At 39.2% G+C, this 72,089-nt stretch overlaps 3 protein-coding genes and 1 non-coding gene across 7 annotated transcripts; 2 read left to right on the top strand and 2 right to left on the bottom strand.

The window, feature by feature from the left end:
* The first annotated feature begins 25,341 nt into the window (after window positions 1–25,341).
* Window positions 25,342–27,033, top strand: LOC141899652 (PITH domain-containing protein 1-like). 4 transcript variants are annotated; one of them, XM_074786079.1, is made up of 6 exons: window positions 25,342–25,573; window positions 25,677–25,720; window positions 26,060–26,137; window positions 26,224–26,328; window positions 26,415–26,523; window positions 26,867–27,033. In XM_074786079.1, exons 1-6 carry the CDS (start codon window positions 25,385–25,387, stop codon window positions 26,966–26,968), a joined length of 627 nt encoding a protein of 208 aa, XP_074642180.1. In that variant the 5' UTR covers window positions 25,342–25,384; the 3' UTR covers window positions 26,969–27,033. The 4 variants fall into 4 exon arrangements, with proteins under 4 accessions (XP_074642180.1, XP_074642179.1, XP_074642182.1 ...); XM_074786078.1 differs by having other exon boundaries at window positions 25,654–25,745; XM_074786081.1 differs by having other exon boundaries at window positions 25,472–25,573; window positions 25,677–25,745.
* A 693-nt stretch (window positions 27,034–27,726) lies between these two features.
* On the bottom strand, window positions 27,727–29,634 carry LOC141899565 (RNA-binding protein 8A-like). The gene is made up of 2 exons (XM_074785938.1): window positions 29,456–29,634; window positions 27,727–28,508 (listed from the first exon to the last, which is right to left on the bottom strand). The coding sequence occupies exons 1-2, from the start codon at window positions 29,622–29,624 to the stop codon at window positions 28,135–28,137; spliced, it is 543 nt and encodes a 180-aa protein (XP_074642039.1). The 5' UTR covers window positions 29,625–29,634; the 3' UTR covers window positions 27,727–28,134.
* Window positions 29,635–29,872: 238 nt separating this feature from the next.
* Window positions 29,873–32,288, top strand: LOC141899795 (large ribosomal subunit protein uL15m-like). Its single transcript, XM_074786323.1, has 4 exons — window positions 29,873–30,000; window positions 30,170–30,321; window positions 30,702–30,870; window positions 31,678–32,288. Exons 1-4 carry the CDS (start codon window positions 29,905–29,907, stop codon window positions 32,134–32,136), a joined length of 876 nt encoding a protein of 291 aa, XP_074642424.1. The 5' UTR covers window positions 29,873–29,904; the 3' UTR covers window positions 32,137–32,288.
* A 7,286-nt stretch (window positions 32,289–39,574) lies between these two features.
* On the bottom strand, window positions 39,575–39,647 carry Trnar-acg (transfer RNA arginine (anticodon ACG)). Its single transcript has one exon. It is a non-coding gene; the product is annotated as a tRNA-Arg (tRNA).
* Between the last annotated feature and the right edge of the window lie 32,442 nt (window positions 39,648–72,089).

Genomic DNA, 72,089 nt, shown 5'->3' with positions numbered 1-72,089 from the left:
ATAAATCTATATTCATATGATATTTTAATACTTTACATTAAACTAGAATAATTCAAGAGTGATACTAACTTATTCAAGGTAAAGTTTTTCTAGTTGAATTCTAGCCAAACGTAAAGAAATTTAGAATTGAATAGATTCAATAAAAAACAATAAAAAAAAAACAATAAGTTTCTTTAATAATACTAACTTATTCAATTATAATGTTTTTCTAATTGAATCTTCCAAGAAAGTAAAAATTCTTGGATTCTTACTCGTACGTCTAGTACATAGATATATAAATTAGTTTTTTATGAAAATCATAAATAAAAAATTAAATGAAATATATAAAGATGAATAAATCATGTTTTCACTTAATAATATTGATATTTCACCAAATAATAATCTTTCACAAAATCTATTGAGTGAATTGTGTTAGATTTTTGGAATTCGATTTTCTATTCGCTCTGTTAGAAATAAATCTCATACAAATAATTTATTTGTAGATGTTACTTCATACAACTTGAAAAGCATGTTAGATATTTATATACGGATGATTTTCCATCTCATCCTTTTGGTTCATTGATTTAGTTGGTCCTACCCCATACCCTTAATCCCAGTTTTGAACGAGGCACTGATATTCCGAACTGTAAGAGATTGTTTTGCTCGTAGGTTACAGAGCGCCTGATAAGATTAGATGCAGTTCGCAGATGAATAAAGCAGATGCGATTCTTTTACACCAGGCAACCGGACAATGGCAAGAGAGGATGTATTGGGTTCGAGTCCAACTGATATTTGCCAAATTCAAATATATTTAGTTATTTAAAAATCACGATATGGACGTAGAAAAGTTTCCAATAGATGGAGAGTTTCCTATGTTAAAAAGGTAGTTCACTGAAAAGAGTAGGAGCCGAATAGTAAAATAAACTCTTTCCAATAACCCTTTTAAAGAAATTGAATATACGGTAGTGCACAGCCATTAACACATTTGAAAACACGCGCATACACTGGTTACTACGGTATCTATGTATCGGAGTATGGTTGACAAAACGAAATATGTCGTAAAAACGTCACGATATATCGACATATTCATATCGACTTGACGCGATATGTCGACGTAATTATGGCGACTTGTTGAGACGGCACACGACAACTCGAGGTCCCTAATCGCTTCCACCAGTCAGGAATGTAGCTCCGTTTATTTAACCTACCACAGCTTAAAGATAAGAGAAACTATTTTTATTGGACTGACATTTATCGCAATAAAAGAGCACCAGGGGTTCGATTATGTACACATGTTGTTACTACGAGCAGGATAATCCACTGAAACAAACCTTATCGTTCTATTATAAAATGAAAAGTTTGCAGCTATTTTTCTCACTCATGATACGTTGCATATGACGCTCTTTCAAAACAATTTTTAAGATTGGAGAGTATCAAAAAGACCCCTTTTCGAGAACTAACAAGTCTAAAATAAGATGCTGAGAAATTGCTGAACTTCTCCTGGAGGGCTCTCTCAAAGGATTGTAGGAAAAATGGCCAAGGAAAAATTGGCCACAGAAAAAAGTCCAAGGAAGATAGAATAGTAAACTAAGCATTATTTCATTAACTATAACAAAATCAAATGTATTGATCATTTGACATGTCGCTTTTTGAGATTATTCTTTGAATTATGTAATCAAAAAGTTAGAAACAGCCTTCTTACGGAGAGAAAGCTTTGTGAAGCAATATTCGTAGAGTAGCCGTGTTAACCAGGTTTAAAATAAGTAACGAGACGAGTAGTACTGTATAGGTTAACTGTTTATTTGACACACGAGCTTTCGTTTCTAATGAATAGAAGCTTCATCAGGTGAATGAGTATAGTCAATGGAAAAACAACAGTATATATAGGTGGACTGACACTAATTACAGAGAACTGAGTGAGAAGAGTAATAACAAATAAATGATGAGTGACATGATAATTAATAACTAAGTGAGTGAGTAGATAATTAAATTAATTAATTAATTAAGGAACAACAAACTAAAACAAATCAAAGAGAAATAAATCAAAATGAAATTATATCAAAGAAAAATAAACAGATGGAATCTAAAAGGAACGAATAACAAGAGATGGAAGTCCGAGATAAGTTCAGATACAATGAATAACATACAAAATTACGTTCTGTAGTGGGACATGAATCCTAGATCGCGATTGAGGCCAAGATTAACAGTGTCACCGCGTTGAATGAGTTTTTGTTCCATGATTTCGCGCGAATGTTTATTAGAAGTGTTCATTTTATGTAACGCGGTCACTTAAAGGTTGCTGATGGTATGGTTCGGAAGATTGAAATGTTCGCCGATAGGTTTATCCATTTTCTTGTGTCTGATATCAAATTTGTGACCGTTTAAGCGTTGACGTAATGTTTGTCCAGTTTCTCCGATGTAGATGGTTCCAGGGCAGATATCGCATGTGATGGCATAAACAACGTTAGTGGAGTCGCATGTGTAGGGTCCAGTGACTTTGAGTTGTTGGTTGTTGGCTGCGGTGACCGTCGGTGATGAGTTGATGAGAGGGCAGAGTTGACATCTAGATTTGTTGCAGGGGCGCGTGTATTTGTTATCTGAGTCTTCTTCGGTGGATAGTTTGCTGCTGATGAGGAGTTTTCTTAGGTTAGCTGGTTGGCGGTACGCGATGACTGGTCTTAGTGGTAGTATGTCGCGTAGATGATCATCCTCTTCGATTATGGGTTAGAGATCTGATATGATTCGTTGGATTCAGCGTAGGTGCGGACTGTAGGTGACTGCGATGGGGATTCTTTCGGTTTCTTCTGACATGGGTGGTTTGTATTGGAGTGTTCTTTCTCTGGGTATGTGAGCGCGAGTGATTTGTTGGTCGATGGTTTCAGGGTTGTACTGGAGTTGGTGGAACGCATTTTTCAGTTGTTGTAGGTGTTGGTCGCGGTCTTGAGTGTTGGAGCAGATTCTGTGGTAGCGAATGGCCTGACTAAAGACGATGGATCTCGTGGTATGTGGTGGCTGAAAGCTGGTGCCGTGAAGGTAGCTGTAGGTGTCAGTAGGTTTTCTGTAGAGCGAAGTTTCGAGTTTGCCGTTGATGATTTCAACCAGAGTGTCTAAAAAAGGAATTTGAAGAGGCGAGTGTTCGAGGCTGAGTTCGATAGCTGGATGAAAGTTGGTGAAGTTTCTGTGGAATTCACGTAGTTTTTCAAGCCCATGCGTCCAAATGATTCAGACGTCGTCGATGAAGCGATTGTATAAAAGTGGTGAGTGCTGCTGTGTTTGGAGGAAGTCTTCTTCAAGGACAGACATGGATATGTTGGCGTATTGGGGGGCCATTCGGGTGCCCATAGCTGTACCCTTGGTCTGGATGTAGAGCGATCCGTTGAATTTGAAGTAGTTGTGTTTAAGTATGAACTTGGTGAGATTGATGATGGTCTGTGAGTTTTCGTTGTTAGGTAAGGTTCTGGAAATCGCGGTGAGTCCATCTTCATGTGGTATGCTGGTGTAGAGAGCTGTGACGTCCATAGTGTCTGCTGGGAGGTCTTTGATGTTTGCAAGTTGTTGTGAGTTGTTGATGAAATCTGTGGTGTCTTGTATGTAACTGGACGTATCGGCCCCACTCTGCGCGGTTGCGCCACCGCGCATGATTTACGCGAAGCAGCAAACACAAACATGGCCACTCTCTCAATTTTCAATGATAGGAATCGTGTGTGCATTTCAATTATTTCGGCTGTTAGGGTTTTAAGGCACAATATAAGTTGATGATGTGACATGGCGATGTTAATTAATGATAATTCCGCAGTGAAGCTAGTCACGAACGGTGCCGATTGAGTGTACAGCTGCCAAAACACTGAAATGTGCGTAGTTGCGTAACTATTTGCAGTGAATTGCAGACGAAACATGAAGCCTTAACGGCCGTTTAAAAAAAGATTATACCAATCGCAATTGTAAAATAAAAATGAGATAGAACCTAAGTTAAAATTCTGGCCATTTCTAAAATGTTATTACTAATTTTTAGTCAGTGCCGAACGTTTAGTTTTCCAAAAATAATGAGGGGTGGTAGGTAGTCATGCAATTTTAAGTCATCATTTATTACACGTTACTTCCGTGTTGTTGAAAATCTTGTGAGTCCTAGACCAAACCCCATTGAACAATGTGATCTGTGTGCTGGCCACAAATGCACACAGATCACACTACACTACCCATTACACACTCCAGTACCCACAGCTTTCATATATCCATCCAAATATTTAGAGTGTCTTTCTTCCTGGGTGTGTTCGCTGCGTATGGGCGTATGTGAAGCAAGTGAAACTTGTGCAAGCAAGTTCAAACTTGTTCAGATGTTTTACCATATAGATCTCACCATAAAATGAATTTTAGTGCAACGAATATTGATATTCAATTTCGTTATGTTTGTATTCATGATATTATCATGAGTTTGTATTCATGACATTATCTGAGTCTAAATTGTGTTAGATTTCTAAGAATTGATTTTCTTTTTGTTGTTAACAATAAATCTTGATAATAAATTGATACTGAAATAAAGACTTAAATGATTTCGTTGCACTAAAGTTAAATTAATTTTCCAACGCGCGAGAAGACACGGTCAGTGTCAGAACATTTTCAGACAGTCAGTACACTCTCCCACAGTTAGCACACTCTCAGACAGTCAGTACTCACTCATAGGTTCCTCGTGCATCATGAATTTAACTCAGATTCAAACCAGTCGAACTTACAGTTACATCGTTCTCATGTCTGTGGTGGACAGATCTGGAATCTATCTAATAGTGTCATTGGTCGATCTGCCTATCTTGTTTCTGTTCGGGGCCTTCGGGAATTCAGCTACTTTCCTGATAATGATGAGCCGCAGATTCCGCAGTTTATCTTATGCTAACTATCTTATCGTTTTGTCGGTTTGCGATTCCTTGAACTGTATCAATTATACACTAATACCTGTTTCACAGTTTGTTCTCTTGCATGTAAAATATGGTCCTATATTCATCATAAATTCAGTGATCAGTTGTCAAATATATGAATTTGTAATGGCACTTGCATTTGCGAATAGTTCGTGGTTAATAGTAGCAATATCCCTAGAACGTGCGGCAGTTGTGCTCTTCCCGTTCACATCTCGTTTGATATGTACACCGAGATTTGCTAGATTTGCTATGTTGATAATAACCGCAGTGAATGTACTGGTTCTAAATCTTCTACCAACTTTTTCGATCTATTTTAAGGATCCAACGTTCGGATGTAACCATAGATTAATCGACCAAATAACATATTTCTCCATATTTGTTATCTACGCGTACATTTTACCGTTAACATTGATAATAATTTCAAATGCTGTTATAATAGTTCAGTTATTCAGAGGTTCAAAAATGGTTTCAACTGATCAGAAAACTACAAAATCGAAACGTACAACGATAATGCTCGTAACAGTTTCACTCGCATTTGCAATATTTACACTTACATCCACTATTACTGTATTTTTACCAATCTCATCGGAACAAAAATATTTTCTATATGACATTTTCACACAATTCCATGTTTGCAACTACGTGGTAAATTTCTACATATATCTTTTACTGGGACGAGAAATTCGTGAATATTTCTGTATGAAAATCCGCTGTAGAAATTCAGTAAAATAACCATTTATTACAAATTTGTTTCGCTCCATACAACTCGAAGCGTCTTAAACCAGAAAAAATTGCTCTTAAGAAATGATTAAGGAATTGTTATATATTTTTTTCAAAGAAACTGGAAATGTCCAATTCCCGTGTCAAGTTGATGTGTTCTGTGCAAGGTCGCAGTAAAATAAAAGAACCAGCCCGGCGTGTGTCTTCGTTTTCGGTACGCTTAGTACATCCGACTCTGCATTCCATCTGATTATCTTCTCGTATTGTCGGAATGATGGATAAAAGAAGGTTCAAAACCTAGGTTCAAACCCTGATGGCGACAGAGTTTCTTGGTCGAAGGTTCTTCTCTGGTCTCTTCCCCATTGGGGAAAAAGAAACACCGAACCCGCTTATAATGCCCTGTGTGTGGCGCTTAGCGAGTTGAGGGTGTTTAAAAAAATGGATAATAGAATCTAACAGTTGCTATGTCTCTCCTTTATTTTCCAAAATATTTAGATCATAAAATTATATTCCTCGATACAATGTATCCAAAACTAACAATATTTCGATATTTCCGACAGACGAGTTTCCTGCTAGTATATGATAAAACAGTGTATAATAAAACAATGCAATAAGTATAAGCGTTGAGACGGAATCTAACTGATGTGTAGGATGTCATCAGTCAACCGCCTTGTGCAGTCATCCCCTAACTGTTGTGTAGGATGTCTATTGTAAACCGTCCTGTAGTCACCACCCTGGTATATAAGGTCTCGCATGTCATCAGCTGTAGAATATGGATCCCCAATCAAGGATCCATTTTCGTGGAACTTCTTTTAATTCCATATTACTACTGTTTCATATTTCCAAAAGTAACTCTACACATGACAGGTATAAGACCACAATTAGGTTAGTAGATTGAAGATACGTAAGGCCGGACCCCAAAAATAGTACCTAGAATGTAGAAGAGGTCCCCATAAATGGTGCCATAATTCTGCAAATGGGATGGGTAACGAATTCCGGTTATATGTATGAAATCCATTGGTCCTGAGAGACGGATTGATGGTGAAATAAGGGATTCCCTGGACTTTTTTTACTTCGAGCGGGTACCAAACACAGTGGGGGATAACCTTCGATATGTAGTGGCATAGCTGTACTGGGAAATCCCTCCTTTCTAAAGGTTTGTTGATTATTTCAAAAGTTAGGTTGGGTTTGTGGGGCGAAAACCACTTCAATGCGTAGCTAAGATGCTGGCCTATGAGCCGTAAGCAGGATTCCCCCTGAATCTATGCGCTTAGATATGAACTAAAATCTCGAATTTCTTGTTTTTACTAAAGGATATACAAGATTTTGGAATAGTGGTCTGAGCTCTGCACTATAATGCTGCGTATTGGACTTGGCCAGTAGTTAGTTTCATCTCATGAATTTCCTTGGCCATTTATTTCCCATAGGTGAATACCTCGGCCATTTTTCCTACATTCCGACAAAACATCATTTTACAGAATAATGTCATGTTTTCATTAGACTTCACCGACACAATCTTCAAATCTTTGTCGGTCATTTATGTTCGGAGCTGCAGTTGCTCAAAAAGTTGATCAACCTAGTGACAATCTAAGTCCATTGTTACCACCGCATTTACCCGATAGTTATCTTATAGCCAACATTTTAGCAAATGTAATAATGGTTACTGTGCACGCTAGTTAGCATGCAGGGGCCGGTTGGTCAAAGGTTGGTTAACCGTCGGTTTGATCGGGTTGCTCAAAAATTTACCCTAACCATTGTTTAAAGTTAAACGACCCATGGGACTATGTTAAGTTCTTAATCAGTGGTTAAATGGCCAGCGTAGTTTTTTACTGCCTGCATTCGGCTACAACAGAGTAAATCTACAGTGATTCGAGCATCTAAATCAATTTGCGGATGAATGTTTAAGAGAAAGATTGCGTTTTGAAAGAGATGGAATAAACTTTATAGCTGATCAACTTTTACGCGAGGAGCCACAGATGTAGAAGTCACGCTAGAATATAACATTTCAACCAAGCATTGCAATATTTTTCTGTAAAATTGGCTTTTTAAATTTTCTTGCCATTATTAATCAAAACAGACTCCATTTTGATGATATGAGGGACCAATTTCAGAGTGAGGCTGGGCAAATGAAAAAGAGGCTAACCAGTGGATAAATGATTTAACCACTGGTTAAGGAACTTTAACCACCGGTTAGCAAACCGCGGCCTAACCGAGGTTTGGAGCAACTGAATTTAACTAGTGGTTAACTAACCGGTGGATAAGTTCTTAACTGGTAGTAAAAACCTATCCACTGGTTATCTTAACCAACCTTTGAGCCACCGGCCCCAGAAGGTGCCTGGTTTGAATCTACACTTTAATGAACTCCTTTTGAGAACTCCTGGCTACTGTTCATGAGGCTAGATAATGAACTGTTTTCCCTGTACAGAACTGATATCTCCCAACCTGTTAAGATATTTTACCATTTACAATGAATTCTTGTTCAACAAATATTTATATTCAATTTAGTTAAATGAACATGTTATGCAATAATAAACTTTCTTTCATGCGCTATAAACAAAAATTCTAATACAAATGAATTTTAACAGTAATAAAGCCTTTCGTAATATCTTCGTACGAAAGTTGAATCAATTTTCCAATACACGAGAAGACACGGTCAGTGCCAGAACATTCTCTGACAGTCAGCACACCCTCAGACAGTCAGCACACTCAGACAGTCAGCACACTCTCAGACAGTCAGCACACTTCCAGACAGTCATTACACACTGATGCATCATGAATTTAACTCAGATTCAAACCAGTCGAACGTACAGTTACATCGTTCTCATGTCTGTGGTGGACAGATCTGGAACCCATCTAACAGTGTCATTGGTCGTTCTGCCTGTCTTGTTTCTGTTCGGGGCCTTCGGGAATTCAGCTACTTTCCTGATAATGATGAGCCGCAGATTCCGCAGTTTATCTTACGCTAACTATCTTATCGTTTTGTCGGTCTGCGATTCCTTGAACTGTCTCAATTATACACTAATACCTGTTTCACAGTTTGTTCTCTTTCATGTAAAATATGGTCCTATATTTATCATAAATTCAGTGATCAGTTGTCAAATATATGAATTTGTATTGGCACTTGCATTTGCCAATAGTTCGTGGTTAATAGTAGCAATATCCCTGGAACGTGCTGCAGTTGTGCTCTTCCCGTTCACATCTCGTTTGGTATGTACACCGAGTTTCTCTAGATTTGCTATGTTGATAATTACCGCAGTGAATGCATTGGTTCTAAATCTTCTACCAACTTTTTCGATCTATTTTAAGGATCCAACGTTCGGATGTTACAATAGATTAATCGACCAAATAACATATTTCTCCACATTTGTTATCTACGCGTACATTCTACCGTTAACATTTATTATAATTTCAAATGCTGTTATAATAGTTCAATTATTCAGAGGTTCAAAAATGGTTTCATCTGATCAGAAAACTACAAAATCGAAACGTACAACAATAATGCTCGTAACAGTTTCACTAGCATTTGCAATATTTACACTTCCATCCACTATTACTGTATTTTTACCAATCTCATCGGAACAAAAATATTTTCTATATGACATTTTCACACAATTCCATGTTTGCAACTACATGGTAAATTTCTACATATATCTTTTACTGGGACGAGAAATTCGTGAATATTTCTGTATGAAAATCCGCTGTAGAAATTCAGTAAAATAACCATTTATTACAAATTTGTTTCGCTCCATACAACTCGAAGCGTCTTAAACAGGAAAATTTGCCCTGAAGAAATGATTAAGGAATTGTTAAATTTTTTATCCTGCCCTGTGTGGCGCTTAGCTAGTTGAAAAAATGGATAATAGAATCTATCTGACAGTAGCTATGTCGCTCCTTTATTTTCCATAATATTAAGATCATAAAATTATATTCCTCGATACAATGTATCCAAAACTAACCATATTTCGATATTTCCGACAAAGACGAGTTTCCTGCTAGTATATGATGAAATAGTATATAAGATATAATGATGATTAATTTTTGTGGAATAATTGATTAGATAAAAGATGCGTAAAGATGTCCTCGAAACAATTAAGAAAATACAATAAGTATACGCGTTGATACGGAATCTAACTGATGTGTGGGATGTCATCAGTCAACCGCCTTGTGCAGTCATCCCCTACAGTTAAAAAGTTGATCGTGTCTGTGAAACTGCGAATCCTGGTGTTCGGCACATGAAATTGTACATTTAGTCCACGCGATGTTTCATACCCCGCATGTGAAGTTATCATTCTTACCCTGGCATGCGAGGATTCCAATTCGATGCTTTACGTCAACGAATTATACATGAGAAAATTTTAAAAGAATTTTATGATGGCTAGCGATACGTTTTAGATTTAAATGCCTTACTAAAATAAATGAGCAATTAACAAGTTTCTAAAACAATGCGGAATAAAAAGACAAATGTTGCTGTCTTGTGTGCGTTAGGGGCCGTGCATAAAGTACGTACGTCCGTAGGGGGTGGGGGGAGGGGTTCTTAAAATCCGTACAAAAGCGTACAGAGGGAGTGGAGGGGTCAGCTAAAAACGTACATACTTTCCAAGGGGGAGCAAACACTGCCTTAATTGCGAAACCGGTCTCCCTGGGTTTGTTGCATTCAATATATTATATTTGGATCTCGGGAATTCCCCACTTTCAGTCTTTCATTTCGTCGCCATGGAAGATCGTTGATCAACGTCAGCAGGAACTCTGTTGAATCAGGGTGGATTTTGCCTTCTTTAAACCATTATTCCTGAAAATTCTGTTTTACTGGGGGGGGGGGGGGTTACCCCTAAAAGTATGTACGCAAGGGGGGGGTTATAAAAAAACGTACAATGAGCGTACAAGGGGGAGGGGGGTTAAAATACCCGGAAGTCAAGCGTACGTACTTTATGCACGGCCCCTTATCTTATCAATTTTTCGAAAAACAATCCAGAATATGTCTACTTACGGATCGAACCCGGGGTACCTCCTGTTCATCTTCTATACTGAAATCAGAAGCAGTAATTTCTGGGCTCGAACCCCGACATTCGCCTAATTTATCAATGATGCCATGATCGCCATCTATTGGAATTTTGCTGAACTGACTAGACAGCTCTTACTTGTCTCACTGACTCTTCTTTAATCCGTTAAAATCACACTCGCCATCTGGTGGATATAACCATCATTAAACTGTAGTTGCATAGAAATTCACCAGATGGCGAGTAGTGTGATTGCAGCGCTGAAGAAGAGTCAGTGAGTAAGTTCAAATGCAGTCATACATGTACCTCGATTTTACGCCACCCTTGGGGATTCCTCATTTGGCGGTGAATAGGGGTTTATGTCGAGTCATCACTCAAATAACTAACATATTATCTGCTCAGTAGGCTACGATGTATATTGATGTGATGAATAGAAACAAATCTGAAAAAAAACATCCTTTTACAATTAAAAACCTTTTACATAATAAACATCGGGCACATCATCACGAAAACATCGTAGGCTAGAATTGGAACCATATCGCATGCAACATTTATTGTTCATACTACGATACCAATCGCTGGCAGATCGATTCGTAAATAGGCACGACTGTACAACGACTGCCTTTAATCACTGTCTTATTCCATCGTATGGAAAATAATGGTCAGCTATTTTATATCGCAATGGATCTGTTTTCCTTCCTTTTATCTTTTACCGTTAATTCAATTCGTTGTGCCATCTAATGAAATCGTACCTTACCGTAACTTACTGGTGGGGCTATATTGCTAACGTGATCGCCATCTACAGTCATACCTCGATTTAACGCACGTAACCCCCCGATTCACCGCCTCGCCTACCGCCTGGATTTCATGGGAAACTGAACATTCGTATCTAAAATGTACAGGAAAAACCCCGATTTACCGTCCCTTAGACTAGTTGCAACAAAGTGAGGTGGTCATCGGATCGATGAACCAGGTCATCGGTATCGTTTTATGGTGGCGTATCGTAATATTATTAAAGATCAAGTTACTCAACTTTTACGATGGCGGTAAATCGGGAAACATTTGTACAGGGTTGTACTAGGAGATTACGTTAGAAATCCCGATATCTCCCAATCATTCTGAATCAGTAGATTGGCTTCGAACCCGCAACTCCCCTGTACATCATCAGGACCACTGAATCAGCAGCAGTAATTGTAAAATACGATACCGGGAGGTGCTGCCACCTATAGAGAGATAAGAGAAATAGGGTGGGATAAGTTTCTGTGTTCAGTGTTCTAAAGATATAAAGCTTAACGTGTTTAAACCTCTGCTCTCTCGCTCCGAGTCAACATTGTAAATGTACTGTACTGCAACACTGGTTATTATGAATGCTGTTTCGTTTGTCAGATGAATAAAGAGCCAAGAGCGTTTATAACGAAGCTTTCAATCTTTGTTCAACGTCCAAAGTTTACAGTAATTACTGGGTCCAACATCCGCTTAGTTTATTTATATATTTATTTATTTACACTTATATATTTATTTATTCCTGCCCAACAGACCCCTCTCGCAAACCAGGTAGCCACCTTTTCTTGATTCAAACCCGTTTGTTAGGCGATTTGGCTCCTTTTTTAGGAATAGGCAGGAAGGCAGGGTCTGTGTCCTCCCTAGTTAGTTACCTATAATCGTTGGTGGTAAGCTTTTTTATAATCGGATGGGCTTATACCAACGTTAGGGATGACAAGGACCAAAACACGGTTGAAAAAAGTAACACTTCAAAAATATATTCACTTCAGTCCACAATTAATGGCTTAATTCACAAACTAACACAGGTACCTTTCGAAATAATTCAATTTTATGTATGTTTCGAGTGGTTAATCAACATTATTTTGAGAAATTAATTAATTTCTCCACCAATTTCGCCATTGGCCACCATTTCTCTGTATTGCACATGTGGCATGATAAGACAAGGGGACCTACAAGGATTTATATAAAACTTCCAAGACGAAACGACAATTTTTATCTTTGATGGTTTTCCAACTTATATTTCAAATCTTCGTGTTTTCCATAATAAATAATGAAATAATAAATTCTGGTAAAAGAAAAATGTGAATAAATGTTGATTTCTTAATTTTTTTCAATTTCGTCGTTTCGGTTTGTTAGTTTGTGCTGTTGTCCTGGCCTCAGTCCACAGGTGCCAGCACCTCCAGTAATTTTCAAAATGGCAGCTGTTGACCCGACGGAAATTTACTCTCACTTCACGGCCGATTTGCACATGGATTAAGATCGTCAGGTGAGGTGTTATAGGTATCAGACAAACTACGAATCTGTTGTGCATCGATTACAACAAAAATTAGACGGATATCTTAAGAGACAATGAAATGCCAGGCAAATTACTCGTCAGTCAAATTGGCTGACGAAGATTTCATACAAAAATGACCTTCCCATTCCTGACTGTGGTTTGTGAAAATATCCGATTGTGAAACTAAACCACAGACAGGTTACTGACTATGTCCTCCCCAGAAATTTTTTGAAAATTTCGTGCAAGCTGGTGCGTTCTGGTGCAATGAGGCCGATTGGTTCCCGCTTACGTATCGATTTTATTTTGCTAATTTAGCAAATGCAGAGCCGTACTTGAGTGCAATAAATTTGTTGAATTTAATTGTATGTTCGACTGCCGCGGGTAGAACGGATTAATTACAGCTGAACGCAACAATTTTGCTTTGTAAATTTGTAAACATAAAAATGTCCGGACCGCATCATCATCACAGTTTAAACACGGCTACAAGTAAGAATTAAGACAAGTAACGATGAGTACCTCAAAAACGACATGAAAAATGTTACAGAATGAAAATGAAGAGATACAAGGTCAAGGACAAGGTCAGTTGGATGATATGCAAGAAACTATTCCGTACCCCCCGAAAGAGGACAAAACACAGCCGATGTCCCCAGTTATTAATGAAATTCAGCCAGATGACTCTGCTAGTCAAACTAGTAGTACTACACGCAGCGATCTAGTTTCTCGTCGTATCGATGCTGCTGCTTCACGACGCGGCTTAGAAGCAAAGATGCAGAAGATGAAGGAACAACTAGCTATTGATAAACAACGTTTAAATGCAGAAATCAAATTTAAACAGGAGAAGTTAGATTTGGATTGCAGAATGTCCATGTTAGAAGTTGAGGCTGAGCTGGCAGAAGCTATCGCCAAACAGAACGTATACGACGAAGCGTACTTGAACGGTAATTCGAATATATGTACACAGGGGTCTCTGTTACGCCCTGATGCTCAAGTGTGGATGCCCCCACAGACGAACGCCCCTACCCATCAGGAGATTCCTCTACTGTCTACTCCTATTATTGAATCGCATGATCGACAGTACAGCGCACCACAGCATAGTAGTACACCAAATGACAGTGCAGCGTTAAATAAGCTTATTCAGCACATGGAGAATACAGCAGCCATGCAACGAGAAACAACTATGAGTCTTACACTGCCTAAACCAGATATGCCAACTTTTCGTGGTGATATTACTGAATATTTCGCCTTCATGCGTGCCTTCGAAACTCTCATAGCTAGTAAGACAAATAGTAGCGGTACTCAGCTGTACCTTCTTCTCCAATATACTAGTGATAGCCCGCACGAACTCGTAAAAAGTTTTTTGACGCCTTATAAAACGTTACCATTATGAAACCTAAACAATGTTAACCATTCAGCGTCATTTTACACCGACAGCCGTAAATCGATGTGCAAAACGTCACAGGTCTATGTGTACACAAACAAGCTATCTGGCAAAATATTATTGACATAGATGTAGATGGCTTCCTGTGATTATATAATGACCTATATTTGAACGTCGAAATGTTATATTGCATTGAATATCATGAGAAGACGTATTGTAATAGTAAAGGATGTATGATTATATCAGAAGCGGCAGGCATAAATAGAAATGATAAGTAAATCGGATTATTCGGTTAAATGGCGGATGTATACACGATTTGGAAGTCTGATATAAAAGTCAGACCCTGACGTGGGCATGCCGGTGGAATGACGAAGCTATCTACGATGTGTGTAGGCCGGCGTGAATTTCATCAGCGGCTACAAGCGGTCAATATGAAAATGTGTAAACATATAATTTCAATATTCAAACGTTTTAGAAAATATGTTTGATATTAGGAGTATGCAGGTTTCGTGAGATTAGCGATTTATAATAGTATAGCTGTCATATACGGCTCCGCGTCCTCTGATGGCATGTGTATTAGGTGACAATTCAATTCAATTCTTTATTGATCCTTATTACATTGAAATTCCGGGATAAAATTCCCAAATTCAATAAATACAAATTTTAGAATAAATTATTACAACATACATGACACACGGGTAATTCATACAGAACAACATAAGCATGTTATTTTAAATGACAATGTCTACTACAATGTCAACCCACCCAGACTCAAGACTCTAGGATATCGAGTGACAGCCAAACCCGTGGCCCGGGACCGGGCCGGCTGGCTAGGCCACAGGATATGCTCGAAGTCATGATGAAGCAGACATCAGAAGAGCTCTTTCTTCAACCATGGAGGCAATGAAGTTGCAGACCAGCTTAGAGGCATAAGTAAATGAAGTCGGTCGCAAGTTCGCGATCAATTATCTAGAATTTTCAATAAAAAAATTTAAACCACTACTAGAGTCGAAGACCTGTATCATCTACCCAATCGCCAAATCTCATCATTCCCCAAATTTCTTAAAACTTCGATTTCAAATTTGCAATTCCACATTAGCTTAGCCCAGAAATTCTACATTTTTTTCGCAGGCGTCAAATAATTTTCTAAAATTAATTTTCTTGTTTAAGTATGTGCCCGGATGAGGGCCTACCGCTAGCGCTAAAAGCATTAGAACGTCGATACGGAGAAAGTTACAAAATTGCAGCGGCATACGTCGATAAGCTGACCAATGGTCCAACAATTAAACCTGAGGACGCCATAGCACTCCAGAAATTTTCGATTCTGGTCTCGAGTTAATTCTCGAGTTAAGCGACCACTGGACTGATCAGTGTAAAGACTTTCTCGACAAGTCGGTGGAAGAACGAAAAAACGTAGTAATGGCGAAAAGACTTTGCAAAAATTGTGTTAAGCCGAGACATCAGGCGAAAGATTGCCGCAGTTCGATGAAATGTAAATCATGTAGACAAAACCATCACTCGTTGTTACATACATCAGAAGTAAAAAATTCCCTTATCAGCGGAACGTCGTATTCAGTGGGTTTACCCATCGTTCCTGTTCTCGTAAAGTCCGGTACACGGTCTGTCTCTACGTACGCCTTCCTGGATAATGGATCCACAGCTACATTCTGTGCGGAGAGTTTATTGCGTAAATTGAGGATACATGGTTCTGAGACACGATTCAAGTTGACAACAATGAATATGTCACGCGATATAGTAAGCGAGGCGGTCGACCTTGAAATTTGTAGTATAGAGGGACATGATCCATACTTGCTTACGAACGTGCTTGCTACACCAAGTCTTCCAGTGTCAGAAGCCGATGTACCCAAACAGTCAGAGATTGAGGTATGGCCTCAGGGGCCGTGCATAAAGTACGTACGCTTGACTTCCGGGTATTTTTAACCCCCCCTCCCCCTTGTACGCTCATTGTACGTTTTTTTATAACCCCCCTTGCGTACATACTTTTAGGGGTAACCCCCCCCCCAGTAAAACAGAATTTTCAGGAATAATGGTTTAAAGAAGGCAAAATCCACTCTGATTCAACAGAGTTCCTGCTGACGGTGATCAATCTTCCATGGCGACGAAATGAAAGACTGAAAGTGGTGAATTCCCGAGATCCAAATATAATATATTGAATGCAACAAACCCAGGGAGACCGGTTTCGCAATTAAGGCAGTGTTTGCATGCTATACATTAAAGGAAGACAGGTTTACCCACAGACATATATTTCGTGCACAAAGTACGTACTATTAATATTAACCCTCCCCCCTTGGAAAGTATGTACGTTTTTAGCTGACTCCTCACCTCCCCCTGTACGCTTTTGTACGGATTTTAAGAACCCCCCCCCCACGGACGTACGTACTTTATGCACGGCCCCTCATTTAAGAGATTTGGCTCTAGTGCGAATTGATAGCAACGTCGAACTACTCATCGGTAATGATCATAGTAAAGTTTTGGAACCTTTTGCAATACGCAAGCCTGAGAAATCAGGCCCCTTTGCAATTCGTACTCGTTATAGTTGGACCATTAATGGACCGTTAGAACGATTCGTCGACTATGACCGAAGTACAACAAACTGCATAAGAGCTGATCACGCCTTGAGTGAACAGTTCAAACAATACTGTGATAGAGAATTTGAAGATACTGGTAGTGGCTATGCGATGTCACGTGACGATACAGTCGCAATTGAAAAAATAAATTCCACCACTCGTTATACTGGCGAACGTTACGAAATCGGTTTACCGTGGAAGACGAAGAATCTGCCGAATAATCGGGAGCTCGCTGAACAACGACTCAAGACGCTCAAAAGTAAACTGATTAGGAACGATATTATCGACAGATATACGGCGTATATGAATGACCTGGTCGCAAAGGCATTTTGTGAACGTATTCCAAGTGACGAACTCAACGGACCAGATGGCGTTACATGGTACCTGCCTCACCATCCTGTAATGCAGCTGGAAAATAACAAATTACGTGTCGTATTTGACTGCTCCGCAAAGTATCGTAATATAAGCCTGAATGATGTACTGTACCAAGGACCAGATATTACAAACTCCTTAGTCGGAGTGCTAACGAGATTTCGGGAAGGTCCAGTTGCGTTCACTGCTGATATCACTGCAATGTTTCATCAGGTGAACGTTTTTAAGCCTGACCGAGACGCACTACGTTTCCTATGGTGGCCAAATGGTGACACACGACAGGACACCGCAGATTATCGTATGAACGTTCATGTTTTTGGGGCCATATGCTCCCCGACTATCTGCAATAATGCCTTACACAAGACAGTTGAAGACTTCGGTCAAGAGTTTGGGCCAGAGGCAGTAAATGTTGTCAGGAAGGATTTTTATGTCGACGACTGTTTGAAGTCTATACGTAGTGACGCTGAAGCCGTTAAGTTATTATACGATGTCCGCGAACTTGCAAAGAAAGGCGGATTTAACTTGGCAAAAATATCGTCTAATTCTAGAACTGTTCTGGAGTCAGTTTTGCCTAAAGATCGAGCGAAATCACTGTTGGAACTCGGTGTAAATGAACTACCTCGCGAGAAAAAACACTTGGTTGTCTGTGGGATATGCAGCGTGATGTCTTTAAGTACGAGTTCAACCTGAAAACCAGACCATTAACCTGTCGAGGCATACTCTCTGTGGTCAGTTCCGTTTTTGACCCCCTTGGTCTAGTTTCGTCAGTACTATTACCTGGAAAGATGATATGTCAGGAACTCTGTAGAATTGGTCTCGACTGGGACGATGAAATCCCACGTTACTACGGCGACAAATGGTCACAATGGTTAAATGAGATATCAAGGCTCAGTGATGTTTCAATACCATGTGTAATTCCTGCGGAGTTTGGAAAGCCCATTACCGCTCAACTTCACCACTTTTCAGATGGTTGTGAGACAGGATATGGCTTGGTATCATATTTAGAGGCTCGAAAATGAAGCTGGCAACGTACATGCCAGTCTGATGATGTCAAAGGCGCGTCTAGCACCGATGAAAGGCAGCACGATACCAAGGTTAGAACTGTCTGCCGCAGCTTTGTCTGTTTTGTTGGATCATGTATTGCGAAAAGAACTAGACATGCCACTCTACGAATCAGTGTTTTGGACAGACAGTATGGCCGTCATCAAGTATGTCAACAATACCAATAAACGATTCAAGACATTCGTTGCGAACAAATTAACTTATATACATAACGGATCAAAACCTCATCAATGGCGCTTTGTTCCTGGAAAGCTGAATCCAGGAGACGATGCATCGAGAGGCTGTAGTGTGCAGACGATTACTGATGATTCACGGTGGTTGCAAGGACCCGATTTCTTGCGTGGGCCTGAAGAAAGTTGGCCAAGTCAAACGGTATGTTATGAACTCCCTCAAAATGATCCGGAGGTTAAGTCCTGTCAGCAAGTAGTGTCGCCACCTATGATGCCACAGTTCTCAGTCACATCTGGAAAATTCTTTACTGAAATGGCTGAAAAATATTCATCCTGGCATTAAGTTAAATCTGTGACTGCCTGGGTGATTCGTTTTGTCACTACTCTGAAGGACGCGGTCGCTGGAAGGAAGAATAGGGATAGATGTACACATATCTCTGTCGCCGAGCTGAGATGTGCAGAGAATGTAATTCTACAGTCAGTACAGCGTCAGGCATTTTCAGAAGAATTCTCAGTGCTCGAGAAATCTAGAATTGTTAAGAAGTCTAGTAGTCTTCGTCGAATTAACCCTTATGTTAGTGACGGCCTATTGAGGGTTGGTGGACGTTTGAAAAACTCGGACTTGGATTACCACCACAAGCATCCGATTATCTTGCCAAGAAATAACCATGTAACCAACCTCATAATATGGCATTATCATCGATATGTAGCTGGTCACGCAGGATTAAATCACGTTTTGTCGCTAACACGTGAACGGTATTGGATAATACACGGTAAAAATTAGGTCCGTAGATTATTGCGCAAATGTGTTGATTGCGTCAAACGACAAGGGGCTGTCGGCGAGCAGCAGATGTCCGACTTACCACATGATCGTTTGACACCTGATAAACCTCCGTTTTCCACCGTCGGCGTGGATCTATTCGGACCGTTCTTAGTGAAACAGGGTCGCAGTAATCCAAAACGTTACGGGTGTATTTTCACCTGCCTGGCGAGTAGGGCCGTTCATATCGAGATTAGACACAGTATGGACACAAGTTCCTTTATTAACGCCTTACGTAGATTTATATCTCGTCGCGGTACACCGGAAGTTATCCGCTGCGATAATGGCGGGAACTTCGTCGCCTCGGAAAAGGAACTAAAAGGTGCGTTAGATAGTTGGAACCAGGTACATATTGAATCTTTTCTTCAGCAAAGGGAAATAAGCTGGACATTCAACCCACCGTTTGGATCCCATCATGGCGGAATATGGGAGCGATGTATCCGAACCATCCGTAAAGTTTTAAGATCCGTAGTGGGACAACAAGTTTTAAACGATGAGACGCTTGCGACCTTTATGTGCGAATCCGAAAATATTATTAATAGTCGCCCGTTGACTTGTATCTCCGATGACCCTTCAGACTTACAGGCTATAACGCCAAATTATATTCTGTTACTGCGTCATAGTGGCACACTCCCCCCAGGAGTGTTCGAAAAAACAGACATATATGTAAAACGTAGATGGCGCCAGGCACAGTATCTGGCTAACGTGTTCTGGCAGCGTTGGATTATAGAGTACCTGCCCTTGCTACAGGAAAGACAAAAATGGCAAAAGCCTAATAGGAATGCAAAAGTGGGTGATTTGGTTTTAGTATGTGATCTTAATCAACCTAGGTGTTCTTGGCCATTAGGGCGAATTACTGAAGTCTTTCCAGGTAGCGATGGCAAAGTACGCAGTGTAATAGTGAAAACTAAGAGTTCTAGTATGTTGAAACGCCCAATTGATAAGCTAGTCTTTCTTGAGTGTTCTGTAGACTAAACTTATATCCGGATTCAGTAAACAAAACCTGTATTCTATAGTGTAATGCATGCGTTAATTTCAACTGTTTATAAAGACAAATCTGTAGTAGGTTGTGTAGCACATAACATGATTTGATATAACTCTTTACTTTTAAGTTTGCATGTTCTGTTAAAGTGTATTAATTAGTTCTGTTAATTAAGGTCTTATGTGCCCTTAAGGTGTAAAATACGATACCGGGAGGTGCTGCCACCTATAGAGAGATAATAGAAATAGGGCGGGATAAAGTGTCAGTTTCTGTGTTCAATGTTCTAAAGATATAAAGCTTAACGTGTTTAAACCTCTGCTCTCTCGCTCCGAGTCAATGTTGTAAATGTACTGTACTGCAACACTGGTTATAATGAATGCTGTTTCGTTTGTCAGATGAATACGCTCTCTTGCGTACTCTCAAACTCTGTTTTAAATGTAAATCTCCAGACCATCTAGCAGCCAATTGTCCATCTGGCGTTTTATGTTTCTACTGCCGTAAGGAAGGGCATAAAAAATCAGAATGTCCGATATTACAGGGGTTGGAAAAAAGACTAAATTTTGACGACGACATAACTGATCATCAATCATGTGAGGACAAATCACATTCCACAGTTAAAACTCCTACTCATACTCAGTCTACCGTCACTGACATGTCACCTGCAGAGAGCCGCACCGCTAACTCGACAATTGTGCCCCCGAAACATATCATTATGGGTGACTCGAACTGCTCTCGCCTGATGTTTACAGATATTCCGGAAAGCGTTCATGTGTGCAGCGTTTCGGGTGCAACGGCCCATGATGTAAATAAACTTCTCCAGAAAGTGGACCCGTCTATTGAAAATGCGAAAATAAAATCGATAATCTGCCATCTAGGGACCAACGACATGACTCGAAACAAAGACGATCATGACCAAACAATCCTGGATATGTCAAAAATGATAAATATCCTTCGAAATACATTTCCCAGCGCTCAAATTAATGTATCTAGTATACTACCGCGTAAAGGAAAAAGTAAGACCGCGCTAACCTACAATGACACTTCCTCAAAGATCAATAACTATCTTCGAAAGCTATGTGACAGTGAAAATCATTTGAACTATATAGACAATGATTTGGTATTCCAACCAAATTTTTCAGTTAACCAGTCGTTATTTGATTCAACTGATAGGTCATGAATCCATATTGGAATCGATGGTGCCAAAGAACTTACACAAGTCTTTCTTCGTGCATTAACACCGGATCAGAATAAAAAACGAACCAGAGGTCAGACATCATCATCCGATATTAGCCCAACTGTTCACATGGCCAAAAAGGACAGAATTTCAGTCCCGGATGATTTACCGATAACATCAGTCTAATAATGCTACCTATTAACGAGTATTATCTACCCTATACTTATTCATCATCGACATCTTTAATAATAACAAATGTCAATACATTGATGTAAACTCTACTGTAGAGTTTGAAAAGCAACATTTTTCAATCTGTGCTTTAAACATTCGTAGTTGTAACAGAAATTTTGATACATTTTCATATTTTTTGAGCAATTTAAAAACTGACTTTTCTATTTTCGGGTTAACCGAAACCTGGACTAGCGAACTTCATGATAATGGCAGGCTGTATAATCTCCCAGGTATGAAAAGTGTTTTTAAGTGTAGAAAAAATTGTCAGGGAGGAGGTTTGGCCCTATTTTTCAAAGAAAGTTTTAATGTGAAACTTAGACCAGATCTATCCGAGGATAGAAATACTTTTGAATGTCTATTTATTGAATTGATTCTTGAAAAAGAAAAAAATAAATTAATTGGTCTGATCTATCGACCACCCGGACAAAGCATAAATGGCTTTAATAATGAATTAATTCCACTTTTAGTGAAACTTAATAGAGAAGACAAAGTATGCTATCTTATGGGCGATTTCAATATCGATTTACTACAAGTTAACGCCCACAGACCAACTGATAACTATTTAGAAAATATGACTTCATTTGGGTTCATTCCATTAGTTGATAAACCCACAAGAATCACTCCCACATCCTCGACGCTTATAGATAATATTTTTTGTAACGATATTCGCCATGTGTTTAGTACGGGTATTATTTGTACCGATATTTCGGATCATTTTCCTATTTTTACTGTCTGTAATCACGTTGAGCCCAAAATTGACCAAGAGGTGACTTCGAACAGAAACTATTGTGAACGTAACATTTCAAAATTCAATAGAGCTCTTCTGGCCACTGATTGGTCGGATATCTATAGTAATGCAGACCCGCAACTCTCATACAGCGCATTTAACACTAAATTCATGGAATTATATAATGAAAGCTTTCCTTTTTCAACTCCCCGTAAAATAAACGAAAATAAATTACATAAACCGTGGTTATCATCTGGATTATTGAAATGTATTAAACACAAAAATCGCTTGTACAGAAAATCTTTGCGTAAGAGATCACATTTGAAAAATTATTTGAATTACAAACGTACCTTGTCTCGTACACTCAAATATGCCGAGAAAAAGTATTATGAGACTAAATTACTTGCAGCCAAATCCGACATGAAAAAATCATGGAATATCTTAAACAGTCTAATTGGAAAATCTTCTAATGATCGGTGTAGATTACCTTGCTCTTTCAAAATGAACGGTATCGTTGTAAACGGCTATGAAAATATCGCTAATGAATTTAATTCTTTCTTTGTAAATATTGGTAGCAACCTAGCTAATCAAATACCAGATACAGGTGTCCACTTCAGTGAATATCTGACAGATCCAGTAAATGAAAACTTTTTCTTTTTCCCGACCCACCCTGATGAAATCAGTCAGATTGTAAATGATTTCTCACCCAGCAAAGGCGCTGGTGCTGATGGTTTCTCTGTAAAAGTAGTTAAGAAAATAATTGATTCTGTAAAATACCCGCTAACTCATATATTTAACTGTAGCTTAAATTCCGGTATAGTGCCGGCTGAACTGAAGGTAGCGCGAATACGTCCACTCTATAAAGCTGGCAATAATGACTCTTTTGATAATTACAGACCGATATCCGTACTGCCCTGCTTTTCTAAAATTCTCGAAAAGATAGTGTATAATCGATTAACCGAATATTGTAACAAGTTTCATATCATTCAACCAAACCAGTTCGGCTTTCGAAAGAACCATTCAACTGCCATGGCCTTAACATTGATAACTGATGAAATTTCACAAAATTTAGAAGAAAACAAATCAACTATTGGGGTATTCTTAGATTTATCAAAAGCCTTTGACACCGTTGATCACGAAATCTTATTAAGAAAATTATGTTTTTATGGAATAAGAGGCATCTCTAACAACTGGTTTGAAGACTATTTGAAGAATAGAAAACAATTTGTTCAAATTCAAAATTATAAATCCTCGTTATGTACCGTTAAAACTGGAGTACCCCAAGGCTCAATTTTAGGTCCCTTGCTTTTTTTATTATATGTAAACGACTGTATTAAATTTTCTAATGTGTTAAAACTTATATTGTTTGCCGATGACACAAATGCCTTTTATGGTGACATTAATTTAGACAGATTAGTACGTACAGTAAACATTGAATTGTCAAAATTGTATACCTGGTTTCAAACAAACAAGCTGTCATTAAATGTAAAGAAGACGTCATTTATGGTGTTCGGTAAACTATTGAAACATAACTTGAGAATATCAATTAACAATATAGAGATCAAACAAGTCAATGTCACAAATTTTCTTGGAGTTTTTATTGACAGAAATTTAACCTGGGACGATCAAATAAAATCAGTTGAAAAAAAAGTTTCTCGAAGCATTGGTATAATAAATAGAGTAAGACATAAGCTGCCAGTGAGTTCTCTTCGTACCCTTTATTTGTCGCTTATTGATCCTTACCTCCAGTATTGTAACTTAGTTTGGGGACGAAATTTTGAAAATAAACTTCAGCCATTAATTGTATTGCAAAAAAGAGCTATCAGGCTAATTTCTAATTCCTATTATTTGGCGCACACTGACCCTTTATTCAAAGCTTTTAATATCCTCAAGCTCAAAGATATTAATAAACTTCAGCTAGGTACTTTCATCTACAGATCTGTCCACTCCGAATTACCGAAATCATTCGAAAATTATTGGAACCAAAATTTTCAAATCCACAGTCACAATACTCGGCGACGTCAAGATTTACAAACACTTTCTTTCAATAGTCTAAGAAGAAAATTTTCAGTAAAAGTATCCGGCCCTTTATTTTGGAATAACATCAGTGAAAATCTAAAAAACATGGAAAATTCTAAACTGTTCCTAAGAAATTATAGAAAGCAACTTTGTGCTTGATTTTATCATACAGTTATTCGAACTAAAATTATTGTTTTTGGAATATTTCAGAAAATAACTGGCTTATTAAATGATTATATCTTAATCAAGCTGTTATCATAGTTTACTTTGATTGCATTTTGTGTGTTAAGGGTTGACTGTGAGCATATTATTTTCTTTATTGCATTTCTCTTTTTTTCTTTTCTCTTTTGAGGGACCTGTTTTATACAAACTATTCCTTAGTTTCTACAGGCCCCTCCAGGTCTAATTTACTGTATTTTGTATTATGCTTTGTACACTATGCTGTAAATTATATTTGAAAAATAAAGTGTTCAAGTGTTCAAATCAAATCAAATCAATAAAGAGCCAAGAGCGTTTATAACGAAGCTTTCAATCTTTGTTCAACGTCCAAAGTTTACAGTAATTACTGGGTTCCAACATCCGCTTAGTTTATTTATATATTTATTTATTTACACTTATATATTTATTTATTCCTGCCCAACAGACCCCTCTCGAAAACCAGGTAGCCACCTTTTCTTGATTCAAACCCGTTTGTAGGCGATTTGGCTCCTTTTTTAGGAATAGGCAGGAACGCAGGGTCTGTGTGTCCTCCCCAGAAATTTTTTGAAAATTTCGTGCAAGCTGGTGCGTTCTGGTGCAATGAGGCCGATTGGTTCCCGCTTACGTATCGATTTTATTTTGCTAATTTAGCAAATGCAGAGCCGTACTTGAGTGCAATAAATTTGTTGAATTTAATTGTATGTCCGACTGCCGCGGGTAGAACGGATTAATTACAGCTGAACGCAACAATTTTGCTTTGTAAATTTGTAAACATAAAAATGTCCGGACCGCATCATCATCACAGTGGAGGTTGCTGCGGAGGAGCTCATGATCCTCCAGACCGCGGCACTGAATACAATCTATACCTGAAAATTAATCTTGATCAAGTCGAATGTTTAAATGAAACTCGAGAGGGTTCCGGAAAATATGTGTTTAAACCCTGGGAAAATAGGCTCCAAACTGACAAGGTTGATGATACCTCTTTCTCACCTCCTCTCTACTCTCTTTTCTTGGTTGCGCTCAGTTCTCCATTTAATTCGTCAAAAAGCTTTTGATATTTATTATTTTCAGTTTGTTGAAAGCGATTGTGATGAAGAATTATTGTTTAATATTCCGTAAGCTCAAGCACAACCTTGGTCGGTATGCAGAGGTCTTGAACCCGTCTGAAAACCCATACCGGTAGTCCCTTTCAGGAACCACCCAAAGGCCTTAGGTAGTCGGTAACCTGTCAGTGGTTTATTTTCATGATCAACTATTTTCACAAACTGCATGCTTACCACTAATGTCGATCAGGTAGCTACCTCTACTTTAGGAGCCACCCTAGACTACACCGAGATGCGTAGGAACTTAAGGGCCCCATTCCTGATTACATAACTGCTGTCTCATTATGAGCCACCACAGGATCCAGTCGTATTTAGTTAATTAAGACTGATGAATTATTTCATTGATTATAGATTTACTGGTTGTGTAAAGTTAAAAGGTGTAATTGTAATCGGAGATGAAGATGGAACTCATCCGTCCGAGATGAGACTGTAAGTTGCACTGATAAAGTCACCAGTACTAATAAAGATATCATTGATTATTTATTTCGATTCTATTCTATTTCTATTGTTTGTAGGTTTAAGAACAGACCTCACATGACGTTCGATGATTGTCAAAGTAAAGCCGATCAAACATTTGAATTAAATCCAGATAAGACGGGACAATTAGAATATAATCCCAAGTATGTATTACTCTCACTGCCACCCTCTCTCACCCAACCCCTCTCGGTCAACATCCTTAATGTGTTATTTGTATGAACATTTTCAGGATTGTTAAGTTCTCCTCGGTTCAACATTTAACTATTCATTTTCCGAAGAATTTCGGCTCAGAAACAACTAAAATATACTACATCGGTTTGAAGGGCGACTTCACTCAGGTAACAAAACTTATGTAACAGTAAATGCAGTTAACTGTGGCATGGAGAGTCCAGATACAGTCAACCCCTGATATACCGCCCACATCGGTGCAGAACGATTTTGGCGGTATAGAGAGTATGGCGGTATATCGGGGATGTTATACTATGTATTTGTATTGAGATGTACATTGAACCTGGTGGTAAGCAGGGGTGGTGGTTAATAGGGGGTGGTATATCGGGGGTTGACTAATTGATCTGAGGCTATATCGACTCCAGTGCAAGCATGCAGTCTATTGTACATTGTATGAATATACCTGTATACATAATGCTATATCTAATTATTGATTGGTCGTTTGTTTTCTAGGCTCAAAGGGAAGGTGTAGTAATCTGTAATTACGAGGCCAGAGCGAATCCTGCTGATCATAAAACAAATTTAATGGATAATGTTTCACATCAAATACAATGAAAATGTCGTCTCAAGTCAATTATTCATTAGGCCTGTGTACTGTCCGTTTCATTTATACGTTACAAATAAATATCTTCATAAGTTAATTTGTTTATTGATTCATTTTGACATTGGATCGATCTACGGTCCTTAGAGAGGATGTACAGGTGTACCCGGTTCGAAGCCAATTCCTAAATAGATTGAACATGACATGTTCCCCATCTATTGGATTTTGTGTGAACCAAATTTCTAGAATAGACAATCGGCTAAGTTTGTGATCGATCACATTTCACATCCACCATCAATCGGAAATATAGAATAACATCTTGAGTGAATATACGATGTACAGGGGTCTCTGGTTCGAACCCAGTAATTACTGGTACCGATTCAGAGTAATCCTGATGCCGAATAGAGAATGTACAATGGTGTCTCGGGTTTGAACCCAATAATTACTGATAGATTCAGAGTGTGATCTCTCTACATGGAACCTCGTAATAATTACACACCTAAAATTTTGTACAGATTGGAAGTTTCTGGAAGTTGGATAAAGTAAACTATCGATTGAAAATAGATTTTCTGGACTCCTGAAATTAGTTTTTAACGAAGTTCCACTCTATATAATATAAAAACTATCAATTCAAACAAATAGATCTTCTGGTGTTCGACGTTATAACGAGGTTCCACTGTATTTCCATGTTCCGTCAGAAGCCTGTCAATCAGTTTAACCAACACAAGTTAAATTGAAGAGAATAAATGAAACACAAACCGCAACTGTTATTTTGTTCTAAATGCTACGAATCGTTTTGTTTTTAATTTCGACAGAAAAATAATGAAAAAGAGATGAAAATATAAAACACACAATTTTTTCAGAAAAATTAATGTAAATGAAGACGAATTATGGATAGATTGTGAAACGAGTCGAAAATGAAGAAGTTTGTTTTTTTAAAGTCCACCACGATTAAATTCACTGCTATTATCGAATTACATTATTTTACATTTCTTATTAAAACCGGACAAACTTTCGTCCGTATTTCCAGGCAGTTTTTTTTTCGTACAAATTGGACGTTAAATCGAAACCGTTTAAAACACGCGTAACAGTTAACAGCATGACGGGTTACTATAGCAACTGTTTAGTGTCTCAGTTCTGGATTGCAGCGGCTGCGTCTGATTCGGACCGCGGCTCCTGTTTAGCGTCTGTGATGATCCGGACTACGGCTCCTGTCGCGGTCCCTACGTCTGCGCCGGCTCTTCTTCCCGGTCGGGCCTCGAACAAACGCCCAATCGACGCTGATATTCTGCCCGAGTATATCGGCTCCGTTCAGGGCGTCTAGGGCGGCTTGGGCTTCTTTGAACGTCTCGTACTCGACGAGGGTGTAACCCTTCAGGAAACCGGTCCTACGATCCAAGTTCAAATGAATGTTCTTAATTTCTCCGAATTCAGAGAATTTATCGAAGATGTCGTCTTCTTGAGCCTCTTCGTGCACCCCGGTTATAAACAGAATCCATCCTTCTATAGATCTCTGAGGTCCGGGTCCACTGTGACTCTCGTCCATATCCATACCTACAACACAACGCAATAATACACAAGAGGTTACAAGTCACTACAAGGTTACAAGTCACTACTAGATTTTCTACGTGCTGACGTGTAGTTGCGAATTTTTCCGCTCTGAAGAAATTCTAGATCTGCCCCTGATGTTTCATGTTATAGCTCAGTTGCACAGCCAAGGCTTAGATTTAGATTAGTGGTCATTCATTTTATTACGTACGCATTAGGGGAGAAGGAAGGGTCAGTGCAATTGTGTAATGTAATGCTTAATGTATGAAAAAATGTTCGATTTTGTGTACAGAGGAGGGGGGGTTTGAAAAATTCTATGCGTAATTTTATGCGTCGTAATAAATGAATGATCCCTTAGAAGACCAATCTAAGACCATCATTCTAAGACCAGTCCTAGAATCTAAGAATTTTTGACTTAAGTTGCCACTCTGTCCAGAGTAGCTTGTAGGTCTACTTTCAATAATCCATGCTACTTCTAAAGCTCTTATTCATTCTTATAGGCACAAAGTCGATCATTAATTTCCTACCGAAATTAATATAATTAAAAATGACATAAGCACAAAACAGTGCAACTGATTGAGTGAGATGGCTGGGACTATGATTTATCTCTGCTGAAATGACCACAGGGGTTGGTAGTTGATAATTTGGGGTGAAGCTACAGTGGCTGCAGGCTACATGGAAATGTCTTTTTTGACTTGCTAAATGGAATGGAAACAGTGCTAAATTACAAATATTTAAACCAAAAATTGAGACTCAAAGGTAAAAGACAACTTCAGTTATGTGACAAATTATCATCAGAGTTTGACAGCTCCCTCTTTTCATTGGAAATAATTAAACATAATAAATATAAATGATAAATCTGCATATAATCATCAATAAATTCGGTTGTTTTTAATAAATTTGAATTATTCTTTGTTGTTCGCCGGGGGTGGATGACGCGATTAATTCAGTACCTTCATACTCCTCATTCTTGGTTTTAATCACTCCCTCCGCTTCAGACCCGAATCCTCGACCTTTTCTCTTCTTAACTTTCTCTTTAAGACGCAATAGACCTTGATCTCCGTCTTCATCGACCTCGAATTCATCGTCAGCTCCCTCGTGTAAATCTAATACATCCGCCATTTTATATACTCATTCACAACTACCAGAGACTGATAGCTGATACTCGTTCACAATCCTTAGCTGCGCGTGCGCATATACAATTTCACAACTTCAGTACCCTGACAGTGCCTGTTAGTTGTGAAATATAATCGAATTCTGGTCAAAATGTGATCCTTTATTCATTTGATGGACATCTATGATTATATATTTGATAAAACGTTTCTATTTTTCAAGTTAATTCAGGATTCGAACTCACACTCAGACCGTACAGTGGCGTAACCTGGTGGTGGGAAACAGCAGCATGTCTTCCATAGAGAAAGCGTTGCAATTAATCCGTCAATACCCGCGTATCGCCTTAAATAACATCTCTAAACTCCCGTATCGTAAGAAAGCCACTGTAAGTGTTTCGTAGTGTCATCTGTGTTTGTGACTTTGAATATAACGCATTTAAAACGGCTGAAAATCCTCGAAATTTACCGTGTTAGTTTCAACATTTCCCGCTACACGGCAGCATCGTACGGTTCATTTGGAACTTTTCTCTAATTTTGTATTTATTTATATTATAGAGGAGGCGCAGAGGTGTTCATGGAGGAAAAACACTAGGTCTTGGCCATAAAGGCCAAGGTCAGCATGGTACGCTACCCCGTATCGGGTATGAAGGAGGTCAAACTCCGTTTTATCTGAAAGTGCCGAAAGAACCGTATTATCAGGGACATCAGTAAGTGTCACCTCTCTCACCTCCTCTCATCTGACAGAGTGAGCTACCCATATATAGGTGTCCCTCTAAAATCCATCAGGGACATCAGTAAGTGTGACCGCTCTCACCTCCCCTCATCTGACAGTGAGCTAGCCCTAAAGGGATCAGGGGGGCTCGTGACGATAGCTGGGGGTCCATAATCACAGATTTGACCCAGTATCCTTGAAAATCCAGTTCCACAGATCAGCACCCGGTTCCACAGTTCTCGATTTTGAAACCGTGAAACCGGATCTTGAATTGTAGAATTAGATCCAGAACTGTGGAGCTGTATGCGCTGATCGTGAGCTAAAATCAAACAATCTCTTGATGACGTAATTTTAATGATTTTGGTTTTTTTCTAGTTTGCGTAAGGAATATCCCCCACTGTCATTATTGACCCTACAGAGAATGATTGATTTAGGTCATCTGGATACCGGCGCACCGATTGACCTCACTCATATAGTTAATACTAAACTGATGGAACAAATGGATCCTCATAAACGACATTACGGCTTCAATCTTACCGACGAGGTAAATGTTCTACAGAAAAAGAAAAGTTACATCTTCATTTCGAAATTGATAAATCAAATGTATATCTCATTTTCTTTGTTTGAAAATGGTACATATTTCTGTTTCTTAACCCTTTCAGTGCTGACTAATCAATACCCTATCGTGCTGGAGATAATTTGATAATTTACAAAAATTCCACCTTAGTGTATTGAATAACAGGAATACCACTATAATGTGTCTACACCGCGGTGCGGTGTATCGTAAGTTACTAGTATTTCACTATGTTTGACAGGTGCTACCATCTTTCAAGTGATAATTACTGATATCATCAATACATCGCATTGCGGTGTACTAGTAAAACCCATCACCGATTTGTACACCGCACTACGGTGTAGACGCACTGACAGGGTTAATTCGAAAATCAAAATAAGTTATTTTATTCGAAAAAGTGGCCCCAGGACGGCAGAGTTTCATGCTTCGAAATGTATTTATGAATTAATGAAAAAGATTTAGATTTTTTGACCAGATGTTTCTTGTTGGTAAATTGGTAAAAAAATCATTTTAATTACTAAATCGATTTATATCCCATCAAAGAATACCTGATTAATTCATAATTCAGATAAAAAAAATTTTCTCATGTCCCCAGGACGCTCCCGTACAGCTAAGAAGTATTTAGAAGTTTTGCCTGTTTCTGTACTTACGTTCGTTCTTGTGGGCTATTGCACTCACTTTTCGTATGTTATCCTTAGACGGAATCGAGTTATTTTGGGAAGATTCGAAGATGTTGTCTCGAAATTAATTTCTGATTTGTGTTTTTTTTTTTTTTAGGGAGCTGATATATTTTCAGCTAAGATCAATATAGAAGTCCAATGGGCGAGCGAGGTTTCTATAGCAGCGATAGAGCGATGCGGCGGGAGTATAATCACGAGGTTCTACGATTTACCGTCCCTCGTATCGAAACTCGACCCGGAACGATTCTTCAAACGAGGATTACCGATTCCTCGCTGTAAACTACCGACGTACGACGTAGCCGCGTTCTACCTCAATCCGCTAAATCGTGGATACCTCGCCGATCCGGAAAAAATTCGCGAAGCGCGGCTGGAATTAGCGCAAAAATACGGATACGTGCTGCCGCCTGGTGACGATCAGACGAATGAATTAATGGGCAGACGGAAGGATCCTCGACAGATATTTGATGGACTCGAACCCGGTTGGGTCATCAATCTTAGAGATAAAACTATATTGAAACCAACAGATCCTGAATATATCGAGTATTATCAATCATAGACTGTAGACCAGCAGGTGCTGCCCTTTCCAGGTGCGCGATAAAATCATAGGCTTAGTTTTGTAACGCCGGCAAGTGCTGCCATCTGTAGGTGTTCGTTGAAATCAAACCTTGTACATCCGATGAACAAATAAATTTCGAATTGTTCTGCCTAGAAAGAAATAAAAATGTTTGATTTAGTTGTGTTGATTATTTGACCTCGACTCAGCTGAAGATCAAGGCTTGCAGGAGGTATGATCAGGTAATCGAGGAATTCTCCAAGCCCTGGCAAGCGAGTAGCATAATGCCCACAGGTAGTAGATGAGTCTTCTGGAACCAATTAGCCGTGATTTGAATCCATTAAGAGACGAACCCTGGCAACTGAGTATAGTGATTATATTATCATTGAAGCCTTTAATTTGTGTGTGCGAACTCTACTGTCACTATCTCTGATATCATAATCAAATAACTCTATTATTTTCGGCCATAATAAAATTAAGGGCTTTTAGGGACATAGTTTTCTTTGATGTGTTTTTTTGACATGTGATAATAAATCAAGGTGTTCTCCCGGTGACTCGTGATGAACCTCTCGAATGCAACCACTGGCCGCTGCTGATCGTTCTGTGATAATCAACTGAGTTCATGTCGGAAAAAAAACTATATTTTATTTAAAGCAAAAACCGCCTCGAATTTGCATACCGCACAAAACCCACTTACGGGCTCCTATTGTAGAACTTCCCTGGAGCCTCAGCCTGGACCCTGCAACCAACCAGACATAGTTGGGTCATTCCCCGAAAATCAAGTAATTTTCTATGTATGAAATTGAAATCTTGACTTTGTCCCTTCTACGAGCAATCACCTCAATGCTCGTAGGTCCCTGAAACTCCAGATATTTGTGTCGATATATTTCTCATGTATGAATATGCCGTTCTGAATTCAGTAGCGATGCTTTCACGGCTTGTTTGTATTTCAACTTCCCACATGACAAGTTAGGTAACAGTTCCGGCCGTAATGGTCATTCTGACAGGCGTTCTGTTGGATCAACTTCTTTGAAATCGAAGACAAAGTGTTAATAGTACAAATTATTTATGCTAAATTCTATCGAACTTTATTATATTTTATCGAACTTCCCTATATTTAGATGACCCCTGGGGGCTAATCAGCTAAAAACTATAATCACTCATCGTCTGTGTGCGTACATGTTACTTGCGAAGTCAGTAACTTTGGTATGTATATGAAAAAAGTGTTAATTTGACATTCTAGGGGTATTTATCTTCTCCGACCAATTTGATTGTTTGAAATGGTTCATATTATTACCCGTTCCTAGGTCAAATCAGGTTTTAAAAGGGAGGCATCCTTCCCGCGAATACCAAGCATCACTGTATGATATATACAAGATGACGTCCCGCGCCGATCACTTTTCGTATCGAAGTGAAATATTCTCTGACAATTTTCCACGATAAATCCTGAGCGGTTTTTGCCAACATCTAAAGTTGTTAATGAGTTTGTATCATGATGAGCTGATAAATGTTAGATAGATTCAGCAGTGGTTTTACACGCACAACTATTGCCTATTGTCAAGTTTTAATCGCCGTAATTTTTCACGCGTCTAATCGGAAACACTTCCCGCTCTGGCCCGTTTTGTGATTATTTATGAAAGTCGTTTTGTTATCAGTGATTAGGAAGCAACGGACGATTTATAAACGTATTGTCAGAATGCGCCGTAGAACAGTTTTCATAGCCATAAAACGTCTCTGATAAAGTGATGTTGTGTCGTCGTGGTTTTTCTTCCGATCATAAATTAAAAACAACAACTGTTGAAATATTCTACAATCATGAATGATGAGCAGTTTGCGTGAAGATAGCGGACGATTTATCATCCCCGCGTGCCAGGGCTTCACAATGATACTCACTGTCTGCGCGCGCAGCTCCTGATTCCAACGTCTTTTTACCAATAAAACTGTTTGAACAGCAAATTCAATTTCTCAGTAGAATATTTGAAATATATACATAATTTGTTTTCGAGTTTTTGTGTGATTGTATCTTAAAGCTATGAAACTTTCAAAGGCCTTGTGAAGGTCTAAAATTGAGGTTCTAGAGATTAGTTTCATTACGCTGAGTTCGGCCCTTTTCTCTTTCTCCTCTCTCCTCTCTCCACTCCCCACTCTCTCCCTCTCCTATTTCCTCTCTCCCCGCTTCTTTTCTCCCCTCTTTCTCGTATTCTTTCTTCTCTCCTCCCTCTCCCGATCGCTCCCTCTCTAATCTCTCGTCTCTTCCCTCTTTCATCTTACAATTTCCCCACTTATCATCTCCGCCAGCTGGTCTTATCCTCTCTTCACTTTCCTCGTTCTCACTCTCTAACATTCTCCCCTCCCCTCTTTTCTTTCTCTCCTCTTACTCTCTATTTTCTCTCTCCTCATTACCCTCGGTCCGGTCCTCTCTTCTCTTTCCTGTCACGCGGTATATAATTTAAAAATATAATATTTTGACTTAAAGATGAAAGCTCGCATCCTGTGAATCTTCACAGATCATAGGAACTGATAAAGGTGCACCACCAGCAGCAGCAGCTACAAATTCTTTTGATTAATTTACGGTTGAAAGAAAGCACTGAGTAGAACAATCACTCTCTCATATCGGCTCGAATCATTTCATTAGCAAGAAATATCGGTATTTAATGAGATACAAGCGCCGACCAAACGGAGGTTCGTTTTATCGATTATATCACACCCACAAACCACCGCGCTAGTGGTGGCCATTGTTTCGGAAAAAAGAATAATCTTCAAATCGAAAATAAGTCATACTTTCACGTTGGTCACATGTGGTGCACGAAAACAATTAATTCGTCTGCGACTGAGCGACTGTTCAGTTTACTGGATTTCGATTTGATCTTCTGAAAATATGAATCAATTATTGAAGATTTGACGAAGATAAAACTGAAATTAGTTATTTTTACAAGAGATCCAGTGAGGGGTGTGAGGGGGAGATCACGTGTCACAATAGAGCGAGGACTGAGAGGTATGAGGGGAAAATCACGTGTCACAATAGAGCGAGGACTGAGAGGTATGAGGGGAAGATCACGTGTCACAATAGAGTGAGGACTGAGGGGTATGAGGGGAGATCACGTGTCACAATAGAGTGAGGACTGAGGGGTATGAAGAAGAGATCACGTGTCACAATGGAGTGAGGACTGAGGGGTATGGGGGAGAGATCACGTGTCACAATAGAGTGAGGACTGAGGGGTATGAGGGGGATCACGTGTCACAATAGAGTGAGGACTGAGGGGTATGAGGAGAGATCACATGTCACAATAGAGCGAGGGCGCTGTCACATGGACCCGTACTCAGGTACCCATGAGTACCGGTCTCGGGCACTTGGCATAAGTCTATGCCGGGTGGTCCTAGGTTCGAGGCACTCACTCTCCCCGCTGTATGGGTATATTGCCCTGTGGTATGAGAACCACGCTGTTACGATATAATTGAATATCGATCAAATTCAAAAATCCTACTTAAGATTTAACTTCAAAGGAAGGCGAGAACCTCGCTTACCAGAGCAGGACTCTTGGGAACTTATCATGTGTGAAATTAGTACGGAGGCTCTTAATGGCGTCGTCCTTTTGTTTCTTTGATGCCTGATAAAAAACATGATATTTAATATTCATCCAGGACCGATAACGGGCTGAGCCCTCGAGTTAACTATAACCAATAGCCCATCAGAGACCACTGATAGTGCGTTATACCCCGCGGTGAACTCTTACACATACCATCTGAGACCTACTCACCACTCGCAGTGGAAATACCGCGTATCAGAGCCGGAGGTCGCCAGAAATATTACCAATTCACAGCGGTCATATTTATAACGTGTTTTATAATTGCCTAGGGTTAAATTGACGACACCGCACTGGTGGAGTGTTACAGTGTAGACCACTGCGAGAGGAGATGACGTGTTATAAGTTTATGCAATATGACCAGTAAAACATCGTCACAAGAACAGAATATTACCAATGCCGTCCAGGGATTTTACAGAGCTGACCAAGACAGATAGATTCACTGTTTTATTTCTATGATATCTGAGTGCATTTTGATATAAATCATAAAGAGTGCGAGAGTGAGATGATTGATCATTGTCCACCATCGGACCAGGGCCACTATAACTCGGTTATCAGTCTCTACTGACAACTGACCAATCTTCAACTTAAAGCTAGTTACGTGATTTCTAGCTGCCACCTCATTGTGGATGGGAGAGGGAGGCCACTCGATGAATGGACAATTCTGAAGTCCTGCATGAAATAACAGTTTGCTAAATGCAGCATAGACTCAGTCTCTTGCTTGGTGAATCTGGACTGGTGAAATTCAGAAACTTTGTCAGTTGAGGGTTGAGTCGTTTAGATCATCGATACTGGTCTCTCATCGTTACAATTCATGGTTAAAACCTGACTCTTGAGGTTAAAACATCGAACGTAAACTGAACTCAATTTTACCTTTATAGCCACAGAGTTAACGATAAACTACGCGGATTTGAATTATGTTCGATACAAAAATAGATAAACTTCCAATTATTCTCTTTCGATTCTGACATTTGTCATTGTCCAAAGATATTTTGAAATTCAGGACAAAATTCCATGGTTTCTTGTTATATCTCTCTCTCTTTCACTTGCCAAATTGATTTTTGAAAACATAATTCAATTAACGGCCAATAGCAAACTGCGGCGTAGTAAGTATTGAATGAATCTTGTTTCCAGATTAGAATAAATTCTATTGTTGAAGCATAATTAAATCCGTCAACTCTTACAACTGATACTGTCATCTGATTTGGTCAATATTTATATCGTGTATATAGTGCAGTTTGTGAGGAAGATTATGTTTATTTAATTTCTATCATTTCATACCGAGCCGATGTGGATTGTTTGGTTTGTTATCTAAAACACAATCTATACGCACTCATCTTCAATGGATTAGATGCGACTGAGAGTTCTGCTACCTATAACTAACCATTCAACACCCAATTTCCCACAGCTTTGATATAACCATCCTATTATCTAGTGTGTGAAGTACATTGCACGATGCACACAAAATGAATTCAAGACAAAAAAAGAACCTTCTACACAATAATATAGAATCCTACTAATTAGGAATGAGTAGACACAAACACAACGAAAAAATTCCTCTGCTATGGGATACCGGCGGTTACTGGGGGAAGCGAGGATTCAGCGATAATCCGCCAGGATCGCTAGTGGCATTGCGTTAAAGCGCTTCAATTTTTTCTGCATTTCAATAAACTTCGAGTCAAATTTTCTGATTAGTTAATCAATTTTCAGTGAAATAAATACCATAAACTGAGAGAGAAAGGAAATCGTATATCAATTCGATGACTCGTTTGATAATTTCCGGATTTGGAAGCTTAAAAATAATATTCAAATTTCATTGAAAATGAACTGAACCACGAGTAACCCAGTGTTTTGTTGCGCCATCTGGTATCCCATTTGGTTAGACGTTCGTATTCTCTTTGAATTCACTATTTCTCTCATTTCTTTTATCACAATCATCAATTTATGAAGAAACATTGACAGATGATTTAATTGTCACCCATTTTTTTCGAATGGACTTTGATCCTCCATCTTTCCCCCAACACAGACGCACCTATTCTATATGCCCCCCCCCCCGCGGAAATAGAAAAGTACTGCGTAATCATTTTAGAAACCAACCAAAGATCGAACGCCACTTGTTGTTCTGAAGGGAAGAGAAATCGTCAATTATGAAATCACGTGACAAATGACTGTTGATATTTGAATGCCGCGTGACCTCGTAATATCTCGCGTGATTAAACGTTAAAACTGCTAACGGGACAATTTAGAAGATAACGCCATAAGGCTTATCTCTACAGGCACCGGGAGCAGTGTGGGTACCGCTTATAGCTATCAGCAGCAGCTTTCTGTCTCCGGGGGCTGCTCGTTCTGCTGCGCTGTTTAAACTGCTAATTACCCTAACAATACTAAATACAATACGAGTCAATAGATTATATTCAAAACTCTGAACATCTGTAGGCCCTACTCACTTATATCATCGACGTTTAAACTAGATTATAATTAGTTTATACTTCCATGTATAGATCTTGTATGTGTGTGTTTCACTTGTACTATAGTGATGGGAACTTCTTTGGCTCACGCACGGTGCCTGGTCTTCTCCCGGGACCCCGATTAAACAATCGTGACTTAAGTCCAAAGTGGTCTTAAATCATAGCACCGATGGTCTTGTTACAGGTGCTTGCAAAGAACTCATATAGGCCTTTATCGATTTAAATCAAACACCTACAGTGAGTAGCGCCCGGTTCGTTATTATACGACCCTTGGGCAGTAAAAGGGGGGAGTGCCATCAGACCCGGATTTCATGTTAAACACCACGAAGCCTTCGACTAATTGTTACTTGTCATGGTTTAAATCACGTGGTATTACCGGTCGGTTACAAATCGGCAAATCGGTCAAGCGCAATAACACACCGCGTATTAGTTACTGATTAGCGCACTATTTTTTACGAAGAACCTAATTACTCACTCTAATGAGTGTCCGGTATCACTTAAATGAGTCCGTGGTACACCATCGCTTACCAGGGACGTGGTAAAATCGTTACAGCTACAGCCGCAAGGTCAGTAGCCCCTGGCAGGTGAGTGCTGCTCAGGGATAGATACAGTCAGTAATAGCCGTTAGATATGAACCGCCCGGAGTCAGTCAGGGAGTACCGCAGGGTGAACCAGTATGGACACCAGGTAAATCCAGAACGGCGGATCACTCAGATAACAACCCCCCGTGAAGTTTCCGCAACTGGGGTGACGTCTCGAGGGCACGTGAGCTACCCGAGTGAGTGCTCTATGTGCCCATATTGCCAAAGGCGCCCACGCGAGAACAATCCGATGTCATATTTCAAAATGATTAAATCGTTATCATTTAAATGATCTTGCGACGTCGACAATAGTTCGTTAATGCTCCACAAGAAAATTGATGGATCTTAAAGATTTTGAGAGAGATGGTGAAGGTTAGAGGGTTGAGGCAGACAAGGCTAGGTTTACTATTCACCCAGAGGGCTCTTCCTACCGCGGGCTAGAAATTCTGGCCATACCTAAAGAATCAACGGTTCAAAAGGAGGTTGTTTGCGGATAATTTATAAAGTGAATTTATTAGACAGTGGGTCGTTTGATGCTCCGGGCGAGGAGGAGTCTGCCACCAGATAGTATTGTCATGGTTTGAATTATCTAAAAGGTTTTACGAGTAGGAAGCATTTAGCGTGTGCAGATGTCTAGAGTTTGAGGTAGTCATCAGGTTAGTGTCTCGGCAAATAGAGCGACGACCGCGCAGGGAATAGTTTAATAGCGGGTGCAAGAAAAATGTGAACAAGCTCACTAGGAAAGAAAAGAAATGGCAAAAAGGATTGAAACGCTGTAGAGAGTCCGGTAGTCAGGAGAAAAATCATTCGATCCTGCCAGGACTCGAACCTGGAATCCCCTGATTCGTAGTCAGATGCCTTATCCATTGGGCCACAGGACCAGTTGGTAGCATGTCATTATGTCTGCTTATAAAGCCTATCGTATTATATTACTCGTGAACGCACGCGCACTACGCCAACAATGCGGAAGTTTATTTCACGAGTAGAGTCGTAAATAAAGATATATAACACTCAATTAATGTCACGTACTTGCGTAGATTAATTAGAATAGTTTATATCATGTATAGAAGTGCTTGCGCGTAATTTTCAACGTCATCCAAACTGCACGGGAGAACCGGGGTCTGGTCCTGTCGTAGGCCTACCTGGAGGCTCTGTCGTAACTGACGGCTGCATCTCTTGACACGTTCGAAATGTTTCGGCTTTTAATGTTTATAGATTTCTACAGTTTTATACTCTAATTCTTCACGTGTGTACCGCTGATGCTGCTGATCCGGTGTCTATGGAGTCGTCTGGTGGCGACAGATTTTAAATTCAAAAAATACATAAGAACAATAAATAGATAATAACAATGAATAAATTCAAGGTGCATAGAACTTGTGTAAAATATGTTTTTTAATCATTTTGTTAAATGTATATATACGATTTGTTCCTGATGGGAGAGGGGAATTTGATGCTGCTGCTGCTGCTGCTGCTGCTGCTAACTGCAATAGAAACCGTGTTTATACGTCACTGACTGTAGGCCAGCCCTATAGGCAAAACCATTCAGAGGATTATCATAACTTCCTGATACCCTGATAATCCGCATTAATCCGATTAGCACAGAATGCAGATGCAGACGCTGTTTTAGGTCGCGGTGTGATTTTTCCTTCTAGCGGCCATCTGTGCTATGGAACCTCGGGGAGGTGGTAATGGGACGGTGGTGAGGGGTTGCTTTGCTGGTCCATCTTTTGGGCACTGCTTGATGATCTCACCCATGCCTGGTAGTGGTAAAACACCTAGCGAAATTTCATATCGAGAATAATTCAAATCCTGGGAACGCCATGATTTCCCTCATGTATATTTATTAAATTGCTGGTTAAACATCATGTATGTGGTGGTGCCGGGCTGGAGGAGGCGGGGGTGTGAATCCCCGAGAGGAGGGAATAAAACATCCATCAACTTATATTTTCTAAGAGTAATTTTTGAATCTCTAACGTTGTTTTTCGGACGAATATGGATTTATTTCTAAATTTTATCATAAATGTTTTCACGAATATACGTAGAAAATGTGACGCTCATGAAAAGAGACAAGGGGCCGCAGAAACCGAGCAGAATTTCTTTTTTTCAGCGATCACAATAGAACAATGCTTTTCCTGTCTTCCTCCGCGGGTGTGAAGCAATCGTTGCTCTTTTTTCGTCAGATACACGATTACTACGCGCGGACTTTATCCGCTCAGACGATGTAATAAGTTCTGATAACGTGCGGCGTAGGGATACACCACGCTGTGAGGAGCCTATTGTTCGGCAGTGGATGACGGTGAAATTTTCCTTGTAATTTGCAGCAGATCGTCACAATTTACTGGTATTAATTATTGATAATTAGAGACACTGCGAATGTTGAGGATGTTTCTACAGAACTCTATGACGCTTTCCTCTCCATATTCATCGATATCTTATGAAGTCTGAGCCTGTCCTCCCCACTCCCTATACGCCCCTCTCCCTCCCCTGAACCCCCAGTGGTTCACACCTCATTCCGTCATTCGTATGACGACAAAGAACTGAATATCGAAAACAAGACCAGAAAGAAAGAATTCTAGAATTCGAGGTTTTATCTTCAATCGCTTTGTGCCCAAACGTTTGCGCTACGCTGACTCTCGCAGAACTCAACTAGAAATCGAAATAGTCGAATTGAGAGAATTCATGAATTTTACTTTCAGGTAGAAACGTTTTTGCATTTCAAAAGCTGTGTACAATCAGTCAGTCGACATGAGGCTCGCGAGATGTAAGAATTCCACAGAATCACTGAATCATTTCTGTCTAAAGCCGGGCGTAGGTCGCAAGCAATCGCAGTCAACTACTTGCCAACCATGTAGTTGTGTTAATCGTGTTTTGATGTATATACAAACTGTCACAGTGTGTGTCCAAAGATTGAATCTGCGTCGGGCTTCACTCAGACAGTTTCCATTTATTGCCCGTGATCATAAAGAGTTTTTTTTAAATTCAAAATCGAATCATTTCTTTATAGTACCCATAAAGCCATATAAGAAAGGCATTATACCCAAACGTTTACGGACACACCCGCAATTTCAGTCGTCTTATCAGTTCGATAGGTGTCTGAACGTCCTTATTTACTGTACAGTCGTTTAGAACTCGGGCTCCTATCATCAATAGCCAATTAATTTAAAGTGTTTCTGTTACCAAAATTTAATTGATGATAAAAATATCATCGTCATTATCATTATATCTTCTCCTATCATCAATAGCCAATTAATTTAAAGTATTGCTGTTACCTAAATTTAATTGATGATAAAAATATCATCGTCATTATCATTATAACTTGGGAGAAGAAAAGAAAGCTAAAATAAGCCATACATGATTTTCTAAACGAAATTGTTGTATTCCTCTGTACTAAACTAACATATGTAATATTGAAAGCATTTTTTTTCTGATTCAATTTGAATTTTTGCCGAGTAAATGCATGCGAATGTGACTATTGTCTTGGAGAGAAGAGTTATAATGTAATGAATGCGCCTAAAGTGACTGAACAGAGAGATCTGATACACTAGCGAGATGTGCGCCATCATCACACATACCACACACACACCAGATCCATTTGAATATGTTTTTAGGCGAATTTCTTGTCATTCCTCGCTAAATATACAAACATAGCCCGAGTTTCAGTAATTATTCAGTCATATCAGTTCGTCCGCTATCGAACAGCTTACCATTCCCCGACCAGCACCTTTTAATCATTCTCCAACTACTGTTACAATTGAAATTAAATCTACTCGCGGACTATAAATATCGGAATATATACATTCGAATAACTCCTGGAATAATGAATTGTTTGGTACGTATTTTTATATACTGCATGGTATTCTTAATCCTGGCCTAGAAACGTATTAATCTCTCAAATATGATATATCGATGTATTGCCACCAAGTCGTGATTGATAGAGGATTGTCCTATGAAAATTACGCCAGGTTCAAATATCTCGCAATCATTTTTTTTTTCAGACGGTTCGAAAAATCTATGACGATATGAAATAGCAACATGATATTATGATAAATCATATTATGATTATTATAAACACTATTTTTTGTACTTTCTTTATTGCTAAAGCAATTCACTATTGGCTCAAGTTTTGCTCTGTTTTAATGTCCATTCATACTTTCTAAATATACTTTAATCGGTGTATTTCATTTTTTTTTGTCTCCAGTTTTGAATCATTTACGTGCATTTTCTCCGAACAAATTGACATTTTAACCCGATCTAGTTCCTAAATTAATCGAGATGAATTCATAAAAAAAACACGCGGAATCAACGAATTTCTATTATTAAAGTATATCAGAACGTTTGCCGAGGCAAAACGGTTTTTATTTTTGTCGAATTCTCGTTAAATTACCAAACCGGGGGCATGAACCCGATCTTTATCTATAAAAACCGTTAACTATAGTTATATTAGACTTAAATTGCTAGATTCGTCGATGTTTGATTGGGCCAGAATAGTTTTCTGTGAGATCGTGTATTTTGATACTTTATTGAAGTTGTTTTGCGGGAATAAATGAACTTCAAAAGCAGTCTAACCTGGGGTTAAGTTACCAACAAGGCTTTTAATTATGGCATAAAATACTTATGTATTTCTGACTTTCTGACTGATGTTTTTCTGGTGTTGTGTGAAATAGGATCAGTTGTAATTAAGCGATATGGATTCGAACTTCAGGTGAAGTTCAAATAGCTCTCAGTTATATATTTCATTCAATACGTATATAACAATGGGTTATAACAGACACGTAATTATATATGTATCAAAGGAACGCTGGTTAACGGCTGGAAAAATCGATATATTCGAAACCTGGTAAAAGTTCACCAAAAGAACAAACGTCCTTTCGCAATAACCAGTGTCGTAAAAATGATATAAAATCCCTGCACAAGAATAATGATAACAATAATGATAATGTTTTATTTACGAATTAAATTACAATATAAAGTAGTAGGAATTAGTACAAAATATTGTAAAATAGGACGTTGGACGACGGGTGAAGTTAAAATAAACTTAATGAAAATGAAAATGAAAATGAAATCCATGAGTCCTTGAAAACCACGAAATGATTCCTTGAGATTCGAGTATAGTTTATTCAACGTTTTGACTATATCCTAATAGTCATTTTCAGGGATTAAATGTTTTCCTTGACCATTGGACGATACACTCTGAGTCCCTGTTGTAAGATAATAATGAAATCCCAGCAAACTAAGAATAAAAAGAGTATGGAAGATATCTTTCTTTGAGCTAGTAGTTTATTTAACATTTCCACTGCGTCATCTTCAGGAAAACTAAATTTTCTGGTGAGAAAGTTACTAATCAGTCTCTTTTCACTGGATTGTTTATTATGTTTCATCGTAAGTTTGTTATGAATAAATCAAGTTTTCTTAAAGACGACTATTCGGATGATATAGAATAGTTGATAGCTCTAGGAAACATTTTGGAGTCATTTTATCCTTAGTTTGTATAATCGTATAACGGACTCGTAACGGAATCGTAACGGAGAGTGTTTCATCAATGATTATGTAGATTTCGAGAGAAATCACATTTTTTTCTGAATTTAAAAATAAGTTGTTAGCAGGGGCCTATAATGCGAACTATAAAGCAATTTAAAACTGATAAAGTATCTATCGTGTTGTTTTTTTTTTGTACGTATTCTTGGACATACTTATAGTTATCAGTTGAATCTCACACGGGATTCACACCCATATACTGTGTCGGTTCATTGTCGATCGTCGGTTCTTTTCATCAGGAGATGAAATTCTATATCTTAATCATAACCGCAAATTATGCACTTTCACCACTGCAGAATTTGAGGTCTAGTTCCGGTCCCATCACATCAAATGAAAATACCCAGTTGCACGATGGGAAGAATGGGCATTTCCGGGGTGTTTGTCAACCGAAATTACAAACAATGACACACGGCGAGATGGGGGTATTTCCGGTTTCAGGGTGACGGTTTTTTGGTCCGTTGTAATTATGCCCCATCGTATCCGATATCAGCTGTCAAAACGAATAAAAACAACCCAGTGTTACTGCAACCATTTGAGTTCGAATCCCGATTAAATTCTATATCAATATATAACTTCCGAGGTTCAAGTCCCAAAAAAATGAAATATTGTTGCTTACGCTCAAATCTGATAGAATATATTTCTAAAGATTTATTTGCTGGGATTCATTAATTCCTGCAATAAAAAAGCATTTCGTGGATTCGATTTCTAGCCGCAAAACTTTATACCCACGCATAGCGCGAATACGAATTGAATTTATTCCCGTTTTATGATAGAAACATCGCGGGCAGAAACAATGAAAATAATTCATTTCGACAACTTAAAAAGTTTCCGCGTTTCCTGATGTATAAAAGCCTGTGACGCGCCGCCTGAAGGGGGTCTGAGCCGGTGCGCGGTTTCTTATTTCGCGTTTGAAATTGAACAATCTCCTCCCGAACGGTTCTCATTGTCGGAGCGCTGCGAGCGATCGTACGACAACACAACACGAACAACATGAAAACTTTCCATTTCTTAAAATTTTCTATTCGCAAATAATATCGCAGGGTCCCGCGAGCGCTGGCTGGCTGTGGGGGTATCTTTACACAGCAAATACAGTTTTATTATGTTCACTATGCGCGACGCGCTGGGGACTGATTTATACCGGCTGTGATTGTTAAATAAGCCCAGGGGGCGCTGTAACACGAGTAATTGTCGGTACATTTGAACAGGATCTAAAGTGTGTGTGTTTCTATAAAGTTTTATCGTTTCTGTAAATACTTCTTTATTGTTTTCCCGTACGGAGATAGTGTTTACCGCTCTGGGGCCCGAATCTCGCGAGATTCTATTCGCATTCTCGCGTGATTTGTTTCAATTTCAAATGATAACATTCGAAAACGGTTTGGTTTGTTGCGTTTTGATGGGTCACGGGGTAGAATTTGTTTTTCAAGATATTTTGATTAGAAATATATTGATTCCTTTTCAACAAGGAAAAACCAACCTTGTTGAGACTATTTGATTTCAGGAAAATAATTGCAAAAGATGATGACCCCAGGGCCCAGTTCCACAGTTGTGAGTTAGAGTTAACTCCGAGTTAAAGTTAGTTAATTTTCAAGAAGTTAACTCAGAGTCAAATCTTAACTCGGAACTGTGGAACTGGACCCAGGTGTGTAGTTAACCTATTTCATTTTACAGAAAAGAAATACATCTTTATAGGCCTAACAATTTGAACTGAAATAATTTTTTCTCACGAGTCAAACTTAACCAACAGATGAAACTGCCCGGAAGTGTGGAAAGGATACCGTGGAACCGGCACCTGAACTGTGGAACGGATAGTGTGGAACTGTGTGAACTGTAACGGATACTGTGGAACTGGGTCTAGAACTGTGGAAATGGATTCGTATAATGTGGAACTGTGTCCTGAACTGTGGAACTGGGCCCAGAACTGGGGAACGGTTACTGTGGAACTGTGTCCTGAACCGTGGACTTTGGGCAATTTGCTTTCTGTAATTTGATCATGCGTTCGAATTTGAACCTGAGATTTAATCTAGGGCTTGGTCGAGCGCTCGAGTCGCATAGTAACATCGTCACTCTGATTATAGTTTTGATACGCCCTGTATGTGCGTCTCTCGAAGGTAAACAGGAATTAATTCGGCGAATTAAACAATTAATGAAATTATGATGGGATAAATTTGACATCTGAATATGGAAATAAGTCGCGTACGACCGGGTTTGTGTCTTCAGGCTGATTACATTCAGTCTGTTAATACAATTAGGCACAGTTAGAGATTACTAGATACATAACCCGTTTAGCGAATACTGCAGGACGCGCGCGCGTTCCGAACCCGCCAGGGGTCAGGGGAGCGCAGGGAGCAAGGGGCGCGGGGAGTCGCGCGAAATACATTTGAAACAATAAGAATAAATCCCGATGATTTTTTCATACTCTCGTCTAGAACCCAAAACAGAGGCTGCGGGCCAAAACATTGATGGCGATTAGGAACAAACTGTGGCAGGTGTGGGTTTGATGATTAGCAGTATGCAGTTTATTTATCTGCCCTCGAGCTCCTCGTCCGCTTCCGCTTGTATCGTATTCTAGTTTCAGAGTAGAAAAATGCTGACTTTAAGCCCATATTTGATGACGTATAGATTTATAACTAATCATCCTTATATCTATATCTCTGATGAAATGTGATACAACTAAATTTAAAATGAAATATTATATTCATTACACGCATGATATAACGAATTCATTTTTTTTGTTCTGAATTATTCCTGGCAATGAGGGCCTGATAACGGAATGAATATGACAGATTTAACACACCCGACTGGTTACCAGGATCCAGTTCCAGAGATGTGAGTTAGAGTTAACTCTGAGTTGAAATTAGTTCATTTTAAATGAGTTTACTCTGAGTCAAATATTTTAACTCACAACACTATGGAACTGGATCCGGATCCTGGATAAATCGTAACCACACTGACCAGACCAACTATATCAAAGCTTTGTAGTTAGCACGATCTGCTGGCGTGCGGGAGGTCTAGGTTTGAGTCTATGCTATTATACGGTTAGGCTTTGAGCTAGGGTTCGGGTTCGGGTAACGGCACACCTAGGCTCAGGCTATGGATCGTAGTCCTTGATCGATTTATCTCCGAATAGACGTTTTTATTTTCATTCTAACAAATGTGTCAGAGGTCAGAAAATTAATTCGGAACACAACTTCGGGAAGAATGGAAGGGTATCGACGCAATGAATTATCAAATGACCTCCATTGGGAAACAGGATCGCTGGATTGTCGCAGGAAATCTCTTCGACAATCTCGATTCTGATTGTCGAAAGATGTTCTCCGACATTCCTGATTCTTATGGACAAAAACCGCATTTTACACAGTTTGTCCCATCGACATCTGTACTATATTCCACCGGAAAATGGAGTTGAATCGCAGGATCCAGTTCCACAGTTCTGGACCCAAGTTAAGATTAGAATCGAGCCATCTATGGTATTCAGATACTGTGGAACCGGTTCTAGCAAAGCAGTTCATATATAAGAGTAATTATTTGGCCTAAAAATATATTTACAAACCACATTTTAAATCGTGTGTCTTTTTTAAAGATGCCTTCTTTCGTTCGCCAGTGACAAAGTAGAAACTTCATTTTTTCAAATAAAGAGCATCCGTTATAAAGAGAGGTCGTATTTAACAAGGGCAGTTGCCCCTCCCAGAAAATTGTAAAAGTGCCCACGAGTTTCCAAATATTATTGTTATATATCCTGCCCTTTTTGGGTTTTCCCCGAAAATTCGAATGCTAGGTACAGCCTAGTTGACTGGAGACGAATATCATTCCAAAAAATTCAGAAATGACTCTCATACACGAAGTGATTCTTCTGTTTTGCCGGTCTATCGTTTTTTGCGGCGATGGTTTTTTTTATGTGGTTTGATGTTTGAAGACAGCGCACCGCACCGGAACCACATCTGAGTAAAAAGGTCGGTGCGTTTTTTTCTGTTTTACCTCAGGGCCATTCCGGATAAATCTATCAGATCTCCTCATCTACTGATTACCAATATTAAAACCTATCATAATTTAACCCACCTAAAATCGCCTGTCGGCTTTTCACAAGTCAATTTTCTTGGTTGCAAATATTTGGTTGCGGGCCGTGTTTGACTAATTCGTGGTAATTTTTCGTGGCACGGTTGTCGTCTGACGAGGTCTGATGGTAATTGGCGCAACGTTTTTCTTCCAATATTCACCGCTGCCGCCTTATAAACCCTTCAGGCATCTCGCAGAAATCACAGTTTCCACGTTTCTCCTCTCTCTCTGTCCTCTCTCCCTCTAACCTCCTCTCTATCCTCTCTCCTCTTACCTTCCTATTCAACCAATTCTATCTTCGAAGTTTTCTACGAAATTTACACAACTTGAGAGTAAATACGTACTTGTAGCCTATATTACACAAATTTAGCCGATTCATTAAAAGATATTATTTACTAAAATCTCAGGAATTCAAACCAACCATAAGGCTTAATAATTTGTGGCTGTGCAAGTTTTTCGACATTTTGCAGAAGATCATGAAGGAACATAAAGTTCTGACAATGAAAACTATCTTTCGCTTTAACATAGAAATAGTTGACTAACAAATAAAACCCATAGTAGATATAAAGAAAATTTTATTTTCTAACAGTCTTGGTTCTCTGATGATGAGGTTTAGAAGTGGCCCCAAAATTGTAAGAAAATAAACTTTTCTACACTGTGGGATTTTATACACTGAGATTGATATCAGTTCACTATAGTCACAAACAGTTGACTGTTTTAACGGTAGTTTTCGGTTGGGATTTACCCCGGTGATTCTGGTCACAGATGTAAAATAGATTCTGTAATTGTTTTATTTCAACTGAATTGACACAGTTTTCGCTTCAGATCCCCGCTACCCCGAGAACGCTCAAACGTCGCTATTCTTTATGCATTAAATTTCTATTAAATTAAAACAAACAGCTCTTCATCGCGAACCAAGCGGAAAATCTTGAAATAACATGTTCGGCGGTGGTGCTAAGGGTTTTAATGATTGGTTGCGACGCGGCCTCTATGGGTACTCACAACCTGGTCCCGCTGCGTCGTCAGATAACTTCAAAGGCGTCCGAGTCCTTCCGCGCCTGATCTCCAGCGCGCTGCCCTCAAGCGGCCCATATTCGAATCTATTAAAAAAACTTTCATTTCTTTTATGAACTAATGTCAAATCGATAGATTGTGGATATTGGAGAGAGCGGGGTATGTTTGAAGTCAGGCGGGGGTTGTTCAATACTCGGCTCTGAGCCCGGGGAGGGAGGGGGAGGCACTACTCAGCTCTGAGTACCGGCAGAGGGGGGATACTTGGGTATCGGGGAGGGGCGATGGGTGCTCTAGATCTATCAGCAACATTTCATACTACAAAATAGTTTCTCAACGAAAATGTCCTGAATATTTTGCCCGATGTTTTGTCAGGTCAATTTCACCATCTACGAAAACCTAATTATTGAAAAGTCGATTTTTTTAAGATTACGAGGTCCTAGCGGCTTTTGTACATGATACGGGTGACTGATCGGTGACATGCGCACTCGGCCGAGAAAAATGAAAAAAACGATGAAACCTTGCGGAAAATAGTTTCGTGGATATTTGACGATGAAAGTTTTTAGAAGTTTTTTCCCCGGTATCGGGGTTTGCGGCAGTATTGGTGGCTGCGATGCGACGGGAGAAACTTCACGCTGTTTATCATGCGGACACTTATTTAAACTTCTACCGCGCGCGACCCCCGCCGGCAAAACCGATCTATTTCTATACCGCGGGCGTTTTCAGAAACCACGCAGAAACAGTGAGCAGTTTTGTGTGGACAAGTTTATGATGGAATCACATGTCACGTTGACGTTAACTTCCCACGCGCAGAGTTTGGCCCCGATCGAAGCCGAGGTTTAACTGACTATAATTTAAAACTTATCGATGTTTCCGTCGTTTCGTGACAAAGTTTTCTGCTTCAAAGATTCCTCGTTTATTTCGTGTCAATGGATCGTTAGTGAGGTGGCACGCATGACCCGCGGCAAGCGAGGGTTACCGTTACCGAAACTTCGTTTTCTCTTTTATTTAAAACGAATTCAAAATCAAAATTTATCTAATATGAATGTTGATCGGTATTTGAAATAGATAGCAGCCGTTGCCGCCTCGGGCGCGAATTGGGGTTCATACACATTCAACAGTGTCTCCTTAAAATATCTCAGATATATCAAACGTAATGAGATCGATATGTCTGAGATAAAACCATTGTTTTCAGATCGGGATGAAATATTCAGCTATTCTTTATGATGACAGATGAATTTACTATATTTACCCCGAAGTGCTTGACCTTTAGATTGTTTTTGATGCTATCAGATATTTCCAAGTCGATATTGTCAGGATGAAAATGACTTCAGGGTTTAAATGAGATCACTATCCGCAAATATATACCGTTTGATAATCATTTCAATTTATCAGAATCATTTGATAATAAACATGAATCGATTTTCAGATAATTTTATTCAATCGTAGTTTTTATTATTACGCTGGAAAATGTGACTTTTGTATCTCAGGCTAAAATATTCATATCATGAACTTCAAAACTAGAACGCAGTTCCACAGTTCTGGAACCAGTTCCACAGTTCTTGTATCCAGTTCCACAGTTCCGCAGTTCTTGTATCCAGTTCTACAGTTCTGGATCCAGTTCCACAGTTCTGAACCCAGTTCAACGGTTCAGGATCCAGTTCCACAGTTCAGGACCCAGTTCCACAGCTCGACCCTATTCCACACTCAGTCCCACTGTTCAGGATCCAGTTCCACTGTTCTGGACTCGGCTCCACAATTCTGGACCAAGTTTTACAGTCTCTGGACTCAGTTCCACATCTATGGACTCTGTTAAATTAGAGTTAAAATTAGTTGATTAAATGTTTAAACCCAAGTTACATCAAACCGAACTACAAACATGTTCATCAATTTTACGGGAAATATTCTAAAACTACAAGGTCTTTTATTAGTCAAAGTATTTCAAAACTAACAGTATGAGTTTCAGTCGGGAAGATAAAGGACTCTGTTTCTGAGTGAAATCTAGTGATATATGATTGCGTGATTGCAGGCGCGCAGTAAATAGAAATTATCAACTGAAACAATGACTTAAAGCCACATTGAAAATATTTATTCTTTCTCGTAGATTTTGCCGTCGCAAGCAGTTATACCAATTAGACATCAAAGGCTTGTATCAGACCAGTAATATGGAGCCACACATTGCTATGAATTGAGTCTAATTCGTCGTGTATGCACAGTCGCTTACGGCAAGCATCGTGAAACAGTCTACTAATTTGGTCATTTTCTTTCACTGGTCCCCTGGGCGCCAGCATTAGCTAATCTAATAGTTAGTATATATTGTGATGGGCAGGCTGTCTGCTGTGTACTATATAACAGTGGTTTATCTGTCCACCCGATAAATTAACCACAATTGGCTTACCACCGAACTAAACTTACTCAGGGATTAACTTTCGCGCTTAACTAGGGGTATTTATTGCGTTAAAGACGCTTGGTTAACTTCAATTGTCGTTTATTGTGTTTACGATAACTCGACGGGTATTTGCAATAGCGGATAATCAGTATTATAGAATGTACTGACGATTACTGGGGTGTTTGCGAGTTAAGGTGATCGGTACTTGTGAACTATTGAAGAACACTTTAAACGGTGATCCGCTCTCTAGAACCAGACCCGGCCGCGCTATCCACCAAGTCTTCGGCGTAAACACGTCTTCATGGGTCCGACATAATCAGGACCCAATCTGAAAGTTATTTAGATAAAATTCCAAGTTAAGTTTGACTCAATACATCAAACACTTGACTCGCGAACAATGAAATACTCCAAGTAAACTCTAATATCGAGACCTTCAATTTAAAATAAAAACAGATCAAAGTGTTAACTAAAGAACTGTGGGACTATGGTACTGTGGTCAAATGAGTTGTGGCCCAGGTTGTGGGACTACGGGCAGGGTGTCGTTGTGGCCCGGGCTATTGGACTACCGGCAGGGGAGTTGTTGTGGTGGCCCGGGCTGAGGGATTACGGGCGAGGGAGTTGTTGGGGCCCGGACTGTGTGACTACGAATAGGGAAGTTGTGCTGGCCCGACCGCAGTAAATGCCGCTTATTTTCGTGTCAAGGAATCAATGATTTATTGCTGTATGTATTTATTTCAGATTTCTAGTCAGCCGTTAATGGACGATTTTCAATCAATATTATCCACCGTTAAAGAGGTAAGTGTCCGTGACGTCACTACCAGCGGAACCGTGTCGTAACCGGAAGTACTATAGTAAGAAGGTCGATAAATGGATCAATCTTCAAACTCCCCCTCTCCTCTTTCTCCGTCTTTCTCCCTCACTCTCTTCCTTCTTTCTCCTCTCTCCTCTCTGTCCCTTTTCCCTCTCTTCCCTCGATCAGCTCCACTCACATCAAAGTTCACTTGGTAAAAATGTTCGTTATGAGAGCCGCCGTTGACGCTCATCAGAGTTTTAAGCGGCGGCGGTGTGCGGGGTATTTGATTAGGCCGGTATATGGTATGTGCCTCTAGGAGGTTGTAGGATGTTGTAAGATGTTACGGGACTCTGTGTCTCTCTAATAGAGTCTTATATAGAATCCTACACTGTTACATTCACTGATTTTATCAGCTCTACATAAATCGTTTGATGTTCGCCGACACTCGACGTTTTAGAATCTCTAGTTACTGCCACTAGCCCCGCAGTTATATAAGAACGAACCGCCCAACTCTGCGGCTCGCTCGGGTATCCAAGCGCGGTGTACGGAACCGGTCCATCATCTCATCCCGAGGCGGAACCAGTCCATCAGTGCCGTTACAGATGACAAATAGATTCTGAACTGGTTTCACATTGAATTTACATCCGTATATCCTCGACTGCCAGGGACGCCGTCATTTCTAGAAATGGTGAATAGTGCAACATTATAAACTACCAGATACAATTTTTAGGCACATTTCCACAGTGTTCCACCGGTTCTATGGTTCCACAGTCTTATATCAGTTTCGGCCACAGTTCCAAAGTTCTAGTCAGGTAAATGTGACTCAAACCTAACCTCCATTACTGTGGAACTGGGTCCTGGATTGTTGATTACTGTCTCATTAGAGTTTGGATTTTTTGAAGTAGTTGGCGTCAAACTGGTCAATTGAAAACATGTACCGTCAATAAAGTAATTTAAAGCATCATTCTAAAAACATTCTTAATAAAAGGGAAATTTCGTTTTTATGTATGTTTTCTCTGATCATTGTGAACGTGCGCTAGGCACATTACATCAACTCGTGAAGAAAATGGAAAAAGCAAAAACTTTTAAACTTTATTCAAATATCTGCTCGCCCCAAGACGTAACATAAAAAACTACATATCATATTTCCTGAAATTATTAAAGCCCTGTTTATACAGTTAAGCTGCAAAGTTTTCTAAAAATTATTACTGTTGGATTATTCTAAGGTTTTGGGAAGATTAACTGTTTGAGAGAGAGAAAGTTGGCCCGAGGAGGGCTAGCTACATCAGTAGGTTCTTAGTTTGGCCGCAAGGGGAAAATCAGGTAGCTGGGTTCATCACGTTTCAGTCTCTTTTAGGATTATAGTCAACAAATATATATCAATCTGGAGCTCGCTACAGGCTGCAAACACACACACACACACATACGCTCCACTTCTACAGCTATCGAGGCAGCCCTGGCACGTGATTGTGCTGTATATAAGGACCTGGGTAGGAAGGCGGCCCTGGCACGTGTCTGTGCTGTATATGTATACAGGATCTGGGTACGACGACAGGCGGCTCTTGCAAGTGATGTAATTATCAAATTGTGATTGACGACTCGTAATGAGGCTCTCTGCGGTTTGACAGACGATATTTGTATTAATTGTGATGAGATAAAGGAAGCAGCACAGACAATAGTTCGCAGCCTAACGGCATTTCCTTTAGTTTCACATTTTCATGGGTGGTAATTAGCACGCTATTTCATCAGTAGCGCGCGACGTGTTTCTGTGCGCGGAGACGTGTTATAATAGGCTTCCATTCCATCACCGTCAAACTGCGAAATGTCACGAGCGAATCGTGACGTCATTGCAGAAAATTCAAACAATGCTAAATGTATCATCAAACTCAGATAATTGATGATTCTTTTCCACAGCTCTGGAACCAGTTCGACAGAAATGGACCCAGTTACACAGTTTAAGTTCCAGTTACACAGTTTTTTGTGTACTCTGCAGTTGGCTACCTAGACAAAACTGTAGTTATCCGAGAATGATAGCTGGCATTGTTAGTGTAATGAATCACCACACCTGACTGGTCATCCGCCAATACTACTGGTCTATGGACGAGTGGATAGTATGTGGTGTTCGGAACGGTCTATATACAGGGGCCGCAAGAGCTGTACTTGGCACCTTTCGGGTATATCATTTTGCCCTTGAACCTTTCTGACTCAGACGAGTGTTACATCGCGACAAAACGCATTGGTATGGATACAGTATGATCCACAGCGAAATGAGCGTGCTCTATTCTTATCCATGATTCATTGACTTTTGATTTTACGTTTAAGCATAATTTGTCATGAGAGAATACAATACATACATGTGTATATATATATGTACACACATATCTATTCTTTTTAGTTTATCATTTAGAAAGCGCCTCTGGCAGTCTATCCAACGTTACTTACTTACAAACCCCGCCCTTGTTCACCACCAATCGCTAACGGCGAAATTATACTTCCAGAAAAAAAACCCGTTAACTTAACTTCCCTGCATCGTCGTGTAATTTGATTGTTGATATATGTTTTATGCAGCGGCATCAGCAAAAATTTAAAACCAGTCTAAAAATAGAAATAGTCTCTGCGATAAATACTCCTGGTTTAAAATGTGCTGTTGGCTGCAATTTTCCCGGCGGTAAAAATACGACGCCTGGAATATCAAACACTCGAGGAATTAAAATGATTATCGCATCGATTTCATAATTAAAGATGTTTATGTTTTTCTTTCCTGATATTCTTTCGGTAAAATCGATTTAAAAGATATTTCAAATTAGTCTCATGTTTTAGGAATTAGCTCATTTAGCCGGAAGTGTAGTTTTTGATATATCGGTACCAGTGATCGATTTAATCTCGATATTTATGTCCGCGTATTTCTTCATCAATCAGAAGAAAGATGGATTTGTGTCATCAGATTATATTATAGACTGTTACTAATTCAGAAATGAAAGACGACATAAAAATAAAATGTCACGATGAAAATAGAGACGATTTCTTTTAGTTGAAAATTTCGAGTGGACGCAATTTTAAGCACAGACTTGCAAACGGCTTTCGGATCGGTTGGTTTGCAATATGAATCAAAACCCGTTGATATTTAGAATTATGAGTTATTCAAGAGAAAATTATTATTAAATCAAGAAAAACCTATTTTCTTAGGTAGAATGGAATATTTCCGTATTATGAGAAAAAAACAATGAAGTTTTAGTTATAATCGATCTCTAGCAATGAATAGCTCTTTCAAGCAATTCATTACAACATAGAATAAAAGAAATGTTATTCTAAAGAACTTGGCAAATTAGATATTTCTGTTGATTGGCCATTTTTGCTGTAATCCGGTTTCATAGAACGCGGACTATATAGTCTATTCCATCAACTGAAATCATATATATTGAAGCGATGTTTTATTTGAAGTGGTTGTGATGAGACATCAACACTCCCCCTCTCTCCTCTCCCCGTCTCTCTTCTCTCGTCTCTCTTCTCCGTGTTTCTATGGAGAAGGAGGCATTAGGTACAAAGTCATCACTTCAGATCTCATCCTCAGTCGAGTACAACATGTCAGACCTACTTCAAACATCATAGAAACACTGAAGTAGCCCTTCAGATTAGAAATCATATCGACGATAACATTATTACAAACTTGATAAAGTTTACGTTTGTAAATCTTTCTGAACTCATGTGTGGCCCACCGCCGTACCGTCAGCCTGCGGGATTAGTTCCCGATTTTACCGCTAGGGTACCGACAGAGACAGCTATTGGAGGGACGACTGGCAGGTGACTAATCTAACGAAGGATAAGTTCCGGTTGACCGAACCCAATTGACAACGAAGTCAGACTGATTACGTATATTTACTGAATTCAAATTTTAATCAATATATAATTTGAATTTGACGCCTCGTTTTTTACCAGAATCAGAATAATGTATAAGTTTCGAAATGTTCAGGATATCAGTGAGAATTCAATTTTGTTTTTGTTTTATCTTATCGTGCGCCTTATGGTGAACCATGGATGAAACCTTCAGAGTCTGCGTTGTAAAGATGATGTTAAATCACACCCTAGTCTTTACAAGAAAACGAGGCCGAAATATTTGTTACAGCTGATAATTCATTCGACGTTACGACTATCATCGAATAAATTATTTACTCAAGCGAATATTTCGGAATCCTTATTCGTTGTCTTATAGATGTAGAATATCCGTATCTCACTTCATAAAATATACATATATTTGACTCGTCATTTTAGACTGAAGAAGGGTGGTAGAAACTCGATACGTTACTTGTGAATTCATTAAACAATTGTGCCGAAGAAGCTGAATATAAAGCTATGGATCCGGCGAGTAAAAGATTTTTTCGTTAATCTAATTCTTACTTCGGCGCTTTACACAACTGTATACGGTTACCGCCATGTCTAATTTACCGAACGCTAATATGGACAGTGGATTAACGACATAGGTATGAATCAGTTGACCATAATACCCGTGATGAGACAATAAGCGTAAAATCTCACAATACAATTGACATTTTATAATAATTCTGGACTGAAGAAGAGTGATGAAAATCAGCCGAAATATTTCTATATTTCAAATAAACGTTTTAGTCATTCATTCTATTATTGTGGTATTACAGAGATACAGAATAGTTGTCTTAGAAAAAGATGTGGTTAGTTTCTTATAGATTATGTCTTGTTCAGTTGAGCTTTTAAATTCTCATATATTTTAAATCGTTTTATCGGTAAACAGCTTAAATCATCGCGAGTCGATTTAAAGTTGACGGGTTATTTTCTGTACCCGGGCGTAGACGCCGTGTTCGCTATTATAGAACAGTGAACAGACTTTAGTAGTCGAGAGAGTGTTCATCATAATCCGACTGAAATTATCCAGTCCAATAAACCCATTCAAACCGACTCTACTGTCCGTATCCAAAACTGCGTGAACGTTTGAGTTAGATTCGACAGCTGAATTCACTAACCTACCCCACCCCTCACATTACCCCACACAAATCTTAACAATCATTTAATCAACTGTTTCATTCAGTACGACAAATTCTCGCATTTTAGTTTTTACCATGCGTGAAACTCGAGACCTCAATGTAGTAGAGAGGAGCAGAATTTATATGAGTTATCTTCAACAAAAAAAAAATTCGATTCGGTCCAATCAGATTTCTAAGTCGTTAGGAAATAAACGAAGATTGAGTTGACATTTTTTATTTTTGTAGCGAAAGAAAATACAATTCAGCAAAGATTATTGGACGTTGAACATGAGAATTTTGAAGCGTATTTTATCGATAAATATCGAGTTTAACACTCAAAATCATCTTACACCAAAATTTCGTAACTTCGTTCGTTAAAGCAACATTCATCAAATTCTGGTCACAGTTCCAACATCAGTTCCGCATCTTCGGTTCATTAGACTCGATTTTTCATTTTCAAATCTATTATTCAAGAGTATGAAATTTCAACCAGGAAACTGTGGAACTGCGGTTCATATGCTGATAAATTGCTATTGTTTAGAATAAATGCAATGAAGCAAAACAGAGAAAAGAGAGGACTGCTCCGGTGCTTCGGCAACCGTGAAAATATATTTCATATTCAGCGTGACAGCAAGCCACCTTGACTAACCTCCGGTGACGAGTACCAGGCTTAAACTAAACCCCCTGTGACGGTGGGTTTAAATAAACCCCCTGCGTGACATCGAATCTAACCCTGAACCCAACCAGACGTGACTGTCGGCTACATATTGTTTTCATAATTTATGAGGGAGAATTTGAGCGCGGATAAATCGTTCATTCGGTGACCGAGGAGACCTCGAGTTTCGAACGCATGGGGAGAGATGATTATACTGCTCCTCCGGGGATGGGGCGCGAGAGGGGTCGAAATCCAGTCTGAATTAACTCGAATGCTGAGGGAGAATTGTGGTAGGGATAGAAAATATGATACACATAGATATTGTATTCACACAAATACGAAATTTAGACAAATATCATTTTATGATTTGGAGCTCAGAGAATTTTGAATCACGTATTTTAGAATTTATGTATCAAGATTCCATGAATCAATTTTCTTACAAAATCTATTCAAAGAATTAGATAATTCTTAAACTTTCACCAAAACTGTTTCGTTGATAGAAATCAAAACAAGTCAAATTCAATATTTTAAAAACATTCAAATAAAACATTTAAACTATTTTTGAAATTTCATGTTACATATTGTAACTGAAATATAGAAATGGTTTTTATACCTTTTTCCGGATAAATTTGGTGACATTTTGACCACGAATTGAATGGTTTTTTTAAATATTTGAACCTCACAGCTGGTGCCTCTGGTCTCCATGTCCCCTCCTCGCTCCCTCAATCGCCTCGAGTTTTAGTAAATCTTCCGCTTCGCTTCACGCTAACATTTTCTTGTCAGTAAAATTGGTCACTACTCAATATTCAATGTAACACAGCCGTACCCTATCAGACCAAACAGATGGCTCTATTTCCTCCATACCCCTCCCTAAACACAATCACACTATCACTGATTTATACTCTTAGACAAGACGCCAGCCTAAAAAACAGTAGTATTCCGTATCGAATAACTTAAATTGCGTAGTATGAAAATATCATTCACCCGACTGAGAATATCTATTGTGAAAATGTGAAATTCAATGGAGTTTAAATTCCACGTGAAATTGTTAAATTATGCGGTGGAAATAGTTCATTAACAATTTAGTTGAATATAATTGATAAAGATACGGTCAAAGTCCGTTATAACACCTTCCGTTTTAATGACACTGTTCTCTTAACGCCGGCATTTATTTTTCCCGAGAACCATTTTGCCCGATCAAACTCAGATTCAATGAGAAAAAAACATTGTTTATAATGCCAGATTCGCAATAATGCCATCTTTTTCAGTGGTTTCAACAGTATTATAACGGACTTTTAACTGTATTACAATTTCAAACATTAGAATTAGGTGACTTTTCAACACTAGAATGAAGTATCTGGGCCTAGTTTTACGATGCTAATGTGAGTAACAATGATCTGAATCTGCTGTCGAATCCAATGGCCAGTTTCACAGTAGTCAGAAAGAAAGTTGTCTTCGAATGTTCGACTGGTCTTAAAGTTGGGTTTGCTTAGCTATAGAACCAAAATGGTCTTAGACGGGCCTTAAATCCGCACAGCTGGCCACTCCAGAAGTGCATGTTCTGCTTGAGTGGAATTTTCACTTTCAACCGTGAAACCGGCTCCAGTTCTGCGGCTATGAATTATATAAAAAATACATAAAGTTATAAATCTTTATTCATCTTTGATCATATTCATTTTACTCGAGAAAACTGTGTAACTGGGTGCCGATTTGGACCCTGGTAAGCGAGGTGTGTGTGTGTGTGTGTGTGTTATTTTAAGGTATTAAGCTGTCAGTGCACTCTGACACACACACACAGCTCGGAGCCGCCGCCGGTGGTGGAAGGTACCGGGGAGACCTGTTCATTCAGGCGTGAACAGAATTAATATCACATCCCTTTCAAACGAGTTTTTGAAGCCTAATGTATCGTCGCAACTCGACACATCCGATCCGCAAATATTTGCGTAAGGTTTTATAGGTGAAAGTGATCCTGGCAGTTCCCACGAGTTTTTCAAATTTCACACCCCGTGTCTCAGGTTTCGCGTAGACCAAGTTTTTTACCTTCACAATTCGTAACAATAGATTATAGCATTTCTATTCTTCACCGAATGTTGTCGTTTCTGGTTTTGGATTATTTTTTCAATTTAATATGCAACAACAAAAAAGTAAAAGTCTACAAAATCAATTTCGCATTTTTTGATTATTCGCTTACATGGAATATGGCGCCATCGATGATTCAACTATAAAATGAAAAAATTCTGGGTCAAGTTCAATTGTTATCGGTTCAGTTTTTATTCTATGGAATCGAATAATTCATAATCCTAACATCCTTTATTTTATATGCACACGTTTTCTTTTTTTTTGGTCAATTTTTCACATACGTATGAAATAAATTTGAGATGAATTGTAGACATGAAATACTTCTGAATTTTTTTGAAAACGACATTGCATACAAAATATTAAAATTGAAATACAAATCATTAGATATAATTTATGAATGAGAAATTTCCTTAATCTTCCTCTCGGAATACCTGGTGCTTTACGGTCTAAAGTTTATGTAAAACGGGAGAGCAAATTTCTCATGGGAACAGTCTATGAATTCGATTTGAAATCTTTAGCTCCAAGATTCAGAGTATTGACAGGTAAACTGATCTATCAAACATCTGATTAGATCCACCATTGTTTTTAATTTCACGAAACTTCCCAGATCACGTTTTGTTGACAGTTCTTTTGTAAAAGCGCGTGAAACGAGTCCCGAAACGAGGCGAACTCGAAAATATTGAAAGTGCCAAATGTGTATCGGATATCACGGATTGCGGACTTGTGTAGTGAGAACCGGAACATCGTAGTGAAACTTTCCTTTATCAATTCCTGTCAAACTTATAATTATCAAGTCAAATAATTTTATAGTTTATTGTACGTAAATTAGTACTTACAAATAACCCGTGAAGGAGCCAGTTAGGGCGGCTCCGAGTGGCTCCGGGCCCCTTTATAAGTTTACAGTTAAATGAACCGTAAAATAACACGGCTACAATCCGCTAGCTCTATTTTTCCGCCCTGTTTTTCTAACTACACATTTCTTACAATACGCGTCGAGAAAGTGACAATTAGTCTGTGTTTTAACCGTTCGGTGGTCTCTTTGAAACGCGCCGCTCCCGCTCTGGTCCAGTTTGTCTACTGCTCATCGGTGCGGAAACCAGAATCGGTAATGAAATGTTTTATTCTATCTCGGGGATTCGACGGAAAATCTGGCGCGACTGATTTGACCGTTTCAACTGTAAGAAGTCACACTTTTAGATCAACCCGAATCTTCGTATCGTTACGAGGTAGGCGTCGATCGAATAGAGCTGTTTAACCAACTGTAAACTGCCCTCAGAGCGACAGGGACTGGTGCAACCCGTCTACAGCCTGGTAACCGGGCCGCCGCCTGCGCCTGTTCGTCTAATTTCGGCTGCAGGGTCTACGATCGAGTCGCCATCTGCCTCTAGGGTTTACGATCGAGTCAGTTGTGTGTCTGTTTACCAGAAAGTGATTAATTAAACGTAAAATCAACTCAATCAAACGCTCACCGGTCACGTGACCGCCGTCGCGCTAGTTAATTTACGATATTAGCTGAATATTCACTGACTTCCGGTTGCGAAGAAATTAGCAAGAGATGATTTGAATGTCAATATCTGAATCAGTGACTTTCTGTCAGCTCTTGCAGAGGGGTGCACAAAACTTGGTTGAAGCTTGGTGGAATGGTGAGGGATATAACCTCAAGTGATGAGGGGATGCAACCACACTTGATGAGGGGATTGATATTACCATGTGTAATTTGGCTTGTAATTTGTAACTTGTAATTTGACCCGTTTAAACATTGGCAATGAAACAATTTTAGAATCTAACTCAAAAGGGGTTTGTAGAGTTTCGAATGTCATTCTATCATTTATCCACTGGTAACCGGATTTTGAGAGTTCATCGTTCTAACATACGCAGTGTCATTGTCTGGTCTTAAATTTAGTTGAAATTTCATCAGTTCAGGATGCAGTATCGTAATACAGCTAGTAAAACCCGGTGTAACGGGTTCGAATGTTAAAATCAGCCGTGTCGGCCGCTAATAACGAGCCCCATCTGTTACAAATAAGATCGATATCAGTTTAAACAGGGTCAAACCCAAATCCACCCGGTCCGGGAAACTTTGATCTTCCGGGCGGCATTGTCCGCTGCGAGGCGTACCGTTTGGCGTTTTCTATACGCGAACTACTTAACGCCGGTTCCGAATAATGAAACCGGGCTGGTTTTTTATGCCGAAAGCCTCCGAGCTACAGAATCCCCGAGGGCTCATAACATATCAGAGCCGTTTACGGGGTTATTTCTGAACGGAGAGAAACGTTTTGTCGAATCCCGGCGCGCGGAACAACGACAAAAACTTGAGGACCTAATTACAACAAAAACCCCTTAGTAAAATCAGAAATACCGCGATCTGTGGATAACGGATTTGATCTTACTCTTAGAGTGAAGTTTGTTTCGTTGGCAGAGGAGGTGTTTATATCAGATAATTGGTTCCTAGGAAATATAACTTTTTGATCACCGAGTCTTCCGATGTGTCTAGGGATGATATACTTTGACTTCATGTAAAGTGCTATCATTGTAAGCTGTCCCGTTATATATTATTTACGAAGCCTGTTGCAGAATGCTTATCGAACGGTTCGACTTTTATGGAGGTTTATCCGTTGTCCTATTCGCTTCTAAGGTTTTGAATCACGGATTACTCGGTAGTCTTTGAGTCAAAGATTCTGCTATTTTTACAAGATTCATTGCTGATCGCAAGTTTTCGGGTGATATACAATCAAGGAGTCTCTTTCAGGATTTTTACATAAAAATCAACTGAAAATCTGATGTCTTTATGGGGTGTAAGCGCGGCCCTTTTCAGAAATAATGTAATATTTTTTTGAAATTTCGAGTGATTGGTGGTTTTTCAGTGGTTTTCAAAATTCTAACATATTCTAGTAATCGGTTGGAGCTTTCCAGTGGGTCTTTTGCAAAATTTTCACATAAAAACGACGACCTGAAATCTGGATGTTTCGTCACAGATTTAATACGTATAGCCGGTGAGTGGTGGGAATTCATTGCAGTCAGTCGAGCGGATAATTTCTGATTTATTATCAGAGAAAAGTTTTCAGTTTGTCAATGATTTTACATTGCCAGTGTTGAATAGACACAGACAGAGGACCAAACAATCGACGGATTCAAAAACTGCCAAAAACATAAAGATCTAAAGTATAGATAAATACCCAACCCGATTCAACTAAGCAAAATGCCGACGTACGCAGGATACGTCTCTAAATCTAAAACAGTTTGAAAACGGACGCCAACATTTCCGATAGATTCGTAGTTTTCAGTGCAAAAGCTGTGACAAGATGAGTGGTCCCTTTTTCGGAGTAGAGAGACGAATCTCCGAATTCAGAAATGAGTTGGAAACAGTTGAAACAAAGGCTGAAATTTACAATACGAAAATACAAAAATCTAAGCAGACTGCAACCAGTTCTCTCGGTTCAGATTCGACTTTAAAGACAAAACACTGGAAATGGCCTGATTGTAACTTTTAGTCAAAACTGAACTGTTGTAATGAGTCAAAGATTTTCAGCATTTTTATTTTACAAACATAAGACATTTTCAACGGATCAATAAAGTCCCATTGCTTAAATGCAAGCGTTATCAAATATTTCATTTAGAAAAGAACTGCCAAAAGACTCCAATACTTTCTGATTTATTAATGATAAACTGTTTTAGTCTTAGTGACAGATTTTCAGTGGAAGACGGTGACACTGAGCTGATGACTGCAGCATCACGGAGGAGTCTGAGATTGCTGCAGCACCACGACGGAGCTGCAACTAGAGCGCCACATGCTCATCTCTCTTCCTCTCTCCTGTCTCCCTGCTTGACAATATTCCCCACGATTGTGCGCCGGCTTTACACCGTCACTGACTGTGTTTTTATTGCTAAAGGGTTTCCGCATTCATAATTCATTAGTTCCATCCGACTCGCTCTCTATCGCCGACCACGCCCATCTTAATAACCGTTGCGTACAATCCGACCAATCAGCGACGCCGATAGACGCGAATTTGAATCTAAACGTTAGCGAATAATGAACGATGTGTGCACGCGTGTCGTGCGCTGTACGAGCTTTCACAATTTGCGGCAAAAGTTTATGAAGAGACAAACTTGATTCCTGGGGCTTCTTTAAGCTGACAGCTGAGCTGATACACGGTCGTGTTGCCGCTGGGGTACTGAAAGCGACGGACGGGACAGAATTCATTCCCTCTGAGTTCTTACACATTCTACGCATAACTTTGTTGTATCTTTTGGCGGCGAAACACGAAATACTGGATTCGGCAAAATGTCATTTATTGCTATAGACTCAAACTCCTGGCAGGTACGTTTTGTCATCTTATTTATATTCTAAATGTTTCCTGTCCTTGCAGATATTTTCACACAGCTCGTAGGCACCGATATTTCACAAACAACCCTTTGGTTGAATAATATATCTACATACCTGTAAACCTAAATAGGTTTAGTATTTGTTGCTGATATTTTCATCAATAGATTTTGTATGCCAGTAACACAGGTTCAGTGTTTAGCCTAGGGCGAATCGTTTAAGGCAATTTAAAGCTTTAAGATTCGCGTTTAAAACCCGTAGGTGAAAATCGATGAATTGACGATGTTTTAACGCGGTAATTAGCGCGATATTTTGCGATTCAAATCGAGTCGAATTTCCAACATCAATTTCCTGAGGAATTTTCAAATTTGATTCTCTTTCGTCGTAACGTTTTATGTTCATCCCGCGATTGGAAAATGAACCTCGCGGAATTGAATAGAAATTCAATATTTAGCGTCTCAGGTTACAAAACAACGGAAAATATAGATATAGAATTGATCACTTTAAATCAGTAATATTCTTTTTCTAGATCAGTGTAATAGTTATTTTGAAATATTTCTACTTGAAATAGGATTTTCTTTACGTCGATAAAACGCTTTTACGTTTTATAGATTTTCGACCGTTCGAAAATAAAGGAATAAACGATTTTAAACGACGAATTGAGAATCAGTTTCGACGCGTAAGCTTTTAGAATATCATCTTTTATTTAGACAGAACTTTTTGAATTATGAAGTAAAACTAAGAGCGTGTAGCGACGTTTCGAATCAATTCTACGAGCTTTCAAAATCTCACAGAATTGAGTCGCAAATCAGAAAAACTCTCATAGTTTTTCTTCAGTTACATTCTAAAGGGTTAACCATTGCACGAAGAGTTGATTCTAATGAAAATAAAATCTATCTTGCGTATGCGTTTCGTCAATTTTATTGACCGAATTATGCGAATAACTTTACTCCTTTACCTGACGAAGAAACGGCACTAAAAGAAGCGAAATCTCCTAATTTCTATTCAAATAATGTAAAACCTCTCAAGACTAGAATGGTCTTCACTTTAACGGATGTTCGTTCTCCACGAAGTAATGAATTTCTAAAAATTCTCAAAACGTACGTTTCGAATACTTATATCATATTCTTTTACCAATTTATCAAAATCTGTTTAAAACGTTCGCATATGCTTCAATAGTTTGAGGCACGGCCGCGCCGATGTAGCATGGTCTGCAAAGCGGCAAACAATCAACCAATTTTCAGTAATCGCAAAAATCTTTTTTGAACAAGTTGAACAAATGAAAGTTTGTGTCGAGGCAGAGTCCAGTTTTCAGAACTAAAAACGCATTTCAGATGCTGCCACTTAATGATTAGGGTTTTTTCCATGATCGTCGAGAATTTTTTGTCATTACACTGAATAATTATCATGCAAATTTGAAACTGATAGAATTCCTGTACGGATTTAGTGGAACCGAGATGAAAGGACGACTGTGGAAGGTTATGTGCCTAACCGGACTGAACCGTGTGGAATCTTTATCCACAGCAAACACAAACATCACCAGCTGATCTATAATATTAACATGTCACCATCTGTAAAATAGAAATGAGCCCGGGGCACCTCTCTCTCTCTCCCTCTCTCTCCATCTCTCTCTTTCCTCTCTCCTCGCGCTCAGTGACAGCCGGAGCTCTCTTTGTGGTGACTGGTATTTTGAGATAATATTCACTGTATTATCATACCAGTCTCGACTGGCGCTTTCATACCGAATTCTTTGATGTGTTGCAGTATTTTTACATCTAACGACGAGAGCCACGTATGCTTAGCCCTCCCCGTGTGCGCAACCCCCGTACGTGTGCCAGCCCTTTGCGTGTGCACCAAGATTAATTCCATACTATTTTAGTTTTTATGGGTTGGTTTTTAACTGTGATGGAAAATGGCTGCGCACAAGAATGGGAACAAGTCAGATGTACAATTTGCAGTAAACTCACGCTTTACGATTCAAAAAGTTCTGGTGCAAAATCGAATTCACCAAGGAACGGACTGGTTTCAATATTTTCATCCATTAGATCAAGTCTAAAACCCAGACCCATTTATACTTTAAAATGCCGACTCCATAAGGCAAACATTCTGACCAATTTGCGCGGAAAAGATGTATGTTATTTTCATTCGATCACGAGTGTGTGTGCAATGTTCAGACCTAAAAAGGCAGAAAAGTCGCGCCGGAATCTGAGAGAATTCGGTGCACTATAGTTTATACTTCAAACGGCAGAAATTTAACATCCGTTAACCGCGTTGGAAATATCTTTCAGGGGGAGACCTCTACGAACGCAATTAACCACGAAATAATATCTCATATTTCTAGAATAGATAATCATCTATATAATTGAAAGAAAAAGAACCGTGAGTAGCATAGTGACGTCGTACTGAAGTTATCTATTATAGGATATAGAATAAACTTTGAGCTTTCGAAAACATTTGGGACTCTTTTTATTCTTAGTGTGCGGGGATTTCATTGTCATAACACGGACTCGTAGCGTTTCATCAATAGTTGTCTGCAGTGATATTTGATAGTTCCTCCCGCCCTGCCCTGCCTCCCCCAACACGCCAGGTGTGTGACATTATACTTTCATTTCTCTTAATTGGTATCATTTCGGTTTCACTATCCAATCAACCGTAAAGAGTAACCATTAACTAATCCACAACTTTACTCCTAGATTATCTCATCCGTTTAAAGCTGCTCATCGCTTAGGAATGCGGCTTGAAGAGTGGAATAATTGATATAATTCGAGCCCTCATTGTAACATCAGATTAGACCTATTCTACTCTATTCACTGCTCAGTTTAAGCCAGTCACAATGAGTCTACATAGTCGCGGGATGTTTATATACGGCTCTCAAAAGGTTGGCCATATTTCAAACGATTTGTAAAATATGTCGTTGAAATCAAGATTTCTCGAGATAAGGAATTCAACCACAGTCGCACGTTAGGCGAAATTAGAATATCGATATCAGCATAAATGGAAACATCATTTGCGAAAATCCTCTGAGTCCGTGTTGTAAAAATAATACAACCATTTCAAACATTTTTTATTCTATGTGTGTATGGATTTTACATGAAACAGTCATCTCGTCTTATCATTGCGTCGTTTTTTAGATTCGGAAATTATTTGAACTTCAAACTAGAAAATTTTCTAATTTTGTGGATTGATGACTAATAATAGACTGAGCCATAGAAGACTTAAAGTTTGATGGCCGAACACAATCCCAGCGTACGCTATGCTGGAATTTTAGTTTCTTTTTTTAAACATATATTATCTGAAAGTGAAACTACCAGCTTTGTGACAATATTCTTCTACTTAATAGCATGGTTGTTTTTTCTATCTTGAAATAGGGAATTCACAGGTCATTCATATATATTCATTTTGATTTTTAAAATTAGAAATCGAAGAACAGATATAGTTCGATGATCGGTGTGATCGTTTTTGAGAATATTATAGAGTTTTTGGAGGGTCGGTTCAAACCGAGTAGCCCCGAAATGTTTATGGAGATCTGGATTGAGAGGTGTATTATAAGATACGGGGTGAAACATGGGGCTACATTTCACACTACATTAAGAGGCATTTTGTTCTGGGGTTATTTTTTTGTTGTGTTTGAGCTCGATTCCTTGCGGGCAATTTGTAAACAAATACAAGCCGACTATAGACTGTTCTTTTTCTGGTCGTCTTTTACTCGAGAAATCTGTGTAAATTCGGCTGGAATTTTAGCCGCCGATAAATAGCGGCTCTTAACGCCCTCAGGTTTATATCAATAGGCACCGCTTTGATGTGATACCCCTTACCGATTTATAACCTAAAGGCCTTCAATTCTACCTCGGGTATCATAGATTCTTCAGTCGTTTTAGAATTCGAAAAAAAATCACAAAACGCCACCATTATATATTCGTTGCTATAGAAATCAGTTTAGAATCCGTTTCAAATTAGCACAATAAAATCTGTGAGTGGTGCTGTAGATTTTGTCGTATTTTGAGATAAATAATTTGTCTTGGTAATTAAGCGGTTTGGATTTGTTTGCGATAGAGCACGGAATTGTCAACGTAGCGTGTTACAATATCAACCGCATTGATCGTAATTATTCATAAATTCAAGAATTGTTATCTCGCGAGAGAGAGACTGAGAATTTTATAGAATTCTCGACGCCGCGAATCAAGACCGATCAGCGGCGTGCGCGCCGGCTTCGCACAACGAAACAACACGAATTCATGAAAAAAACACGGGTAGAAATTGAAGATTTGAAAATCTCTGATTTGTAATCTATAAACGCGTTCGCCGCAGACAACAGCTGTGCGGGGTCAAACAAGGGGGAGTTAATGCTACCAGGAATATTTGGTGTCCCGCAAGGAGAGGTTAGCCGACCTTGTTCATTTGAAAGAACGAGAAGGTTATGTCAACTTTGTTTGAAGGTGAGATTATTTCCCCGTGGGACTCCCTAATATCATATGAACATGAGTGACATACTCTCCCCTTGTGGGACTCTTATTCCAAACCAAAAGGGGAAAGTAATGTTAATTAGAAATAAGGGAGTCTCTTTATTTGGAAGGGGAGGTCTTGTCTCCTTTTTGTTTTGAACGGGGGAGTCCCACAAGGGGGAATTGTGGCCCCAGAATGTCCCCTTGTTCATTTTAAATAACGGGACAGTTATAAAGACTTTCCATCTTAAAGTGATCGTTGAATATGGGACAAATAGTAAAACTAAGCAACAAAAAATGCATAACTTCACTGAAAAATTTTTCTAATACATTTTGATACATTTAAGACATGCTATACTGCCACGCAACGCACACAGTACTGGTGTGTCCATTGTTACAGTGAGTGGAGAGTGCCTGCCGTGGTGGATGAGTATAATGGTTACTGATAGGCCATTAACAGTCGACTCTGATGTTGTATCGTACTGCGCGATTTTCCGACCAATTGAGTCTCGTGATTTCCTGTAATCTGGTTTACTCAGATCACTGCCTCTCTCTCTCTCTCTCTTCTCGGCCTCTTCTGCTGCTGCTGCTGCTGCAGCCCCATCGGTAAAGTCGTCAGCTTAGTGAGTATATTGTACAGGTCTCTCGTTAGAAGCCAATTGGATCTAGTAGAATCGTTTTTAGCCGAAAGCTAGACTTGAATCCCCCTTTTTCTTACACAGTACTTGGAACATAGCGGTCAAATAGTCCTTACAAATAATACCGTACCTGGTAGGCCTATCATACAATACTCAACAGTTCCCAGAAAAAAGATGTAAATAATTCACATTCGAATTCTTTTTTCATAAAGAAGCTGGTAAATGCCAGTGTAGTTTTATGACCAATCATTACGTCCCGAAGATATACGCCCATACCTTAATCTATGTATCGATGACTTAGCACTGGGAATAGTGCTGGGCCGTGTTGGGCGGAGACTCGGATCTTACTTTTTATGAGACACGTCGTAGGACCGAGGACTTTACAAAACTTGCAGTTTTTCAGATGAGAAAGTAGTACAAACACGTTTCTTTAGAAGCAAGGATATCTTGATAAGCAAAACCATCGTAACTTGACTTTTGTAAATCTATGCTCATGATTATCTAATAAAGATACACCAGGTAGAATAGCCCTGGATATATCTAATATCATCGTTATGAATCTTATACGAGTCAGTGATTCCTGGTAATGAGCAGATCAATGCAGCATATCATATCATTTATCATATCACACTGCATATGATATCATAAAACCTTCCATATAAAATGTACATTCTACAAAAAGCTGTGTCTAATGACCGCTGTCTGTCCGTGTTGTATGGTTGGGTGTTTGGTAATCACTGGTGACTGAACGGCAGCTAGTAAATTGCTGCATCACCTTGGTCTATTCTAACCACGCCGTTCTCGGCATCTCTCTAATTGGATACATTTCCATCAATATCAGATAAGGGGGATGAGGCACGGAACATCATCAGATCAGGATGCAGGGAATTCCTGGTGACAGACGATTCATTCTCAACCAGTATATTGTAGCAACCGCGATAACAACACCTCCTTACAAATACCACGTCACTTTTCATTTACAGTACTAGTAATAAGTTTGAATTATGAATTATCAATGTTTTCCATACCTTAATTACCTCGTGTTGAAGGTGGTATAAAAGTTCATTTAATAAGGACGGACCCGTAGCTAGGACTTTTTAAGGATGACTCCGCGTAATAAAAAGGGAACATTTTTTATCAAAGGGTGTCTTTCTTGGCAATACGATAGATAACCTTAGCAATACCTCGCCCGCAACCCTTACCCTGGTCATCCATGACCCTAACCCCCAGAACCCGAACCACTGACCACCGGGCCAGCATGCCAGCTGAGCATGCCATCCACTATAGACCAAAGTCAAAAGTAATTGGTGGGGTTTGGAAGTTAGTCTTGTCAGTGCGGTACCAGTAACCAGTCTGGTGCTGGTTGACTGATTGTTCGTTTTAAATGGGATAGATTCATTCAAGAAGATGAGTTGTAAGAATGAGAGACACATATTTGAGATTCTAAGATACTCGACATATGATCTGTGAGATATTTGAGATATTATCTTTGACGTAATTCACTTTTGTGATCCAATGCTTGTTGTGGTTTGAGTCAACCTGTAAAAACAGTCCGTATAACCAGAGGCGCAGGAACACCATCTGGGCTTTAAGTATGTGAGTGAATCGGTTCAATCACGCGCACATAAATTTATGTATTGTTATTACCGAACAATCTAAAACCTGACTAGTAAGCAATCTGTCAATCTAAATTCGTTCTCCCTCCCCTTCCTTCAAACGCTTACCCTAATTCAATCCGGCTCCTTCTCTATACAATCTGTACCAAATATCCCTTCCATTCCCCTCGATTCCACTTTCCATTCCTGCCCTCTTTTTATCATTTCGCAGTGTAGTTTGATGAAGCTCTGAACACGAGGTGTTGACAGGTAAAACTGTTTTTTACTCATACCCACGATTTATACAGTCAACCGAAGAGACTTCTCATTTCTGTATCCTTCTCCCCTCTCCCCCCTTTCTCTCTCCCTCTTCCTTCACTCTCTATCCTCTCGCTGTCCCTCCTCCTTCTCTCTCTCCATCTCTCTCCTCTCACTCTCTACCTCTCACTCCTCAGACAGCCAGCGATTCATGTAAAGCGCCTATGGGCAAACTTTGAATTTCAACGACAGCGGGAAAAATAAGCTGGAATTAATACCTACAAACTTTGTTCAATTAAGGATACACCGGAGGGGCCAGATACTCGACGCTTTTAAAACGCAGGTGACGAAAATACGTGACGGAACGAAATAAACCTAGAGGCGAAAAAATACAGGATAGAGAGAGGGAGAGAGCGAGCGGGTTCTAGCGGTTTAATAAAGTGGTCGCGGTTTCACTCGAATGCGGAACATATACAGTTCACAGGTGACGGTGACAGTCGTTCTAAACTCCATCACGGATCAATCCGATCATTATTTACTCAAACGCAGACTGTGAAAAT

Source organism: Tubulanus polymorphus, chromosome 2, assembly GCF_964204645.1.
Source record: "Tubulanus polymorphus chromosome 2, tnTubPoly1.2, whole genome shotgun sequence".
Taxonomy (NCBI): Eukaryota; Metazoa; Nemertea; class Palaeonemertea; order Tubulaniformes; family Tubulanidae; genus Tubulanus; species Tubulanus polymorphus.
Note: the sequence above shows the minus strand (reverse complement) of the source record. Positions and strands in the feature narration are given on the sequence as shown.

Excerpts from the sequence above, each read along its gene's own strand:
- LOC141899652 (XM_074786078.1), top strand. The coding sequence starts at position 25,385 with ATGTCCGGACCGCATCATCATCACAGTGGAGGTTGCTGCGGAGGAGCT. Across the intron at positions 25,574-25,653 it reads ATAGGCTCCAAACTGACAAG|CTTTTGATATTTATTATTTT; the intron begins GTTGATGATACC and ends TTCGTCAAAAAG. Across the intron at positions 26,138-26,223 it reads CATCCGTCCGAGATGAGACT|GTTTAAGAACAGACCTCACA; the intron begins GTAAGTTGCACT and ends TATTGTTTGTAG.
- LOC141899565 (XM_074785938.1), bottom strand. The coding sequence starts at position 29,624 with ATGGCGGATGTATTAGATTTACACGAGGGAGCTGACGATGAATTCGAG. Across the intron at positions 28,509-29,455 it reads CAAGAATGAGGAGTATGAAG|GTATGGATATGGACGAGAGT; the intron begins GTACTGAATTAA and ends GTTGTGTTGTAG.
- LOC141899795 (XM_074786323.1), top strand. The coding sequence starts at position 29,905 with ATGTCTTCCATAGAGAAAGCGTTGCAATTAATCCGTCAATACCCGCGT. Across the intron at positions 30,322-30,701 it reads CCGTATTATCAGGGACATCA|TTTGCGTAAGGAATATCCCC; the intron begins GTAAGTGTCACC and ends GTTTTTTTCTAG. Across the intron at positions 30,871-31,677 it reads GCTTCAATCTTACCGACGAG|GGAGCTGATATATTTTCAGC; the intron begins GTAAATGTTCTA and ends TTTTTTTTTTAG.